The 71588-nt window shown below is 44.8% G+C and overlaps 5 protein-coding genes and 1 pseudogene across 5 annotated transcripts; 4 read left to right on the forward strand and 2 right to left on the reverse strand.

Moving 5' to 3' along the window:
- The first annotated feature begins 1921 nt into the window (after positions 1-1921).
- On the forward strand, positions 1922-3732 carry LOC123431323 (pathogenesis-related thaumatin-like protein 3.5). Its single transcript, XM_045115145.1, has 3 exons — positions 1922-2065; positions 2379-3066; positions 3356-3732. The coding sequence occupies exons 1-3, from the start codon at positions 1930-1932 to the stop codon at positions 3492-3494; spliced, it is 963 nt and encodes a 320-aa protein (XP_044971080.1). The 5' UTR covers positions 1922-1929; the 3' UTR covers positions 3495-3732.
- Positions 3733-7132: 3400 nt separating this feature from the next.
- On the forward strand, positions 7133-9855 carry LOC123428526. The gene is made up of 3 exons (XM_045112751.1): positions 7133-7746; positions 7952-8181; positions 9071-9855. Exons 1-3 carry the CDS (start codon positions 7161-7163, stop codon positions 9659-9661), a joined length of 1407 nt encoding a protein of 468 aa, XP_044968686.1. The 5' UTR covers positions 7133-7160; the 3' UTR covers positions 9662-9855.
- Positions 9856-12425: 2570 nt separating this feature from the next.
- Positions 12426-16428, reverse strand: LOC123428954 (annotated as a pseudogene).
- A 4131-nt stretch (positions 16429-20559) lies between these two features.
- LOC123428955 lies at positions 20560-21996 on the forward strand. The gene is made up of 3 exons (XM_045113037.1): positions 20560-20749; positions 20948-21180; positions 21298-21996. Exons 1-3 carry the CDS (start codon positions 20560-20562, stop codon positions 21919-21921), a joined length of 1047 nt encoding a protein of 348 aa, XP_044968972.1. The 3' UTR covers positions 21922-21996.
- A 15966-nt stretch (positions 21997-37962) lies between these two features.
- LOC123431325 (signal recognition particle 54 kDa protein 2-like) lies at positions 37963-39945 on the forward strand. Its single transcript, XM_045115146.1, has 5 exons — positions 37963-38204; positions 38339-38427; positions 39125-39278; positions 39363-39513; positions 39595-39945. Exons 1-5 carry the CDS (start codon positions 37963-37965, stop codon positions 39805-39807), a joined length of 849 nt encoding a protein of 282 aa, XP_044971081.1. The 3' UTR covers positions 39808-39945.
- Positions 39946-53051: 13106 nt separating this feature from the next.
- LOC123428956 lies at positions 53052-59587 on the reverse strand. Its single transcript, XM_045113038.1, has 3 exons — positions 59029-59587; positions 56512-56741; positions 53052-53681 (listed from the first exon to the last, which is right to left on the reverse strand). Exons 1-3 carry the CDS (start codon positions 59585-59587, stop codon positions 53052-53054), a joined length of 1419 nt encoding a protein of 472 aa, XP_044968973.1.
- Between the last annotated feature and the right edge of the window lie 12001 nt (positions 59588-71588).

Here is a 71588-nt window from a genome sequence, read left to right on the forward strand (position 1 = left end):
TATCCTAGTCTGTCCCAGATTTTTTTTAGAGAAAGAGGATGACCCCCGGCCTCTACATCTGGAAGATGCATGCGGCCATTTTATTAATTATTTTCAAGGACCTTACAAAGTGTTACAACAATATGTCTGAATTCGCCATCTTCGCAACATCTGTCGCTACTCCTATCCAGATGATGAAGGGGTGCTAGCTGGGCCACATACCCAGACCACTTACCTAAGTCTAACATCAAAAGTCGGAAGCCCCAGCCGAGCCGGTCTAGCCATCTGCCACATACCGGGTCTAGGGCACAAAACGGATCTGATGCACTCATATGTTGTCGTCGCCATCTTCCACTTGTCCGTCTTCAGGCAGATATTGAGGCTTCAACCTTGTGTAGGCACTCTGCCATCAATGTCACCATGACGCCAGACAGCTACCTCCTCCTGCACGAGTACATCTCCACGCATCGGATGCCGAGTCCCCACAGCTCCATGCCACCGATATCCGCCACGATCAATGTGTGAGATGAAGCACCGTTCCACCATTCCTCCAGCCAGCACTTGCTCCGAAACAATGCCCCCAGAAGGGAATGCGATAAAACGCCATCATCGTCCGATCCAGGAAGACCTAGATCTAGGGTTTCTCCCGGAGCATCCCGAGCCTGATGATGCAGACATCAACGCCGTTGCTCCATCAGACGAGCGCCGCCGACGTCACAGCCTCCAAGATGAAGCTTGCCAAAATGCGCCGACATCGAACCGCCGCCACCTCCACCGCCGCTTGAGCAGCCCCCGAGCAACGCCTTCAGGAAGGAACACGCCACCGCGGTGTCGTCGTCGCTTGGAACAAGGGGATCTGAGGTTTTCACCTGAGCTCCTGGGAAGGGTGGAAGGAAGGGGATCCTCTCCGAAGCCTCCAAAGGGAACAACACCCAAAGGCGCTGCCTTCCGAGTGGCCGCCGCACCGGCCAAGGGACTCCCCCGGAACCCTTTTAACCACCGGATCTGCAAGGCTAGCATCCAAGAACAGCGAGAAGCCATCAGGGGCCGGATCCGCTGCAGAACGAAGTAAATCGGGGTCGAGGACAAGCAACACCATGGCCACCAACATCTGGCGAGGACCGTCGCCACAACCGCCGCCACCCCCGCGCCGTCCGGGTCAAAAAGGGAGCCGCTGACCGCGCACAGGGGCCACCACTGCATGCACACGCCGGAGCACCGCCGCTAGCCCAGCGCCCGCCACCGCCTGCTGAGGGCCGCCACCGTGCGCCCCGCTCCCCGACACTGCTCGTCGAGGCCTGCCCCCTCGCGCCCGACCGCGATCGCCACAGGACACCGTCGTCAACCGTCTAGATCCGCCGCCCGCGGAGAAAGGGGAGCTGGGAGAGGGAGTCCTCCCGCCGCCGGCGTCTGCCACGCAGGTTTCACCCGACGGCGGCGAGGAGGGGAGGATGAGAGGGCGGCGGCGGCGCCTAGGGCTGGAGAGCCCCCGAGTCGGCCAGGGCGGGGGCGACATGAGGGCAGGGGAACTCCGAATCAGATATGTCAGAGTCAGTCTCTCCTAGATGATCCAGCGTTGTCTAATATTGTGTCGTGTATTGCCTGAAACTTGCTTATCGGATTTATCGGGAGTTGTGCTGCTAGCTTGAGATGTTTTATGCTGGTCCTGAAGGTGTGTTGTTGCTTGAAGCAGGAGGGAATCATGTGTTTGCCATGAATGGACACGATGTCACGGTCCCAAGTGCCATGTTCCCATGTCTTGCAACACAGGAAAAGGAGGTTCTGCATGGCTGGCTGGAGAATCATCAGAGAAGAAATGGCAAGCAAGGTTTGTCCATTGCTGGCATGCCTCAACTGAACCTCCCTCTCACGTATTCTCTCCCTGTGTTAACTTACTCTAAAAAATTATCTCATCTGCTGTGTTGCCATCAGTAGTATATCTACCTACCTATGTACACCCATACACAGCAACTGAGATTTTTCACTGTTGTTGCTGCAACTACTGAATCTGCAATGGGTAGGTCCCCAGGGCCAAGGAGGGGGAGTGTCCTGCTTTTGCCTCTGTTTCTCCTCTGCTTCTTCTCAGGTGCTCCTAACCCTTAACAATCAGATTTCTTCATCTCCTCTCACTTAAGATCGTGTCAGTTTCTCTCATTGCTAGAATAGAATGGTATGCTTTGGAATCTTCACCAGCCCATCTATGCCTGTCCCATTTTCATCTTTTCAGATTGCCTTGCACTCTGTTTCAGATGTAGTCTAGACCTTGTTTCAAATATTGTCATAGATTGTTTGTCCAAAGTTCAGTTCATCTATCAGACTGCTACTAGATGCTCTAGATGATTGCAGTCGTATTAACTAACTGAACTAAAAAACGTTCCTTTTTGTTGTTGCGATGACAGGGGCGACGAGGCGCGCGGAGTCGGCCCGGGAGTTCACGCTCATCAACCAGTGCAAGACGGAGGTGTGGCCGGCGGTGACGCCCGGGCAGAGCTTCGGGGGCGGCGGGTACGCGCTCGGCCCGGGCGAGTCGGTGGTCTTCACCGCCCCCGTGGGGTGGTCCGGCCGCGTCTGGGGACGCACCGGCTGCGCCTTCGACTCGGCCGGCAACGGCACGTGCGAGACGGGCGGGTGCGGGACGTCGCTGCAGTGCGCGTCGGCGTCGGGGACCGCTCCGGCGACGCTGGCGGAGTTCACGCTGGCGTCGACTGACTACTACGACGTGAGCCTGGTTGACGGCTTCAACCTGCCGGTGGTGGTGACCCCGACCCCGGCGAGCGCCAACTGGACGGGCTGCGCGCCGGCGGGGTGCGACGGCGACCTGCGCCGGGGCTGCCCGTCGGAGCTGGCCGTGAAGGGCGACGGGGGGAAGGTGGTGGCGTGCCGGAGCGCGTGCGACGTGTTTGGGACCGACCAGTACTGCTGCCGCGGGCAGTACGCCAACCCGGTGGCCTGCCAGCCGACCTTCTACTCCAAGAAGTTCAAGGCGGCGTGCCCCGCCGCCTACAGCTACGCGTACGACGACCCCTCCTCCATCTTCACCTGCGCCCAGTCGCCCGACTACACCATCACCTTCTGCTCCACCAACATGTACGTACTATTCTGACACTCCTGCCATTTCTCTGAAATGAAATTCGTGCCATGGTCAATCTCAAACGTGAACGCATCCGATTCTTTACACGATCTGCAGGCTGTCTAGAGATTGAATGACACTATAGATACCATCTCACATACACAAGCAATTCCTCAAGAGACAGCGCCATTATGATTTGATAAGTCTGTGCCAGTTGACATGGAACTTATCTCTGAATGACAGGCACTTAAATGAATCTTCTTTGCTCGTGCTAACCGTTTGGTATTGTACATTCTGTTGTTCCAGGAAGCAATCGGTGTGCTCGTACCGCAACAGCCGGCTCGTCTGCAGCGGCTACGGCAGGAGCATCTCCTCTCCACTAATGCTTGTGATGCTGCTGCTACTCTCCAGCTTCCTGGCATTGCAATTCGCATCCCCAGTGTGACTGATCAGTTGATTAAGACTTAATCATCCAAGAGCAAGCTCACCTTGACCCTCTTCCTGATATAGTTCTTTTTGGATCCCCAGTGTGACTGATCAGTTGATTAAGACTCCCCCCCCCCCCCCCCCTACTATGAGAAACATAGAGTGTAGGTGAAGGTGATTCATGGATCAAATTTCTGCACTGTCAGACACTCAGTACAATTTGAATGAGAGTTATAAAGAGATAGCAGAAGTTAAATTTTTTTGAACGGTCAACGCAGGAGAGGGGGTGTTCCCTACCTGAATCTCCTCTCTCCCCTATATATATATATATATATATATATATATATATATATATATATATATATATATATATGAAATAATGAAGCGGCCGTCGTCGGTCATTTTGCAGAAAAGCCCTCGTAGTTTCAGGTAATTAACCCGCAGTCCAATTTTAAGTCAGAACGAACCGTTTTTTATTATTTTGCAGAAAAGTCCTCACAATTTTAGATAATCAACCCGCGGTCCATCTTTTAGTCATAGCCGAACCGTTTTTTTTTTTTGCATTTTTCATAAAAATCCCTGATGTTTTAGGTAATCAACCCGCCGTCCCTATGTAAGTCAGCCGAAACGTTTTTTTGTTTTAACAAAAAAACCCTGACTTTTTAGTTAATCAATCCATATTTTATCTAAAACAAAATTATCCATATCATTTAAACCGTAACTCCGATTTTAACATGTTATATATGAAATATGATTGAAAAAATGTGTAGAATCGAAATAGGATGTTATTTTTAGCTGTTGAATACTTCTTAAATATTATTTTTGGTGCAAACTTAATCTGTAGTGCACGGTCCTTTTTTTCCTCTCTTTCCGGCGACCATACGAATTGCAATAAATATCCATTAAATTAAGACCAAATTGAGAGGAAAGAAAACATCGTTAACCACACATGCACACCTTTGGAAAATCTCGTGGGGAGAAACAACATATTTTTCATCTTATTCCAAGTGATTGTACATTCAAACACGTTTTCGTTGTGTGAGCACTGAGGCCATCGTCGACAACACAAATGTGATGCCATGTGAAAATATATTGCGTTCAAAGCGTGTGTTATTTTCTCTTCCGTTGCAACGCATGGTTTTTTTGCTAGTATATTGCTAAAGAAAACAAAGCCAAGAGACATCCGTTAAGCTTTGTCTGATCCAGTTTATAAAGGAAACCGGATCAAAAACATAAAATAGTTGACTCCATTTATGAGAAAAACCATGCCAAAAACTGTAAAGGTAACAAGGTTGTAGAAGACGAGAAAAAATTACCACCGGAGAAGTTTTTGGAGAAGGCATGACCTAGCTAGCAGGCGGAAAGACCAACACCACAAGAGACACAAGTAGATGCGGGGTTCCGTCGAGGGACCACAATACCACGACTCTGCAAACAACCTAACGCACCGCACCGGCATGCGTATCAAGCCCCACGGCACAACAGAGGATCAACCATAATCAAGAGTGCCAAACCTTAACATGAACCTTGATTGGGAGGCCCGCCATGAGTGGTCGAAACGATTAGCAGGTTGGTGAGGCATCATTGTGTCGTCATTGAGCAAAGGTGAACCGGGACAACACCAAGAGCCCGAAGCTGGACACAACACAACATCAACCATGGGAGGGTCTTGAGCATGCACAGCAATAGGACGGAGACCACACGAAGGACACTCAAAGAGTAACACACCAGCATCGGCCCCAAGCTGACCGCACCACCACCAGCAAATGCACCGCTCTCAACCATGCGTAGCAACATGAGTTGTCGTTTGGGCCTCCAAGATGACGCCTCCAAGGAGTTAGTTCTATCGAAGACACAACACCATCATGCGATCCAGCGAGCCCGACATTAGGTTTTCACCTGGTGGCCACAAAAACAAAGTACAGTAGGTGATGGAGCTCCACAGCGGCACCTCCTGCGAGGAAGACGACGTCCATAGACGTCGCCGCCGCTGACATCAACATAGTCGATGCAAAGGTTTTCATCTGGAGTTTGAGCACATCCCTACAGCAAGACCACCCGAAGCACGCCGAAGCAGATCCATGCGGAACAACTCAGAAATTGCGCCTCTGGGAAGGTATACGACGCCGGGGTGGCGCTGTCATGGTCGGCTCACACAAAGGGTGAGCAGGGATTTCTCCCAGAGCACCGCCGCACATGACCCGAGTCGGACCACAGCATGTCGGATCCAGCCCGAGAATGCCGCACGGGCCGCCCACCAACACCACTGGCTTGCCCCGAGCCAGAAGTAACCTACGCATCCACCAGCACTATCGGCAGCGCCAACCAAGCCGCAGAGCACCATCCCACGACTGACCGCCTTGAAGGTCGCCATATCGGGATGAGGACTGCGGCATACTCCGACCACTGCTAGATATGGAACCGGTGCATCAGTCGCTCTATTCCCACCTCACCTCGCAGTTCCACTAACTCGACGCGTGCCCGTGGCCGCTCTAATCTCACCTCGCTCCGTAGCTTCACTGACTCAACGCGCACCAGCACCGGGCGCCGCCACGCCACGCTTGACGCCACACTGGCGATCGCGCCACACGCCTTTGGGCCACGCCTTGATCTTCAAAAAGAAGTAGGAGAGAAGAGATTGTTAGATATCCATGCTTTGGAAGAACTTTGAAATAATGCTTATGAGAGTGTCCACTTGTTCAAGGAAAAAGTTAAGACGTGGCACGATCGAATGATCTTGAAATGAACTTTTACTACGGGGGACAGGTCGTATTTAATTCTCAATTTAAATTGTTTTCACAAAAGCTCAAAACTCGGTGGGAAGGGCCGTATAAGATTGAGGAAGTTTACAATTCCAGAGCCTTTCGATTAAAAGGAGGGAAAGATGCCCCATGGTTGGTAAATGGTGAACTCATGAAAATTATACATGGGTGATGAACATAAAGAAGAAAGATTGCTTTAATCTAACAAAGTGGAATAGAGTGTGAACATTCAATGTGTATGGAAAAAGTAGATATGAAAACATGTATTAGAATATTTTTGGAAGATATTGAAAGTGTATAAAAACGTTCCTTATGTATAAGAAAATGTACAATGTATATGAAAAAAGTAGAAATGAAAATATTTTATAAAAATATTAATCATAAAAGTGTATAAAAGTAATGTTTTATAAGTATGCACAACATGCATGAAAAAAAGGCATAAAAACATATTATTTTTTATGCAGATTTATTTTTAAAGAAATCAATAACGTATTTAAAAATTGTTAAACATGTATTAAAAATATTCTTGATGTATACGGAAAATGTAGACATCAGAAAAATAGTTTAAAATAAATTAAGCATGTATGTTTTTAAATATGAAATATGTGTCACTATTGATGTACACTAAGAATGTACATTTTGTGTAAGAAAATAGACATGTATGTATTGGGGAAAAAGGAAAATGAAAAAGAAGAAGTGGGCCGTAATGTTTGCTGCCTATGCCATGTCTGGTTCTCGGCTCTTCTTCTTGGGCCAAGTCCCTCCCTGTCCCTGAGGCAAACGGCCGGACCGGGATGGACTGAGCTTCGGACAGAATACCCAACGCGGCCACTTACTTTGTCGAAACCCTAACCTAGCGACGGCTCACTCACAACAAAGAAAAGCGGCGGCGACGGCGACGGCGACGGCGACGGCAACAAGAGATGCAGATGGACAATAAGGATTTGCTTGACGCTCTTTATCGTCACCGCGAGATCCTGAAGCTGGAGAACAATTTGCTGAGGGCAGACATCGCGGCCCGGAATCTGGCGACCATTGCTGGAAAGAAGGCCTACCTACAGCGTCATAACTCCGACGGAACATCACTAATCGGCGCGCCATCTCAGTTGGTCGAGCAGTCGTCTGGCCACAAGATCGCGAGCCTGCCTCTGGTGAGTTTGCCCTACCTCGTTGATAATCAGGGGGAGGCCCTCGATCTGCTCTTGCACGAGGCGCACAAGTTGGCCTACCGGATCCAATCTCTCAAGACAGAGTTCGGTGTCACCATCCCTTTGGACAAGCTCAGATCACTGTTTCTACTGTCGCAAGAATGTTTCAACATCTCCAAAACCATTGCGATGCATGGATGGCCAGTTTCTTCTCAATCTTGTGGGGATGCTGAAACTTCTCTCTTCGATTCTTGTCAATCTTGTGGGGATGCTGAAACTTCTCTCTTCAATGAGCGCCGTATCTGCTGGGAAAATACTTGGGGCAGTCCTTCGTCTAGGTGTGGCAGCTTCAACGACATAAGTAAGACAAGACTTCATCCAACTAACTTCATCTCCCTTTTTGTTTCTTATTAATTAATTAATTCATTTATGTGCATGTCTCAATCAAAAAAATGCAATTATATCACACTTGCTGCTTTGCTTCCTGTACAGTAAAAAATATTCTAGTCCCTTGATTTACTGGTTTCTAGATTTATACTATAACACTGCCCACATTGATGCTGCAGCCACACTGTCTCCTATGTACACTACGCACTCTCCGCCTCGTGTCATCGAATCCCCTAGCTACGTCACCAATGCCCTGCAGATCTACTCCTTCAAAATCGTTGACCTAAATGTCAACTTGAAGTGGCCACTCTATGTGTACGGCGTGGTGGCTGCTCGAGACGATGTGGACTGTAACCGCAACCTTCTCTTCTCTTGCTCCAGGGCTAACTGCCAACTAGTCACTCAAGAGGTATGTATGCAATGTTTTTTTCCCCTCCGTCTTGTATGCATGTGATCTTTTGTAATTGTACTAGCAAACATAAAGCTTAATATATATTATGTTGATATGGCTCAGCTAGTTATTAAGTAAGAAAAGCATAGCCTTATTATTATTACTCTTGGCTGAAAACAACCTGATCCAAGCAACACATTCTTTTATCTGGTTGCTACATTTCACAATTAATTCTACCTTCGGTAATATTGAACGGAGTTCCTTCCTTCGCCCTAAAAATCATATGCCACCTTCATGTGATTGTCCACGCACATCTATATGGATGCAAACAATTAGATATTTGATGCCTTCGTACCACAATGATGCAACTTGAATGTTCGGTTCGGTCACTGGCTGCTACTTTTTTCAGTTAATGAGAGACAATATTCAGTTAAAAAGATACAATATTTAGGCGTTCTTGTAGGAAAGACATCCAATATTCAGCTAGCTACTTGAGCATGCACTGGCGCTTAAAAGGAGACATCCAAGACAGAAATAAAGATAAGAGGAAAAAATAATGAAATTTCTAGCAGGAGCAGAACACCTGTGCGTGCACCCGAGCAAAAAGCGAGTAGCGCGCAGATTGACTATGCCTATGCATATAAGTAAATAGGTAATATCTAGTTTGGCTAACTTTGCTGTGTGAACATGTCTTGCGGGACATAACCTTTATACTCTATAGTTTGTTTGCTGAAAATGGGAGCTTGTGTTCCATTTATGAGGAAAAAAATGTCATTGAGTTTGTTCCTAAGAGAAGTTGTGATGGTCTATTTAAATTTACGCCTTTATAATACTTTCCATCCCATCCCATATTATATGTTCGTCCGTTTCAGTTAAGCATTAGCGATGATAACGATGATGTTTGCAGGATCCTTTTTTGCACTTGACTGGCCCTTCTCGTGCAATTGTGGCTGAGGAACCAGTTGACTTTGAAGTCGAACTAAAGATAAAATGTGGAACAGATCAGTCCCAAGACAAAGCATTGATCAGTGCTACTAATCACTACAGTTCTAGAGGTGATGTTGCTTTTTTCTGGGGTCGCTCTTGTTCGGCAGAGTTGAGCCTTGAGACACTTCCTAGAGCAGTCCAGGCAGTTATATTGTCTATTCGTGTGGTTGGAGGAGTGTCTCTCTTTGAATTTGGAGGCCGAATTGCTTGCTCCTCATCTACTGAAGAGTATGTTGATCCCACACGTCAGCAAGTTGTGTTGGTTGAGTCTGCTGAGAAAATTCCTGAGGATGGTGGTTACCTTGCACTGTCAAGGAAGGTTGTTTCAGTAGGATTACAAGGAGGATTAAAAGTTGCCATACAAGCCTATGGGGGGTCTGGTCGTCCATCCGTATCCGGTCTTCTTTTCTTCCCTTCCAAGTATTGCAGGGTAAGTCAGCTCTCATGTCTTGTTGGTGACACTGAGGTGGAGGTAACAGTTGCTTGGTCCTGGCTTGTACGGAGTAAATGACAAGATGGAAATCTTGTGATCAAGGGATCTACTTACTACCTATCTTTGCCCATCTACTATGTATTGCTACTCGTTAGTTCAAATGTTGGAATTATTTGTATGTCGGCCAGCTATGTAAGTAGGATGATGTCCCAACTGTTTGTGTAGACTCTGTATTGTGTTATCTGATCGGACTAACTTATTGTACTATGTTATACTTTGGGTCGCTTGGTACGCCATGTGCATTCAATTACCCACCTGCTGCATCTGAGTGTGTGACCATATACCAAATCAACATGAGGTAGTGACCGCAGCAGGGTGCAAGTCTGCTCCCAAGGAAGAAAAATATATCCAGTGTCGAGTCCTGCTGGATTCCTAGCATTCCAGTGCATGAAGAAAAATATCCAGTTTCAGAGTGGAGTTCCAATGTATTACTACTATTCCAGTGTATATATTTATTTCTTGAAAAAGAAAATCCAGCGTGTACATACATTAATCAATCCCTGCTCGATTGTTCTCCTCTTAATGTTGAGAGGCATATAAATCAGAGGTTCTCCTCTTGTCATTTGGATTGTTCTTTCATAAATAAACTAATTTTACAACACCCTTGCTGCATACAAATGCTACTGCAGCAAGGGGTGATCGGTTAGAACCTTCCCATGGGATCCACCAGAACGATAACACATAATTGGCCCCCGGGACCAGGATGCTTCTCCCAACAGATAGTCTGGGGCTTGGCCGTCGGCCTTTCTTCTACTTCATGGAACTCCATTCAAGCGGCTTCAGTTGCAGAATCTGTATTGCAGGTGGAAAGCTCAAGCACCATGGATTGGCCGCTCGAACTGGAGAAGCTACCTTCTTAACTGACTGTCAAGGTCTTGCCGAGGCAACGGCACGGAAAACACCCATGGCATTGAACAATCAGATCCAATCTTGCACCAGTTTCTTCGGTATTACCCAAATCTTCAAAATCAAAAGGGAGACAAACAAGCTAGTTCATACACAGGCTCAATATGTATAGTTGTTTCCGACCAAGGCAGTCTTCTTCTACTTGCCCTATAAGAAGCCGTTATCAAATCCCTGAATGTCCAAGCACATTGATGTTTACTGAATTGGCTTTGAGTTTAATAAATTTCAAGTTGCCAAAAATATGTACTATATATGTAAACAAATGTAAGACGATTTAGGTCACTATTATTTTAGTGATCTAAAACATCTTACATTTGAGGGAGTATCTATGAGCTAGCTGCTTTTACTATAGAATGACTGTCCTTGGTGATAGCTTTTGTTCGATTGTTTTGTGTTGTGTGACTTGAGAACTCCAGCCATCTAACATCCCTGGAGGACCCGACACTGGATACTCTAAATTAAGTTTCTTCCTTGGGAGCAAACTTGCACCCTGCAGTCACCATGTGTTGATTTGGTATGATCACGAGCTCGGAGGCCTGACTTATGTTATGCAATGTTCACAAACAAACCATCAATGGCAGCAGGTGGGAAAGTAAATGCACTAGACGTACCAAGCAACCGAAAGTATTACATACTAATACAATAAGTTATAGTCAGATCAGATAACAAAATATAGAGTCGATACACAAATAGTTACTTGCATAGCTGGCTGACATACAAATAACATACCACTAGCAAACATATTAATAGAAGGGCAAGACAGCACACTACGCCTGGGAAGAATATCCCTCGATTAATAGATTCATCTTGTCCCGGACAAGCCGGGGCCATTTGAGATCGTGGAACGCGTAGGTGAAGTGGCATACAAGTTGCTGCTTCCATGCACCAGCAAAGTACACCTAGTCTTTCATGTGTCGCTACTCAAAAAAGTGCTTTCTCCAGATTCCGGATGATCAGTTCCAAGTTCCAGAGCAAGTACTACAACAACGGGTAGTTAGGCGTGGCTCTAATTCTCTAGTTCAAGTGCTGACCAAGTGGAGCAATATGCCCGAAGACATGGCTACCTGGGAGGATAAGGTCTCACTCCAACAAAAATTTCCTCGGGCACCGGCTTGGTGTCAAGCCATTTCTAAGGGAGGAGGGATTGTCAGCGACTAAGTGGCGGACAGGGTCGTGGAACCAGGGAAGGGCGGGCCCAGGAGGGAGCCTTGCAAATTGGCTCGGCTTGCTGGGCCTGAATGGGCTTAAGGCTTCGACTACTCTTATATGACCGGACAGGCAGGTTGGCACGGGACGAATGGCTAGGTAGTGGCACGTGTCGCGAGAGCGGATAGCGTATTCTTACACCTCTCCTCTCTCTCTCAAACTTGTATCCCTCCTTGTAGCTCGAGATGTGTCGTTAATAGATGAATTCAAACTCAACTCCTCATATGGTGTGTTTGGTTACATTGGCAATTCAAACTCTAGTGAGCCGGTTTGAGGGGATGCAGGCAAAAAGACCCCAGATGCACATAGTTTGGTTGCCTGCATGTACCTTAGTTGCATGAGACAACCATTTTTGACCCGGCGTTTGGTTTTCCGCATTGCATTAGGCGCACATATGACATGGTGTTTGGTTGCAACCTGCATAAGTTGTTGTCACCACTTCTAACCAGTAGTGAGCTTACCGCACACAATCTGAACATGTATATAGTGCCAGCTAGTTAAACAAATGACAGTTCATCCTAACTACTATCGAATGACAAAACAAATTATTAAGAGCCATTGGCTAAATAGGGGATAGTTCATCGGTGTTGCTGCTACCAGATCTTCCTCTTCATCTTCCTCTTCTTCTGCTTCTGCTACTGTTGCTGGTGCTTCTTCTTCTTCCTTTTCTTCAAATCATGCACTGACCTCTGTTAAGCCACATTGCCTCTGCCCACTCCAACCTTTTGTTCTTCCAAGCTTCATTGTCAAATGCCTCCACACCATGGCCAGAGCTAACAACATGGTGAGGCTCGACCTCTTCCTCCTCAGGCACGTGTTCATCAAAGCCCCACTGGAGGATCCAGTTATGCAGAATGCAACAAGCAATAACAAGCTTAACCTGAGTGGGGTATGGGTGGAATGGCTTCTGATCCACGATCTTAAACCTATTCTTCAGAACTCCAAATGCCCTCTCAACAGTTACTCTAAGGCTGGAGTGTTTGAGATTAAACAACTCCTGTGCAGTCCTAGGATAATTCCTACCAGTGAACTCGTTGAGATGGTACCTGGTTTTCCTGAAGGGTGGAAGAACACCCGGCCGACATGCATAGTCAATATCTCCAAGGTAGAACTTGTCTTCGGGGATGTTGATCCCATCAGGTCGAGTCATGCTGTCACTGAGAATGTTAGCATCATGCGCTGACCCCTCCCAGCTAGACAACACATATGTGAACTTTAGATCAAAGTCAATAGCAGCAAGCACATTCTGGCTTGTGTAGTGCTTCCTCCCCCTGTATGCTGCAGACTGTGACCTAGTGTAACGACCAAGATGCGGTCCTTTCCGATCTGGGGGTCGAGGCCCCCGAATAGGAAAGACGCGCATCTAAGCGTTTCGCAAGCAAGTAACATAGCACAAATAATAATAAAAGTAGACAATTCGGGATTCAATTGTCTTCTCATTAATAACTCAGAGTACATCACAGATACAGACAAGGTAGTTCCGCTACGGACTACAAAACATGAAAATGCTATGCTACCCTGCCTGCAGGCCCACGATCACGACCACGCCTCAGTCCTCTGGATAGTTCACGTAGAGGCGGTCTGTCTCCGAGTCGTACTGCCACGCCAGCTGGGTGCCGTCGGGATCGTCTGTCTCTGGGGTACGTGTACCTGTTGGGAGTTTCGGGGGAATCCGTGAGCGACGGGGACTCAGCAATCTAAGACCTTGGTGCCAGAACTAGCCATGTTATTAGGAAGGGTAAGGGTGAAGTGTATAAGGCTGCAGCATCCTAAGCTTGTTTTAGTGGCTAACTTACGCAAAGTAATTGTGAAGGTGGTCTACACTAGCGGTCGTGATTACTTGATCACTAAGTGATCCTGAACACCTACCTACGGCATTCATAACCCCACCGTGTTCCCGATCGAAGAGAGATCTTCGAGGGGACAGTCACGGTTACGCACACAGTTGACAATTTTGTTAGCTTATGTTTAAGTTCTCTAATACCGGATGTTAACAAAATATTCCAAGTTGTCACATAACCGCGGGCACGGCTTTCCGAAAGATTAAACCCTGCAGGGGTGCTCCAACTAGTCCATCACAAACGTACACAGGCCGCAAAGGCATCCTCTATCACGAATCTCGTGATCTCGTCGGATTCCTTAAAGGAAAACCTCAACTTTGGGGGAAACCAAAGCTTCACTGGGATTCCTATATGCAAGATATACCGCTAAGGTAAGGCAAGGCTAGCAGGACCTCCCGACGTGTCGACGACCCCGATAAGAGCGGCGTATCTCAGTCTCAGGACACGCCGGATGAGCTACGCATACAGTGGCCTGATAGAAATCTCTCAAGTTGCCCTGAGTTGGCCCCGCACAGTGCTCTAGTTTGGACCAACACTCATGAGGAGCACTGGCCCGGGTTGTTGATTAAAGTCCTCGGGGTAGCTACTCCCTATGCAGATTATTATTAGGTGATTAGCAAATTAACACCAATGTTGGGTCCTGCCGGACAAGCCTTAGCACTACGCGATTTATCGAGGGGTCCCCATAACAACCCCGAACGTGTTAGGAGCGATCATTATGGAATCAAACACCGGTAACCGGTAACTAAGGCGGCAATAACGGAACAAAGCACCCGGCAAAAGGCTAGGCCTCCCGTCATTTACCAAGTATATAGGTGCATTAATTAAATAACAGAATTAAAGATGATGATATCAAGCTCATGTTATCACATGAGTCAAAGCACCTGCATCTAGCAACGCTAACATTAGTAGCTGAGCAAAGCCTACTTAGCCATACAAGTTTTGCTAGGAAGGGGTACAGTGTTTGGGCTCATGGCATATGAAGAGGCAATTTAATTTCAGTGGTAGGCAGCGAGCAATATGACATGGAAACGAAACTAGCATAACAAGTCTAGAGATGGAATCAAGGTCATATCATCTTGCCTGTGATATCCTCAGCTTGGAATGGTTCTGGTTCGTCCTACACGTACTCTCCTGACTCCACGTATTCTTTCTCTGATCCCGGTGCTACCCAACATAAGAATAACAACTAATGAACAGCAGCACCACAAGATGCAACAATCACATGATGCATGAGATGAAAAATGAGCATGCACCACTATTTCTATCACTGGAACAAGCAAAAGAAACTACTACAAGTTTCTGGACAGAACTGTACACTAAGCTATTTTGACATGCACGAGGATAGCATGAACAGATGCGGCTCCTTAAAATGATGCAAAACCATATAAAGAACATTGCAAACGGAGCTACGGATCAACGGGAATCAACGAAACAAGATATGAAGCTCTACGTGGAAGAATCAACACCACCCCCACAATTGGCACGTATCTGGTATTCCCAGGTTGCCAAGACGTATAACAATCCAACATGAATGGATTGGAGCAAGGAAGAACACCACAACATCCACTAAGCACACACAATGATCAAAATGACTAAACAACTCAATATGCCCCAATCTGCATCTTAGCTCTTTGTGAGCTACATGCAACATAGCTACAGCCCTCTAAATATGACAAATAATATATGTGGCTGTAGCCAACCAAGAACACTACAAGCACCAGCAAGAATCACAGCAAAAGGAATTAAACTCTAGAATATACAAGGCCACAAACTTTCCCAAAACCATCAGATCTCAGGGACTTGAGATGAAAATGCACCACAAAATATACTAAAACATGAACATTTTTTTAACAGGGAAGGAACAAGTTAGAAATTGGGCTTGAGATGAAAAGAGGGAGAGGGTTTGAAGCCTATGCAAACCACATAGTTCCTCCTAGCAATTGCACCACTCCATCACTCACATGCACTAACAACACATGACATATTCATCACACCACAAACACGCATGGAGCACAAGCACAACAATACAAAGGCAAGGATGAATGGGACGGAATGGATGCATGCATGCAAAACAAAACAAAACAAGGGAAGCATTACATGAAATATCACATGCACATAATCTCATGTCAATGACAAGTTGGACCCACATTGAGAAGGTTTCAAATAGGGAAGGTTTACATCTGGGGCACTACACCTAGGAACTCTGGCAGCGACATGAGTACCATCTATTGCCCCAATGCAATCCTGAAAATGGCATCACAAGCCTGTGTTAGTGCTCAACTTGAACAATACAAGCATATCAAGCCATGAAAAGTGTATATTGTCAATGCTCACCTTGAAGTATAGATACCATCTTGGGCTTCCTCGAATCTTGGGTGGAGTCCGGCCAGATGATCTCCTGGTTATCTCTCCTCTAAGCTCCCCAACAACAAAAAGCACCTGCTTGAACTACCTAGAGATGGTCTCCATTGATCTCCTGAACGTGTTGTGAATGACCCTGAACCTCTGGTTATGGCCAACAGCATGGGGGAATGTTGCCACTTGCTCTTCCACACAGGTGTTGATGTTATCTTGTAGCAGCCCCCTGACCCTGAAGGTCTCGACAAGCCACGAAAATGGTGCTCTTTTCATTCAAAGCATCCACAGAGCCTCGACATCGTTGCAGTTGTAGATGTAGTTCAAATTTTGGATCCTCTCTTGATCCCAGATAAACATTGGACCATAGCGGATCAAAGGTATCCCAACACGACGAACAACTCTCTGGTGCATGAACATGACCCATGCCTGAATCACACTTATCAGTGCTGCTGTCTGAAATATCAGACTCATCCCGTGTAATTGTTAGTCATCAAGCTGCCAGTGTGATCATGATGCGACCACACTCCTAGTTCACCTTCAGCCCAAGGTAGTACCAGAGCAGCCTGAGGTTGCTCATGCTGAAGAGACTATGCATCTCTCCATTGAAGTGTTGAAACTCATCGGGCTCTGCCCCAACGATGACCATGTCATCGACGTATATGCCGAAGATGAGCAGCGTGTCCCTGGTGCCATGCAAGTACACGCCATGCTTAGAAGCGCTACGTGAGAATCCAAGTGATGCAAGGCTTGCATCGAGCTTTGCGTTCCACGCCCTTGGGGCTTGTCGGAGACGTACATGGCCTTATGTAGCCTATACACACCCTACTCGTGGTTCCTGGCAATGAATCCTAGCGGCTGGGAGATGTACACCTCCTCGTTGAGGTTGCCATTGAGAAACGCCAATTCAACATCCATGTGTTGCACTTACCATCCACGGTTAGCAGCTACAACAAGATTTAGTCACACGGACTCGAGCATTGCCATCGGAGCGAAGACCTCCTCGAAGTTCACCCCCTCATGTTGCACGTACCCCTTTGCGATGAGGCGCGCCTTGTGCTTGACAATGGTGCACCATGCTCCTCCTTCTTCACCTTGAACACCCACTTGAGTCAGATGGCCCGATGCATTGGAGGCAGCATGGTGAATGTCCAAGTGGCATTGTCGCTGATCGATGACAACTCATCCACCATTGCCCGGAGCCAGCAATCCTCTTGCTCAGCCTCCATGAATATGGTCGGCTCCTTAGCCGCCATCAGATGCATCACGTCATCATCGTCGTTGATGTCATCGTTCTTGAGCAACTACGATGCTACCACCATGGCCTATCCAGGATAAACAATACGACTAGGGCGGATGGACATCTTCTCGACTCTACCCCCACGAGTGAACAGGAAGATCCACTATCGCAGCAAAACAGGTGGATGGACATCTTCTCGACTCCTCCACCATGGCCCACCCAGGATAAACAGTACGACCAGGGCGGGTCCAAGATTCCTCCTCGTAACATTAGGTCCCCCATAGGTTTGGTTGGAGTACGCCTAGCACACCACCTGAGCATCAAGGAAGACGTCGTTAGTGACACATCTGTGTATCAGTAGATACATGACTATCTAATTATGTATGAGACATATGTGTATTCCATGTATGGGACATATTCATGTTCTATTTCAATGCTCAATTAGTTTAGCGGGGATAACACTTTTACTACAAACAAATGCATCCAACGCCGTTCTTACATAGAACATAATGCCCCCACAACAAGACATTACAAACAAATAATAGAAAATACATATGAATTAAAAGGTACGACTAAACTTACAAAATAGAGCTGAACAACTACATGAAGGCATCATCGTCATCCTCCGTGGATGCAGAGCATTTGCCCTTCGTTGTTGCAGAGCTCTTGCCATTCGTCGTTGCAGAGCTCTTGGCCTTGGTACTCGGCATGAAGATATCGTCTTCGTCATTGTCATACTCCGTCGATGCAGAGATTTTGCCCTTCGTCGATGCAGAGCTCTTGCCCTTCGACGATGAGGTACTCTTGGCCTTGGTACTCGGCATAAAGATATCGTCTTCGTCCTCGCTCTCGGACATCTAGAAATAAGGATATTCTACGCCATTGCGTAGATGCCGACCTTTTCTTCCTCCATCTTTCATTCACCTAAGAAGTTCTTTCCGTATCTCCGGAAAGGTCCTGGGAGGCCACCCACTCCTAGCTAAAGCGTGAGCGAGCTCATTCAGTAGGATGTCACTACTAATGAGTTCGTCCCATGGAACTATTATATCGTCTACCTTGAAATTGCTAGCCAAACGCACAAGACATTCGGACATACCTAACATAAAACTACGGTTAAAAAGATAATGGGCATCTTGATGCAACTACGATACTACACTCGACAGCTTACCCATCGAAGTGTGGAGGGTTTTTTATAGGTGCAGAAGAGAAGAATAGGCGGGAACTGACACACATGAAACTATGGCGAGAACTAAGAAGCAGAAAACGATGACGGGAAGTTAGATGCGGGAACTTATGACAGGAAGTTATAACCACGGAAAATTATGGCGGGAAGTGAGCAACGCTGAATTATGATGGGAACACCAACTAGAACTAACTGGTCACTAGTAAGCAAATTAGTACTAATTAACCACGTCGAATCCGATTAGTACCAATCGGCCTAGACTAAGCCAATTAGTACTAATTTGCCTAGCCAAAGCCGATTGGAGGCAACATGGCAAGGCCGAGAGGGCTATCGGCCACGGCTAGGCTGACAGACACTAATCGGCTACGGCTAGGCCGACTGAAACCAGTCGGCTTTGGCATGGCCGAAGCTATATTATTTTTAAATTTTTTTGAAACGGCGTAATTTTTTCCAAATTAAATAAGAAAATTGTATTATTTAAAAAAATTAGCAACAAACTCCTCGTGTTTAATTCTCATTTTAAGTTGTTTACACGAAAGCTTAGATCTCAGTGGCAAGGCCCCTATGAAATTGGGGAAGTTTACAATTCCAGAGCCTTTCGATAAATAGGAGGGAAGATCGAAAAATGGTTAATGCTTGAAATTATACATGCGTGATGAACAAAAAGAAGAACAATTGCTTTAATCTAACAAAGTGGAACAGAGTGTGAATATTCAGTGTGTATGAAAAAAAGTAGATATGAAAACATGTATTAGAATTTTTTTGGAGGATATTAAAAGTGTATAAAAATGTTCGTTATGTATACGAAAAGAATATATGAAAAAAATAGAAATAAAATTTATTTCACAAAATCTTAAACATGAAAGTGTATGAAATTAATGTTTTATATGTATGCACAACATGCATGAAAAAGCAGATATAAAAAACATATTATTTTGTTTGCATATGATTAAAAAAATGCTAATAACGTATTTAAAAATGGTTAAACATGTATTTAAAATATTCTTGATGTATACGGAAAATGTAGGCATGAGAAAATCAAATTTAAAATAAATTAAGCATGTATTTAAAAAAATGTTAAAGATGCATGAAAATACACTATTGATGTGTACTAAAAACGTACATTGTGTGTAAAAAAAAATAGACACGCATTGGAAAAAAAAGGAAGAAGAAAAAGAAGAAGTGGGCCTATGCCACCATGAGGTTGTGACGGACCCCAACAAAAATACATGTTTAAATACCCTAACCTAGTTAATATTCATCACAACAAACGAAAGCGGCGGCGGCGGGGACAAGAGAGCGGCGGCGGCGGCGGGGACAAGAGATGCAGACGGATAGCGGGCAGATCTCATCCCTGGGCGGGGATTTGGAGATGGGCAGGGAATCCGGGAAGCAGCAATCTTCTGAGATATGTATGCTGATGGAGGAGATCCTGTCCCTGGAGAGGGAGCGCAAAGATGTGCTCGATTCTCTCACTCCCAGTATTTCTCGGTGGGTGGAAAAGGTGTCTCCAACAGCAACAGAGTGGATGATGGCTGGAAATAGAACCATGGTCTCGAGCATAATCAAACCAGCCTCCAGTATCCAGTCCGGCTCACTGCAGGAGCAGGTATCCCCCGCTGCTGTTAGAGACGTCGAGAAAGAGCTAGGGGACTACTTCGATTTTCTTCTCCGAGACATGGAGCACTTGGGCCACCGGATGCTATCCGCCTCACATTTTCTCTGGAGCTCCCGTGCCCCCATCTCCTCGTGTCAGGGCGACGAGCTGGTTAGGACAACATCCAAATTAATGAAAATCTCTAAGGATATATACGATGCTGGGGTGGAGAAGAGTAAGGAGGAGGACAAGAGGCAGAGGCACAAGGAGAAGAAGCAGAGGAAGAAACAGAGGAAGAAACAGAGGCAGAAGCAGGAGGAGGTGGAAGAAGATACTGCTGAGAAGATGGCCAAGAATATGGAAAGGAAGAAGGAGGAGGAGCAAAAGAAGATGGGATGGAACAAGGAGAATCAGGCCGAGCAGGAGGAGCGTAGGAACAAGGATGAGACGATGCGGTCGCACGAATTCTTTCGTCTCTCATCCAATGTCAGGGAGAAACCCAACCATTACAGGAATGAGTTGGCGGTGATGTTTACAGAGGACGATGAGAAGGAGTATGAGAGGGAGAGGGAGAGGGAGGCAGACATGGAGAGGAAGCAGAAGCAGAAGCAGCAGCAGTTTGTTGTGGATGTGGAGCAGGGCGCTGGCCAGAATAAAACAAAATCCCTCAAAGAGCGCATGGATACCGAGCTGCGACTTTTTTCCAGCCACCGTGGCTACTGGGAAGATTCAAACAGCAGCAAGACCGGACAATGCGGCCGGTTCCAAGATACAAGTAAGTAAAACGTGCATGCATGCTGCTTAATTTGCTTACTCAACTTTATTTGTCTAGCTAGTCTGTTTGCTCCATCTATACATGTCTCAAGAAATTTCAGACTTCCGCCCTCATTCTTCTTTATGCAAGAGAATTGCTTGATTTTGTTGTCACATTATATTTCTCATGACAGCTCACACTTTGGCTTTGTTGCTGCAGCCACTTTGAGTCCTATGCAGTTTACACACTACACACCCGGTATTATCCCGCCCCCTGCTGCTGTCATTGGGACAACCGTGCAGATCTACTCCTTCAAAATTACTCGACTGCACAATGACCTCAAGTGGCCACTCTATGTGTACGGCGTGGTCGCTGCCCGGGACACCGTGGACCGCAACCGCAACATTCTCTTTCGTCGGTCAAGCGTTAGGTGCCAAGAACTCACTGAAAATGTATGCACCGTTGGAGATTTACTTCTCTCTTCACTTTCCTCTGTTTTTCTTCAAGTGATATTTTCCTTCTTCAGCAAAACATTCCATTCAACTAAAATGATGATATAATGCTCGCAGGACTCTTCCCTATGCTTGACAGGCCCTTCTCGTGCAATTCTAGCCGAGGATCCTGTTGACTTTGAAGTCGAACTGAAAATTAATGAGGGAGGTGATGAGATAAATGACAGAGTATTGATCAGTGTTGGCAGGCCTTACGACGGTGCAGAGCAACCTTTATACTTCCATGGCTCCTTGTGTAGTGCAGAGCTGAGCCTTGGGCGACTTGCTGCAACGGTCCAGGCAACTATCGTGGGGGTTCGTGTTGGTAAAGGGAGGTGGCCTTTTGAATCCGGAGGCCGAGTTATTTGCTCCTTGTATTCTGCAGAGGCTGATGATCTCCCATGTGGTGAAGTTGTTTTGCTTGATTCCGCTGAAAAAATTCCCGAAGATGGTTTAGATGAGTACATTTCTCTTTCAAGGAGTGTTGTATCAGTACCATTGCAAGGACGGCTGAAAGTGGGCATACAAGCATACGGGGGATCTGATCCTCGAGTCGATGTTGACTTCCATCCCCAGGATTGCAACGTAAGTATGGGTAGTTGTTTTGTCTGTGGTATTAAGGTGGAAATCACGGTTTCTTGGTCCCGACTTGTCCGGGACAAGATGGATCTGTTAATTGAGGGATATTCTACCCAGGTGTAGTGTTCTGTCTTGCCCTTCTAATATGTTTGCTAGTGGTATGTTATTTGTATGTGAGCCAGTTATGCAAGCAATGATTTCCAAACTATTTGTGTATCAACTCTAGTTTGTTATCTGGTCTGACTATAACTTATTGTACTATGTTATATTTTCGGTTGCTTGGTACGTGTAGTGCATTTAATTTTCCACCTGCTGCCATTGATGGGTTGTTTGTGAACATTCCAAAATATAGGTCAGGACTCTGAGCTCGTGATCATACCAAATCAACATATGGTGACTGCAGGATGCAAGTTTGCTCCCAAGGAAGAAAATTAATTTAGATTATCCACCCGAGCCATCGTTTGGACCGGCCGTCGGCAGTCCGAGCCGGAACAGACTGAGTAGTGTGGCGGTCCCGTTTTCAGGAATCGGACCGGCAGCGATGAACCCCGAGCCCGACCGACAGTCCTGTTTCCATGGCGGTCGTGGCATGGCGGCAGTGACCATATTGTCGGCAAGAGATGGCCTGGAGTCCTAATCGAAGGTGGAAACAAAGGGGAAAGAGGCAGTCTCTCATGGAGTAGTCGATGGAGTGGTCGGGGATGTCGCGACGCCAATGTAATCGTCTATAAGGTCGTTGGCGCCGGAGTTGGGGAAGGAGGATGACGGCGACGGCTTCAGGGTGAAACCGACTGAGTCCTTGCGCGGAGAAGCAGATCTCAAGTGTGCGGGCCTCCTGGACAAGGCTATTTGTCGCGGGGAGGCCCGTGATTGTGTGTGCTGCGCGCCGGTGCCTGCCTGTACTTGTGCCTGCCTGCACCCTGAAGTTCTTGGACTGCACCCAACCGACGCCGGGATGGAAGAGGAAGGAGGTGGTGTTGGCCGGGTTGGGAGGCATGGAGGGGAGGAGGTTGCCATCGGCAGCGCCAAGATGGGATGAAGAGGCGGCGGCGAGATTGACCCAGCGACGAACAGAGACTTTTCTCGGTCCGACTGAGTGGTCCGGTAAAAGCCCGGACCGGACCGACATTTTCTCGGGCCTAATTTGACGGCCCGGACCGACTTTTTTTTTACCGGGCCAGGACCGCTCAGTCGTTCCATAGCAGACCGCGAGCCGGGCCGAAAGCCCACTTGCCTCGTCCAGCCTGAGATGGCTGGAGTTCTCAAGTCACAGAACACAATCGAACCAAAGCTGTCACCAAGGACAGTCATTCTATAGTTCAAGCAGCTAGCTCATAGATACTCCCTCAAATGTAAGATGTTTTAGATCACTAAAACAATAGTGATCTAAAACGTCTTACATTTGTTTACAGATATAGTACATATTTTTTGCAACTTGAAATTTATTAAACTCAGTAACATCAATGTGCTTGCACATTCAGGTATCTGATAACGGCTTCTTATCATGATTTGATAAGAACTATACATGTCTTAATACCAAAGAACTATACATGTCCTAAAATTCTTGTCTTAACTTTGTCTAAAAATGAATCTATCTTAATACTAAAACTTGACTAGATATTCATATCTAAACAAATCTAAGATAAGAATTTTGGGACAGAGGGTGTAAGATTAGAATGTCTAGTGCATTTAATTTTCCACCTGCTACCATTCTAGGAAAAAATATTTCGAACGTTGTACGATAACTTTCACTGTGTTATGGGTAGGCAAAATATTACAAACAAGGAAAAAAAGAAGCAAACACAGAAGATGGAAAGAAAAAAGAGAAAAACTCAAAGAAACAACACATGGTAATCCTAGCCAAGCTCTCGAGGACATTGTGTGAGCACACGCCTTTGTCCAGCACCTGACCACATCCTTGCTTCGAGCTGAAGCTCGCGGAAGACGATCGTCACAGAATTTGAATCTTTCGAAAGACACGGTCATCTCTCCCCTTCAGAATCGTCCATCAATCGAGCGAAACTACTGATCAACATGACTTGGCCACTTCTTTACATAGGTGTGCCGAGCTATGCTGCCACCATGTGACAAATGAATGGTCCAGTAGAGCGCAAGCAGCTAGGATTGTGGATCCAGCCACGGTGCGATAGGACGATAGGTTGTCCGGAATGAGACGTCGACCCTGCAGAGCAAGCCGTGAGAATAGTTGGCACTTGGGAGGTTCATCTGAATTGGAATCAAGCTTAGCAAAAGTGGGTTCGATGCATCCGCGAAGATCATCCGCATGGCATGATCAGAGTTAATGAAGGCCAAGATCATCCGCGAAGAACTGCCACTACCACTGTTATTTGGACGCCGTGTAGTGCAGTGCAGGCAACTAGAGCCTCGATCAAAAACTCCTTATCGGAGTCAGCCACGGCATGCAACGTGCAGATGGCGACATGGATGCGTGGTTTGAACTTGAACAAAGTAAGTTTGAAATGAAAAAAAATTCGAGACAAAATTTACTTGTGTACTTAGTCACATTCAAATGCTACCTGGAAATTTTGAGACAAAAAGGTTAAAATTTTGTGTACTTAGTCACATTGTATCAGCAGGAGTGGCACAATGCATTGGTATTTGACTTGATGTACTCCCTCAGTTCTTAAATATAAGGTATATTATTATTTTTTAAAGTTAATTTTCTCTAACTTTGATCATGTTTATAGAAAAAATATCAATATTTAAAATACCAAATCAATATCATTAGATTCATTATAAAATATTTTTTTATATTTTAAATATTTGATATTATAAATCTTCATATTTTTTAATGTAAAGTTGGTCAAACATAAACATTGTTTGATTTTCTTTAAACTAAAAGCATCTACAACCGGACCTTGCAAATTCGGCACCTCAAACGTCCACGGATCCGCAGACACTGACCGGTCACGCCTTAAATTTACTCTCCACATCCACCTATCTCGTATCCGGCGTCCTATATCCATACTACACATGCACGCCGAAGTACTCTACATGATCAAACACCGGACAATATAATCGAAAGCAAACAGACACAAAATTTGCGGTAAACGGACATCCACCATCACCTAAAAGATCATCGAGCTCACATGACATAGTTCATCATCACCTAAAAACTATATTAACAATGCAGAGGGGGGGAGGAGGCAAATTACCACTTCCTCGCCCGACATTTTCCCTTTGGATCCCCGACGTAGCTGTAGCTGTCCGCGGCTGGCGGGAGGATCTTGGTTGTCGGAGGAGGAGCTGCCGCTGTCGTCGGATTTGTCGTCGGGGAGGAAGATGAGTCCCTTCATCGACCGGACCGCCCTGTCCTGCTCCTGCTCCCACCTTCGCCCCGCGCTCCGATTGCTCAATAGCAAGCCGAAGCGCCTTCGTATTCTTCCGTTGGAGGCGTCGAGTGTCCGTGTCCACCACCACGAGGGACCGATGATACACCAATGCGAGGAGGCATTTGTCCTCGTCGGTCTCCACCGGCATACCACGGTGGCGGCGCGTGGACTGCTCCGCTTCCCCTCGCCCAAGTGCCCGCTACCTCTCACGACCAAGCTTTTATATCTAGGCCGATACGACCGATCACTAGGCCGATATATCACTTTTGGGGCTCTACCGATATAAACATAACATATCATTTTGTAAATATCATTTTCATACATATTATCCGATATGGACCAATATATAGCCCGATATGGCCGATATCTAGCCCAATATGTCCACCGATATGTATATGACAATAATTATTTATTAGGAAGCAGTGAAATAAGATTATGAATTTACAACTTCATTTTATATTATCAAAGTCATGCACAACGTTTCGTATAAATACATATGTATCGCATTTTTAATCATAGAGTAAGGATTTCATGAACCTTTCCTTAATAGTTTCTTAATAAACAAGTTAATAAACTAGGAATCAAAAATCATTATGTTAAAGTATTGACATCATACATTTTCTTTTACTAAAAATAAATGGTTTGAACACGAACAATGAAAAATACTAGATATGTTTTCTCCGATATATCAACATATCATCCGATATATCACCCGATATCCGACATCCGACATCCGATATGTCGAAGCCAAACCGATACGAACCCGATATCCGATATTTTGAAGCTTGCTCACGGCGGGCGACACGCGCCTTCCATTTGGGAGTGCGCGTGCGGGCGCAGGCACTAGGACCCAACGCTACCCGCGGGTAGAAGCGGCCGGTGGGGGGAGGACACGACGTGGGGCCAGTGCGGACTGTGCAGCCTTGTCGAAGCTGCGCGCGGGCCGGGAGGGTCCAACTCTGGCATCTGCGCTCCGCTGGCGTGGGAACTGCGGCGTAGCTATATATCCGGAGCTGCCCCGGTCTCCACCTTGGGCCGCTCCTAGGCGACGCGGAGGGCCATCTCGTCGGAGTTGTCGCAGCGGCTGCCGACACTCGACATTCTACTCGATGGGATCAGGCTCGGAGAGGAGGAGACGGAGGAAGAGAGAGTGAGCTATGGTTCGGAGCGAGGCGTCCAGAGTGGTGTTTTTGTGGGACAATGGTGGGGTCCGTGGTGGACCGGACCTGTCAGGCGGGCGTGCCCAGACGTGACCGGGTCATCCGATATCCGCCCTATATTTGGGATATGAAGGGTGTTGGTCAGCCCGGACGTATGAGGTGTGTTTGAGAGGTCCGGTTGAGTCTCGTTTTTGTGAACGGTCACTCACCAAACGGCCTATCCAGCCGTTTGAGAGGGTTATGAGAGGTACAGTTGTATACTCTCTAATACACCCTATATTTAAGAACGAAAGAAGTATTTGTGTAATCGATCAAGTAATGATTTTTGCTTTTTGAGATAAGAGATATCACGAATACCTCGTTCTCTTGAGATTAAACATGTATTAAGGCATATACGTCAGGAAAACGTTTTCTTACGACACGCCCGGCCGAATGCTTCGGTCGGTTAAGCGCGAGCCACACGATGCATTCCCATCCCATGTGTGGCGCTGTCCCCGATTCACCCCTTTTTCAGTCTTCTTTCTCCTGATCTCCTTCTCCCACCCAGCCGCTCATCTTCATCCTCTAGATCCCATTTCTCCCCCGCCGCATTGATCTCCCCTGCGCTGGCGAGCTGGAGTTGGTGCCCGCCGCCACACCACTCCTAGCACGCAGCCTCCGCGATGGTACCAAAAGACGCATCGGTGGTAGCAAATCAGAATCGCCGTGGTCACCGTGTTGGAACTCATTCTTTGGATCGATCACACCAAATCACGATGAACACATATGCAAAAATACTTTTGCCAAAGGTACGTCTCGTACTCTCTAAATTCCTCTCTTTATTGCTTTTCTCCTTTTCTCTCCAATCGATACAATCTCACGTTTTTCTCGCGCGGTACACACTCACATCCTGATATGCATATATATGCAAGAACATCAGCCGACCCAAAGACTATCTAAACCTACACGTACTTGCTCTCCAGTCCAAACCGGACTCAACTTACGCACGACGTGAACTACTACTTTTGTACTAATCAGCACGTACATAGAATCAGCTGGCACCATGATATGGAAGCCAACTCCAACACGTGTATAGATGACCAAGTACTAATCCAACCAGACAACTACTACTCACGCCATGTAAGCCACACTCCCTAATTGACCTAATGTAAATCAAACTCAAGGTTATACCTAACAATCTCCCTTTAATCTTAACCTTATCTTCGGTGCTACTCCAATCTTGGCTCGGTGATGATTTATCTCTTATCGACTCATCCATCTGGCATCACGATAAGTTAAATTGATAGGCCGATTCATTGATCGCAACAATCTCCCTTCCAATTTTAACTTGGCGAATTTTACGGATCATCTCAAATCACTAGTGGGGACGGGGCCTTTAGCTCCGGCCCGTAAGGGGCTTTAGTACCGGTTCACCAACCGGGACTAAAGGCCTAACCTTTCGTCCCGGCCCTCTTACAAGCCGGGACTAAAGGTGCTCCACGTGGGCGCCAGGCCCTTTAGTCCCGGTTCGTTACACGGACCGGGACTAAAGATTTTCAGATTTTGCTGGTTTTTGGTTTTTTTGAATGAAATTATTTTTGGGTTTTAGGGTTTTAGGGTTTAGGTGTTCGGGAGATTAACGTGATGCCTCGTTTGGTGTTCGGGAATTAGTTTTCATATAATTTAAATAGAAATAATTATGCATATATACATATATAAGATTAACTTATCTTACAAGCGATCATATATATACAATTATATGAAGATCTGAATTATCGGGACTAGAGCCCGTCTGATCGATTACATGGACGAACATCAGTAATGGCCCTTAGCTACACTAAATCGTCCTTTATTTTCTATAGCTTCCGTCATCAGAAATCCCGCAAGCTCCTCTGCAACAGCAATCGCGCGTTGCTCTGGTAGGACCTTCGTCCTCATGGCCGTGTGCTATATAAGAAGAGGAGATGAATATGAATATCAATCATGATAACAAAGAATGACGGGTAAAAATAGAGGTGTGAATGTTCATTGCTTACGTCGAATCTGTGATCCTTGAACTCAGAGGTAAACGTGCGAATGGTCTCGCAAACATAGTATCCGCATAGATGCGTTCCCCGTGGCTGCTGGTCGCACTTTACGAGAATAGAATATATATAATCAAAATAATAATCTAGCATCATAAATGTATTGAAAATTAATAGAAGTATATCATACTACTACTTACCTGAGCCGCTCTAAAGGTCAGCTTCTCAGGAAAGTTACCGGGAGTCACGCACTTGAACCGCTTCCAAACCCTGCCCAACAAGGATAATGATTTGCTAAGTTTTTCATTAATTGATATATCAAAAAATCATCGAAAGAGACCGATAGAGCGCAAGAATGATTAAAATTACCCTTGGAGCATGTCCTGCAGGCTTTGGAACTGTTCTAAGGGTCTCGATAATGGGTCGAAGGCATCAACTCTTCCCTTATCAATTTGAATGTCCAACAGAATTCAATGGAATCTGCACATGTATATATATGTGTGTGTGTGTCAGTAACTTATCAATTACACTTATAAGTGAATGGACACAACAGAGTAAAGACCCTCACCTGAAGTTGTATGAAAACAGTATGTGGTCACAGAAATTTTGATCTATTAGAAACCTTAGAAGGTTTTCCTCCGTCTCCTTGGGTTTGTCAGTTAGCGTCGCTATATGTATTTTATCTAGGTCAATAAACCCAATATTTAGGATGCTCTTACTTTTACAATCCAGAATCTTCATTCTGCATAATAGAGTACAAGTTATATATAGACAATGAATTGAAATAACTAAACAAGTTATATGTAGACAACGAATTGAAAAACTTACAGACAATAGCAACTCATAAGCGATTTGTCGAGGGCGTCGCCATTGTACATCTGGAAGAGTTCATCAAAGTCGATATGGATTTCTTCGGAGCGGCCGTAGTACTCCCGTGGGACACTCAGCACGATCATCGTTCTTCCATTTTTTTGATTCACTTAAGTACCATTTATGCAAGTAACGCATATTTGTTGGGAGATCATCTTTGCTGACCAAAGGCTCTCCCATGACAAACTGTGGCTTAGGGGCTACCACAGCCTTGGGTATCCTGTCGTCTTGGGAAGCCAGCAAATCTTTAACCGAGATACCACATTCAACCGCCAACTCCTTTGCTTTTTCAAAAGCTTGCCCCTGCACCGGAGGGGGAACATTCTCGGTTAACACCTTGAGGGGTGGGATCGACTGTTTGGCCTGTTGTCCAAGCTGAGGAACGTCTGATTTTTTCTTGCTTGTAGTTGAACTTGATTTGCTCCCACTTGCACTTGCACGTGAGCTGCTCTTTTTCACTTCCTTCTGCAATGTGCGTGTATAGTCATCAGGCTTATAGTGTAAGTCATACTGTGATGGAAGGGTTATGAAGACTTTTTTTTTTGAGTTAGTTGACCCTGAAATTAAAAAGCACTACAAATGAACTCTGAAAATGTTGAAAGTTGGCATGCTATCATCATTTCACCCCCACAATAAGAGACAACATTATTCTTCTCTCATATATGGTGGACACTAGCTCACCTGATTTTTCAACCGTCGATGATGGTCGCTACTCCTACTTCCCCTAGTGCATAACCAATATCTAGCACAAGGAGAAGAAGGAGAAGCGACCCCCACAACAAAAGTGGTTCCGCGGCACGCCACGTGGTTCCGCTGCACGCCACGTGAGACTAATGGTCTTTCATTTTTAAATGACTGTTCTAATCAAAAACAGATCTGTTACAAAAGGGATTTCATTTTTTGAACTTATTTGAACTGAAGACTTTTTGTATATATATGTGGTCGAAATGCATGATACCATGAAGTTAGAAAGGGATAAACCATTCAAAAGTAGCAAATGAAGTTAGAAAGGGCTAAACCATTCAAATTTGGAAACTATAATGGCACAAACAGAAACTAGACATATATAAATTGGTCCAAGAAGTACATGATACTAGTCCAAACAGTACATAATAATAGCTACCATAGATATATATACAAGTGTTCGACGTTCAGAACACTACTCGTCTGAATCATCTAAATCAGAATGTCCACCTTCCTCGAGGTGACGCTGGCCATAGTGGACGACTCGAATCTTGCGGTACAACTCGTATGAAACGTATGCATCTTTTTCTGCATACAATGTTGATATCATCAAGTAGGCCCTTCTCCCAAAGTTTGTGCCGAGACTTTGGGAAACTGGTCTTCATATCAACATATGAATCGTCGATCAAGGCAACTGCCATATGAGCCATCGAAGTCCTGTCATGTCGAAGCCTGAATATCGTTTGGAGATCAACGAGGCAACCAGCTGGTATCTCAATACCGAAGCTGTGCCTCATCTTCAGCTTGTCGTTCCTTATGTCAACGGAAGAAAAAGTGATGCCGCTGCGAAGGAAGTCCATGAGTTCTGGACAATGCTTGTCACTCCTGCAACAGAAACAAATTAAAATGGAACAAATGTTACATACTGCTGCAATAAGGAAACATATTTCACTACAACTAAAGAGAAAATTATCTTTAGGATTCAAATAGAACATATGCAATGGAACCTAGAGAGATCAATATAGCTATCCAATGGAACCTAGAGAGATCACTAGCTATATGCAATTTTCATGACTATGACATATCATATTGCTATCCAATGGAACCTAGAGAGATCACTAGCTATATTCAATTTTCATAACCTTGGATCAAAGAACACCGCATAAAATTGTATCAGTACAACTATGATTTCAATGGAACATATTGAACCAATCAGATTTTTCAGATTGTGGAACACTATTCCAATCAGATTGTGTTCCCTTCAACTAATCAAAATTGTTTCACTACAACTATTTGAAGCGAACCAACTATGATTCCAATGGAACATATTAAACACTAGTTGATTCTAATACGATTTTTCGGATTATGGAACACTATTCCAATCAGATTGTGTTCCCCTTCAATTAATCAAAATTGTTTCACTACAACTATTTGAAGGGAACCAACTATGATTCCAATGGAACATATTAAACACTAGTTGATTCTAATACGATTTTTCAGATTATGGAACACTATTCCAATCAGATTGTGCTCCCCTTCAACTAATCAAAATTGTTTCACTACAATTATTTGAAGGGAACCAACTATGATTCCAATGGAACATATTAAACACTAGTTGATTCTAATACGATTTTTCAGATTATGGAACACTATTCCAATTAGATTGTGCTCCCCTTCAACTAATCAAAATTGTTTCACTACACATATTTGAAGGGAACCAACTATGATTGAAACAAATAAACTTACAATGTCATTATCTTGGATCAAAGAAAGCCTCAAAACTTACCTCGCCCATTGGAAGATCAAGACATGGCGTGCGAAGCATAGTTGGATGACGACAAGACCGCGTCGATCGGCCGTGTACTCCAGATCAAGCCCCAAGAACTTCTCATGATCCACTGCGTTGTCAAACCATCGTTCCTTCAACTGTTGAAGAAAAAACGGCACCTCCTGTTGGAATTATGCCCTAGAGGCAATAATAAATGTATAGTTATTATTATAATTCCTGTATCAAGATAATAGTTTATTATCCATGCTATAATTGTATTGAATGAAGACTCATTTACATGTGTGGATACATAGACAAAACACCGTCCCTAGCATGCCTCTAGTTGGCTAGCCAGTTGATCGATGATAGTCAGTGTCTTCTAATTATGAACAAGGTGTTGTTGCTTGATAACTGGATCATGTCATTGGGAGAATCACGTGATGGACTAGACCCAAACTAATAGACGTAGCATGTTGATCGTGTCATTTTGTTGCTACTGTTTTCTGCGTGTCAAGTATTTATTCCTATGACCATGAGATCATATAACTCACTGACACCGGAGGAATGCTTTGTGTGTATCAAACGTCGCAACGTAACTGGGTGACTATAAAGATGCTCTACAGGTATCTCCGAAGGTGTTGGTTGAGTTAGTATGGATCAAGACTGGGATTTGTCACTCCGTATGACGGAGAGGTATCTCGGGGCCCACTCAGTAATACAACATCACACACAAGCCTTGCAAGCAATGTAACTTAGTGTAAGTTGCGGGATCTTGTATTACGGAACGAGTAAAGAGACTTGCCGGTAAACGAGATTGAAATAGGTATGCGGATACTGACGATCGAATCTCGGGCAAGTAACATACCGAAGGACAAAGGGAATGACATACGGGATTATACGAATCCTTGACACTGAGGTTCAAACGATAAGATCTTCGTAGAATATGTAGGATCCAATATGGGCATCCAGGTCCCGCTATTGGATATTGACCGAGGAGTCTCTCGGGTCATGTCTACATAGTTCTCGAACCCGCAGGGTCTGCACACTTAAGGTTCGACGTTGTTTTATGCGTATTTGAGTTATATGGTTGGTTACAGAATGTTGTTCGGAGTCCCGGATGAGATCACGGACGTCACGAGGGTTTCCGGAATGGTCCGGAAACGAAGATTGATATATAGGATGACCTCATTTGATTACCGGAAGGTTTTCGGAGTTACCGGGAATGTACCGGAAATGACGAATGGGTTCCCGGAGTTCACCGGGGGGGGGGGCAACCCACCCCGGGGAAGCCCATAGGCCTTGGGGAGACACACCAGCCCTTAGTGGGCTGGTGGGACAGCCCCAAGAGGGCCTATGCGCCAAGAGAAGGAAATCAAAGGAAAAGAAAAAAAAGAGAGGGAGGAAGTGGGAAGGGAGGGGGACTCCTCCCACCAAACCAAGTCCAACTCGGTTTGGGGGGGGGGGGGGAGTCCTCCCCCCTTGGCTCGGCCGACCCCTTGAGGGTCCCTTGGACCCCAAGTCAAGGTCCCCCTCCCTCCTCCTATATATATGGGGCTTTTAGGGCAGATTTGAGACGACTTTCTCACGGCTGCCCGACCACATACCTCCATAGTTTTTCCTCTAGATCGCGTTTCTGCGGAGCTCGGGCGGAGCCCTGCTGAGACGAGATCATCACCAACCTCCGGAGCGCCGTCACGCTGTCGGAGAACTCTTCTACCTCTCCGTCTCTCTTGCTGGATCAAGAAGGCCGAGATCATCGTCGAGCTGTACGTGTGCTGAACGCGGAGGTGCCGTCCGTTCGGTACTAGATCGTGGGACTGATCGCGGGATTGTTCGCGGGGCGGATCGAGGGACGTGAGGACGTTCCACTACATCAACCGCGTTCTCTAACGCTTCTGCTGTACGATCTACAAGGGTACGTAGATCACTCATCCCCTCTCGTAGATGGACATCACCATGATAGGTCTTCGTGCGCGTAGGAAAATTTTGTTTCCCATGCGACGTTCCCCAACACCTCCCTGCTCAGGTTCGTGTACACGACATGGAGCTTGGTCGTGCCATGTGCGAGCACCTCATGAAAGCTAGTTGGCATGGTGGAAGAAGAGAAGGGAAGAAGAGAGGAGAAGAACAGAGAGGGAGAGCGAGAGAGAAGAAGAAACAGAGAAATGGCGACTGTACGCTTCGGTTCGTGCTTTTCATCGCCCGAAACGACGCGGGATGCAAACCGTTTGGGTCTTTAGTCCCGGGTTGAGCCACCAACCGGGACTAAAGAGGTATACCAACGGTCGCCACCACTACGGCAGGCCACGTGTTAGTCCTTTAGTTCCGGGTTGAGCCACCAACCGGGACTAAAGGGGGATACGAACGGTTGCCACCACCACTGCCCACCGCGTAGCCCTTTAGTCCCGGGTTGGGACACGAACCGGGACTAAAGGCTCGTTACGGGCCGGGACTAAAGCCTCGAGGGAGGCATTGAGAATTGGGGCGACGTGGCCGGGCCTTTAGTCCCGGCTCAGAGGCAGGCCGTGACTAAATGGTCCCGGCCAAAGGCCCGTTTTCCACTAGTGAATATGCCTTGGACTACCCAGCCTTGCCAGTATCCTGTGGAATATACCACCCGGTGGACTACACCATCCATCCTAGCGAGATACATGCCGATTTCTTGTGGATCACACCACCCCGTGCACTACACCATGCATTCTAGCCTCATGTAGAGACATGGCCTCATCGAAGAGACCCACCTTCACTGGTTTACCGTCCCCGCATAGTTAAACTTGATCATCTCGTCGAGACATATAGACGACCTGGACGCTTCATCTTCAACGCTTCCTCACAGAGATGAGCACTTGGACATGTCGACTCCGACAGGACGACGGTGACGACGATGACCGAGATGTGCTAACCCGCACGACACCTTGACTCCCAGGACGATGATCTTGACGAGTTTTTCGGCACCGCACCTTGGCACCATCGCTCCTATCAACGATCTTCTTCCACCACCTTCCTGACGACATCCCGTCGTCTTCCTCCATGCCGCTCCGCCGAACGACAATCTCCTGAACCTCCCCATCCGTCGTTCCACGAACGACTATTGCCCGCTGCTCCTCGCCGCTGCACCACCCAGCGACCATATCGCCCACCCCGAGGCGCTAGTCGGGTCGCCTCCTCGGGGCAAACACATCTTCACCTTAACCTGGCTCTAGATACCAATTGTTGGAACTCGTCCCTTGGATCGATCACATCAAATCACGATGAACACATGTACAAAAATACTTTTGCCAAGGATACGTCTCGTACCCTCTAAATTTCCCTCTTTATTGCTTTTCTCCTTTTCTCTCCGATCAATACAATCTCACGTTTTTCTCGCGGTACAAACTCTCACATCCTGATATGCATATATATATATGTAAGAACACCAGCCGACCCAAAGACTACCTAAACCTACACGTACTTGCTCTCGAGTCCAAACCGGACTTAACTTGACGCACGACATGGACTACTACTTTTATACTAATTAACACGTACATAGAATCAGCTTGCACCATGATATGGAAGCCAACTCCAACACGTGTATACATGACCAAGTACTAATCCAACCAGACAACTATTACTCACGCCATGTAAGCCACACTCCCTAATCTTTACCTACTAATAAAGCAATTAATGCTTCTGTCGTTCGTCATTAATATTGTTCTTAAAATCGATAAAAATTATCCACCAATGCCATCCGTAAGTTAAAAAACGATTCGTTATTTGCTTCTAATAAATCGGCCGTTCCTCTACTTCAACAGGAACAGATCCACCAAGATATCACAACAGCACGGCCATCCCAAATGGTTGGAGCTGCGCGCTTAAAACCTGGAGACGCAGGTCCATCACACTTTTTTCCCCTATTTTCTCTGTCGCCGACTGCGAGACTGGCCGATCCACTATGGCCTTGAGCACTTATTTTTATTTTTGTTTTATTTGAATATATTCTGAATATTTTATTTATAAAAAATCACCTATATATGCAAACTTCGATAAAATGTTAATCATGCACTGAAGAAATGCCAAAATTGAATAAAAAAATCATTATATAGAAAAAAGGTACAATGCGTAATAAAAATAACTATATAATTTTTAATTCTTTTTGAATTTTTCGGTCATGCATATAAAAATGTTTCCAATGTATAAAAACACATACACAAAAATACAATGTATATGTAAAAAATTAGACATAACAAATTAATATGAAAAAAATGGTAATCATGTACTTGGAAAATATCAAACACATATAAAAAATATTCCTGATGTATACGAAAAATATAGAATGTGTATAAAAAACTAAATATGGTTTGATAATTTTTGACCATGAAATTAGAAAATATTAAACATGTAAATATAAAAATATATAATGGCTTAACTTCTGATTTTCATATTGTCTAAGCATATTTTTTTTCAACTGTCTAAGTATATATTTTTTTTGTACATCCGATGCAACGCACAGGCCTTTTTGCTAGTTGACCTAATGTAAATCAAACTCAAGATTATACCTAACACACCCGTGTCGCAGCTCGTCGCATCATCGCACGCCGGATGAACCACGGCGCACTGAGTTGCAACAAATTCGGTCGCTGATGATAGCTTTTCCCACTGCTGATTGCAACAAATTTGCAACAAGTCGTCACCAGCGAAAGTTCGTTGTCTTCATGGTTGTAGCAAAAATGGACACTGCTTGTAGCTTTCCTCATTGCTGTTTGCAGCAAACATCATAGATAAAAAGTTTGAACCGTGAAAAAAATCTTTGAGCGACGGGGAAATGCTTCAAGCGGTGTGTGAAAAAGCTTCAAGCGGTGTGTGGGAAAGCTTCAATCGTTTGAAAAAAAGCTTCAATGGCCATGGAAAAGAGCTCCAACCGTCGTCGCAAGTCGCCACATCGACCTGAATGGTTGTAGCAATTTCCGTCACCGGTTGTAGCAAAAATGAACGACTGTTGAAGCAAAAATTATCATCTTTCGTCGCTATCAACATGAATGTTGCAGCAATCCCCATGGCCGGTTGTAGCAAAGGTCGACAGTGCTTGCAACATCATCCTTGTTGGTTGTAGCTTTGGCATGCGGATGACGAAGGAGAAAGGGATGGTCAGGCGCGGCCATGGCGACCGGGCTGCGGTGAGGGGTGGTGGCGGAGCTACAACCGGAGCTACACCCGTCGTTGCCGGAAGCTGCAACCGTAGGGGGAGCTGTTGCATGATTGGAGGCCGCGACAAGCACAGTCGACGGGGGTTGGGACTGGCAACGAGGAAGGCCGGCGGGGGTTGGGACCGGCGATGAGGATGGACGATGAGGGTGGGGTCCGACGACGAGGAAAACCACCAGAAGGAAGAGGAGGCGCGGCGCCTAGCACTTGAGCGGGGAAATGCAGTCCTAGTCAGAGGAAGAAGAAGCTGCGAGACAAACATTTTTTCTTCAATGGATGCAATGGATCACGCGGCTCACATCCAACGGCTCGGACGGCGCGTCGATGCCTAGCATCGCCCTATACGTCGTGGATGGTGATCGAGGTTCCTCCGCACTCTCTCTCCTCGCTGGGTTCCAGGATTGGCATTCGTTTTTCCAGCAAAATAAAATTCGTCACCAATAACAGTAGGTTGATAAAGTCTGGACGAAGGCACGATGTGACTGCTCTTCTGAAGGTACCAACTAGTTTCTTTTTTCTCTACTATTAAAGGAGGATCTGTCGTCTGTCGTGATGGTTCGACCTCCAGCGATCCCCCTCCTACCGCTAGCCTTTCCACCGTTCCACCATTTTTTTTCAATCCCTCCATAAACCAGGCGATAAACCAGCGATTAGTTCAATAAAAAACCCTCTCGGCTCCTCTTATCTCGGCTCGAAAAGTCGGCCGGAAAAAGGACCAACGACCCACGCACCCACGTCCCAGCCCCCACCCACGTTGCTCCCGATCCCATCTTGTGTGAGGTCCCAGGGGACGAATCTGCTGGGTGCCGGCGCTCATGGAGGGGATGTGGAGGAAGGCCAAGAGGGCGATGGGCATTGGCATCTGCGTGCACCTCCCCGCCATCACCGGCGACCGGGACGACTGCGCCAGCGAGCGCCGCGCGTCCGACGCCTTCTCGCATGACTCGACGGCGCTGGCGGCAGCGGCCGCGCACGCGTTCGCGCCCAATACGCCGGCGCAGGCGCAGGCAGCCGGCGCACCGCACCACCACCCTTCGCATCTTCCCCAAGTTCAGTTTGCCTCGAGCCCTAGCGCTAACCGCTCGCCGCGCCGCAGAGAGAGAGAGAGAGAGAGCCCTGCCGCTGCCCCCCGTGAGTCCGGCGAGATGGTGCTCGCGCAGCTCGGCGGGAGCCTCTCCCGCGCGCTCGCACGGATGATGAACGCCACGGTCGTCGACGAGAGGGTCCTCGGCGACTGCCTCAACGAGATCACCCGCGCGCTCCTGCAGGCCGACGTCCAGTTCGACATTTTCCGCGACATGCAGGCGAGCGTCAAGCGCACCGTCTACCTCGGGGCGCTCGCCGCCGGCACCGACAAGCGCCGCGCCATCAGGAGGATAATGTCCACAACAACCAGGCCCTCGCCCCGCCCGCCTGCACGAACACACCCTAACCTGACGCAAATTCTCTCGTGTGATTTCGGGGAGAGGTTTTAATTGAATTGCCTTCCGTGTATGTCATCGTTGCTGTAGGCCGTCTTTGAGAGCTATGCAACATGTTGGATGCCGGGAAGCCCGCCTTCGCTCCTAAGAAAGGGAAGCCATGCGTGGTCATGTTTGTTGGTTTGCAAGGTCAGTCTGCCCTGCATGCTACCACGTTATTACTGTATGTCCGAATTCTATCTTGATATATGATGTTTTAGCAATTGCATCCGCCCAAATGAACATATGCAGTATCTGTTATTCCTTAATTTGGAGGACATTGTTTCACGGTTAAATTCCATGAGAACAACATTATCTTTCATAGTGACTTGATTACTTCTAATTAAGCTGTTTACCGGCTTGTTTATATATTCATTTGATGGGGGCAAACCATGGAAACAAATTATTATAGGCCAAGCCTTAGTCACCTTCAATGTTTTTTTTTCACTTTGTCGAGCTACTGGCATGTGATTCTCTCCGGCTGACTTTTTTGGTGATACAAGAAGGCTTCTAATTGGAGACTTGGAGTTGTAATGATTAACCATTCTTATGTTCCTTTGGGGTGGATACCTGATATGTTGCAAATTTTGTTCTATTCTAAAAGAAAGATACACTTTATATTGCAAGTTTTCTCATCTTGGATGGGTAGTTTGTAATTAGCGAGTCATTTGAAGGGCCAGTTGTAAGTGATAGATCACATTCTTATCGTACTATTTGGCTTCGGTGTGGGGCTGCTGTTGTTTAGCTGACTGGCTCACTAATGATCGGTTATATGTCTTCTGCACTTTAGTTGCATTGCTTATAATATACTGTTCACAAATCACAAGGCATCGTCTTGTTCATGCAGGTTCTGGGAAAACTACCACTTGTATGAAATATGCCCATTATCATCAAAAGATAGGATTTAAATCGGCACTGGTTTGTGCTGACACATTCAGGGCTGGTGCTTTTGATCAGCTAAAACAGAATGCGACAAAGATCATGGTTCCTTTCTATGGAATGTACACTAGCACCTCTTTACCACTTCGACTGCTAATATTATGATTTGCTATCTCTTGTTTTTCCTAATTGTTGTGTCATTGCAGCTACATGGAATCAGACCCAGTAAAAATTGCTATTGAGGGCATGGAGAGGTTTAGAAAAGAAAATTGTGATCTCATAATTGTATATACAAGTGGAAGGCACAAACAGGAAGCGACTCTGTTTGAAGAAATGCGCCAAGTTTCAGAAGCAACGGTAATACACTGAGAACCCTTACTTTCAGTTGTAACCTGAACCAAATGAAAAGCTCACCTTCATTGTCATGATATCATGCAGAAACCAGACCTGGTAATATTTGTGATGGATGGTAACATTGGTCAGGCTGCATTTGCTCAGGCCCAAGCATTCAGGCAAAGTGTTCCGGTTGGTGTTGTAATTGTTACAAAAATGGACGGCCATGCGAAAGGAGGTGGCGCACTTACCGCGTTAGTATTCACTTCCCTTATCTTACACTACCCTCTTGGTGCCATTTTAACTGGAGCTCGTTGATGCTCACAGTGGCTTTGAGAGGAAAGCAATCAAGAGCAGGAAGAAAGTTGCACGAAGAAGAGGGGATTCAAGAGGTTCTACAGATAGGCAGACTAATGAACCTAAGGAAAATTCAAATGCTTCTTTGCTGAAATTACATGAAAAGAGGGGGAATTTATGAATTCAACTTCGTATGTACACATGCAATTTGGTTTCTTTTGTATTTCGTTGTAAGAAAAAAGAGAAACGATGGTTGCGCAGGAGTAAATAGGGGAGCAAAGAATTGGTATCTATTATTTTACTCCCTTCATTTTTATATAAGGTGTATAAATTTCAGCATAGTGACCAAGACATATAATTATAGATAAGTTAGGCAAAAATTACCGCTGTCTAATTCGTGGATTAGCGACAAGTAAATTATTTAGGCTAAAAAAAAAGAGATACATACAATCAGAAGAGAGATAGTTTCATTTTTTCTCGACAAGAGATACATGCAATCAGGGGAGATATACTTTCTTTTTCTCTAGAGGGTCAAGATGCGAATTATGAGAAACTAGAACAAATGCACCTTATATTATAGATTTTTATAAAAAAATAAATACACCTTATATAAAGGAACGAAGGGAGTATTGATGAATACATATATACACTTTCAAATAAGAACAATTATTTGATTTATTTGTTTTTTTGTCCGTAGTAACGCACGGGCAATCTACAGAGTTGGTCCCTGATTCAAATATATATACAAGTCTCTCGGTCCTAAAAATCGGATGGGGCGTTCCAACCACCGCCACGCATGCTTGTGAAAACTTGGTCCCACCCGAAAATCTTGCCAGTATCCGCACAAAGCGGTGGCCGCACATTTATTTCAGTCAGCTCCGCTGCAAAGTACGCGACTTCACGACATTCATGCCAGTCAGACCGACGTGACCAGATGAGCGGGCAACGACACTTCACTGCCGATGCGGTGACCGATTCGGCTACTCTGGCTTCGATGGCTTCCTGGCCTGCTCATGCCTATTTAAGTTGTGCTTTGGCCACACCCACATCCACGTGTGGACACTCAAAATTCTAGTCATCGTCTTACCCGAGGACAAGGCAACAAGGTAGGAGCGGTGTAACCCGACTGCATCTACAAGCTTCAAGACGCCAACCCCCACGACATCGAAGGAGCCCTCCGGCGCTGCCATGTCGATCGGTGGAGCCGTGCAAGCAGCGTTGTGTGTTCCTCACTTAAAGACACATGAAGTCATTTGTGGCACTAATGAGTAGGGTTACAAGATGAAGTGGTTATTGCAGCCTATTAATTTTATTGGTCAATGATAATTAATAATTGATTCAATTATTACAAAGGGTGTGAAGCTTTTTAAAAGTTTTACATATTCAATTAGCTCATGCTTGGAGTTAGAGTTAGAGTTGGTTAGACTGAACTCATCTAACCCTCAAAAATCCAAATAAGGTGGGTTAGAGTTGGTTAGATGCATCTAACCCATCCAAAAAATCTAACCCATCAAAGAGGTGCTTTTTGAGTTAGAGTTAGGTAGGGCTCAGAAAAAGTTACTTTTCTCTCTCCCTCCACCACACAAAATCCTAGATAAATGAGCCAAATGATTGGAAAAAGTGCATTTATTGGCAATCTAACCCTTTCATCCAAACACCTCTTTGGTTAGAGTTAGTTCAGGGTTAGTCTAGAGTTAGAATCTAACTCTAACCTCTAACCGAGTTAGAGTATCCAAACATGGCCTATGTTACATATTGTCATCAAGCTCGTCGTTCAAGACTGGGGATTAGATTTCATTATTAAATTTTAATATGTTTTCTAAAAAAAAGAATCGTTTCATGTTAGTAGCTAGAGATTATTTCAAGTTGTCCAAAGTAGTACCTTATGAATATTACCCACGTATAGCTAATTTTTTTAAATCACCAGCGGGGGAGTTCGCCCACGTGGATTTATTAATCAAAGAGTCACAACATGTCGCGGAACAGAATTACAGAGGCATGCTGCAACATGCAAAGAGGAAAACCCGCCAAGACGAGACAACCTCCTTCTTTTTTTTGCAAGGAAACTTTCGATCTATTCATCAATTGTCAAGATAGTATAAAGAGCACCAGAAGTAAAAATAAAATACATCTAGGTCCATAGACCACCTAACGAGCACTGAAGCGAGCCGAAGGCGCGCCGCCATCATCACCCTCCATCATCAGAGACAGGCAAATCTTGTTGTAGTAGGCAGTCGGGAAGTCATCGTGCTAGGGCCCCATAGGACCAGCGCACCAGAACATCAACCACCGCCGATGAAGAGAAGAGTAGATCGAAAGTATCCAACATGTAGACACACGAACACAGACGAACGAAGACCGGATCGACATGGATCCACCAAATAGAAACGCCGATCGAATCGCATGAGATCTGCCGGAGACAAACCTCCACACACCCTCCAATGATGCTATGAACACCATCAGAACAGGGGCTAGGTGGGGAGGACCTTATTCCATCTGCAGAGAGCCGCCTTCGCCTTGCATCTCTGAGTAGGACACAAATCCTAACAAAACTCAAAAAAAAAAAGAATCAGGAAAAGGAGCCCTCCCTTCGACAAAGACCGGGATCCACCACGCCTCCATGACCCTAAAGTTGTACCTGTGCGTTCCTCTCTTGGTAAGGATCGGGCTCCCGAATCGCGAGACGGGGACCCTTCTTGCTTGACGAACCACCATGATAGTTTCTCCTGAACATCTTCCATTTCTGAAATTTTTAGTGACTCAAAGAAAAAGTGAACAAGTCTTAACAAAATTCATAGCAACTACTCCGACAAGTACCTAGAGGCCATATCACACATCAAAACTACTTGGGACCAGCTAAAATTAGCATGCAAAGCTCAAGAACAAGGTCACCAAGGCAGCAAAAATACGCAACGTATAAGGCTCTAGAGCAAAAAGTAATTGGACCAATGGAGGAGTCACATACCAAGGAGCAATTTCCCCAAAACAGTTTGGTGAATGGGGCTTTGCACAAGGAGATCAAAAATCGCAGCAAGAAGAGCAAGAACACGGGTTTGAGCTGCGAAACGATTTTGTCTGGAGGTAGGAGAAGGAGATGGGAGCTAAAATAAATGGAGGGGGGACACGTGGGCTCCACAAGCCTGGTAGGCGCGGCCAGGGAGGGTGCCCGCGCCTCCAGGGCTTGTGGCCCACTGGTGCATCCCCCTGACTAGCTCTCCATCTTAGAATTTTTCAAAAATTCCAGAAAAAATCATACTTGATTTTCACGGCATTCAGAGAACTTTTATTTTTGGGACACTTTTCTACGGGACGCAAAAAGCAGAAAACAGGAAAACTAAAGCTAAATCTATCATTTTTCTTCTAAGCAACCGAAGGTGAAAGCTTGGAATAGAGGTTTGTGACTCCTCGATTCATTCATCCCATGGTCATCGAAAGAAATCCGTCGATGAGGTTGATCAAGTCTCCTTGAGAAACTTTTTCGAATCACATAAAAAGGAACGGAGAATTTTCGAATAGTCACTAGGTTACCTCAATGGGGATGTGCATATCCCCAACAAGCAAATCATACTTCATCTTAACAGTAGGTATAGGGCATTCAAAGCTCCCAATAAGAATCGATGAAGTTTTTTCAATAGCATTGATGCAATGTACTCGATATTGTTTCTTCGGAAAGTGCACCGTATGCTCATTACCGTTGACATGAAAAGTGACATTGCCTTTGCTGCAATCAATAACAGCCCCTGCAGTGTTTAGAAAGGGTCTTCCAAGGATGACCGCCATGGCATCATCCTCGGGAATATCCAGAATAACAAAGTCTTTTAAGATAGTGATGTTAGAAACCACAACAGGCACATCCTCGCAAATGCCGATAGGGAAAGCAGTTGATTTGTCGGCCATTTGCACAGAGATTTCAGTGGGTGTCAACTTATCCAGTTCAAGCCTACGATGGCATAACACTAACACCGGCTCCAAGGTCACATTAAGCAGTTCTAACGTAGTTGCCTTTAATGGAGCAAGGTATAGTGGGCACTCCAGGATCACCTAGTTTCTTAGGAGTTCCACCCTTGAAGGTATAATTAACGAGCATGGTGGAAATCTCAACCTCAGGTATCCTCCTCTTATTAGTCACAATATCTTTCATGTACTTAGCATACAGAGACATTTTGAGCATATATGTCAAACGCATTTGCAGAAAGACAGGTCTAATCATTTCAACAAATCGCTCAAAATCCTCATCATCCTTTTTCTTGGATGGTTTGGGAGGAAAGGGCATGGATTTCTGAACCCATGGTTCCCTTTCTTTACCATGCTTCCTAGCAGCGAAGTCGTTCTTATAGTATCTCCTATTCTTAGGTTGTGGGTTATCAAGATCAACAGGTTCAATCTCCACATCCTTATCGTTGCTAGGTTGACCATTATCATGAACACCACTATCGATATTATCATTAGGCTCATGTTCCTCACCAGATTGCGTTTCGGCATCAGAAACAGAGACATCGTTTGGACTCTCAAGTGTAACAGCAGCAAGGTTGCTAGCATGCAAGTTCCTATCCTCTTTCTTCTTCTTCCTAAGATGACTAGGTGCATCAGTGCTAACTCCTTGAGAATCTTGTTCAATTCTCTTAGGATGACCCTCAAGATACAAAGGTTCCTGGGTCATTCTACCGCCTCTAGTGACGACTCTGACAGAATTGTCATTCAACTCATTGTGCAAGTCATTTTGAGCCTTAAGTACTTGTTCTACTTGAGTAGTAACCATACAGGCATGATTACTCAAAAGTTGAAGATCATTGACGTTTCTGTCCACACAAGCACTTAAATGACTAAGCATACGAGCATTCGGTTCCAATTGTGTGCTAACATAATCATTGAAACTTTGTTGTTTGGTAACAAAGTTATCAAATTCATCCAGGCATAAGCTAGCAGGTTTATCAAAAGGAATATCACTCTCATTGAATCTACAAAGAGAATTTACTTCTACTACCTGTATTGGGTTATCAAGACCATGGATCTCTTAGATAGGTGGTAGATTTTTGACATCTTCAGATTTAATGCCTTTCTCTTTCATAGATTTCGTAGCTTCTTGCATATCTTCAGGACTGAGGAATAGAATACCTCTTTTCTTAGGAGTTGTCTTTGGAGGTGGTTCGGGAATTGTCCAAGCGTTCTCATTGCACAAGATATTATTCAATAGGATCTCAGCTTGTTCTACAGTTTGTTTCCTAAAAACACAACCGGCACAACTATCTAGGTGGTCCTTAGAAGCATCGGTTAGTCCATTATAGAAGATATCAAGTATTTGATTCTTTTCAAGAGGGTGATCAGGCAAAGCATTCAGTAGCTGGACGAGCCCCCCCCCCCCCAGCTTGTGGGAGACTCTCTTCTTCAACTTGCGCAAAGTTGTATATTTCCTGCAAGGCAGCTTGCTTCTTATGGGCAGGAAAATATTTTTCAGAGAAGTTGTAGATCATATCCTGGGGGCTACGCACACAACTAGGATCAAGAGAAGTGAACCAAGTCTTAGCATCATCCTTTAGCGAGAAAGGAAACATCTTAAGGATATAGTAGTGGCGGATCTTTTCCTCACTCGTGAATAGGGTGGCTATATCGTGCAGTTTGGTAAGATGTGCTACAACCGTATCATACTCATAACCGTGAAAAGGATCCGATTCGACCAGAGTGATTAACTCAGGGTTGACAGAGAATTCATAATCCTTATCGGTCACAAAGATAGGCGAAGTAGCAAACTTTGGGCCGTATTTCATCCTAGCGTTCAAAGATTTTTCTTTCCACTTGCGCAATAAGTTCTCAACATCATAGCTATCCTTACAAGGAAGAAAGTCCTCAACTATCTCTCCCTCCATAACATAACCCTCAGGCATATCAGGTAATTCATAGCTAGGAGAGCTAGTTCTAACAGGTGAAATAGCAGGTTCTACTTCAATAATCTCAGCAGTTTCAGAAGTATCATCACATCTAGCAGCAACTCTAGCAATTTGTGCATATAGGAATGCACCTAGTGGCAAAGAAGTATCAAGCAAAGCATCATCACAAGCATCATGGACAACATAAGTAGCATCATCAAGCACATGCGACATATCAGAATTTCTAGCAGGAGGTGGTGTCGCAAACTTACTCATAACTGAAGGTGAATCAAGTGCAGAGCTAGATGTCAGTTCCTTACCTGTCCTCGTAATTGAGGGCAAGACTTTAGTTTTTGGATCTTTTGGATTCCTCATAGTGATCAGCAGACGTAAATCCCAAGTGACTCAGAGAATAGTGCAATGCCTCTCCGGCAACGGCACCAGAAAGTAGTCTTGATAACCCACAAGTATAGGGGATTGCAATAGTTTTCGAGGGTAGAGTATTCAACCCAAATTTGTTGATTCGACACAAGGGGAAGCCAAAGAATATTCTCAAGTATTAGCAGTTGAGTTGTCAATTGAACCACACCTGAAAGACTTAGTATCTGCAGCGAAGTATCAGTAGCAGAGTAGTGTGATAGCAACAGTAGCAATGGTAACCAGTAGCAATAGTGACAGCAGTAGTGACAGGGTAACAGTAGCAGCAGTGACGGCAGTAGCGACAAAGTAATAGTAGCAGCAGTGACAGCAGTAGCGACAAAGTAACAGTAGCAGCAGTGACAACATTAGCGACAAAGTAACGTAGCAAGGACCACTAGGAAAAGACTCGTAGGCATTGGATCGGTGATGGATAATTATGCCGGATGATATTCATCATGCAACAGTTATAACAGGGAGAGATATGTAACTAGCTCCAGTTCGTCAATGTAATGTAGGCATTTATTCCGTATGTAGTCATACGTGCTTAGGGAAAAGAACTTGCATGACATCTATTGTCCATCCCTCCCATGGCAGCGGGGTCCTAATGGAAACTACATGATATTAAGGTTCTCCTTTTCATAGAGAACCGGAACAACGCATTAGCACTTAGTGAATACATGAACTCCTCATACTATGGTCATCTCCGGGAGTGGTTCCGGCTATTGTCACTCCGGGGTTGCCGGGTCATAACACATAGTAGGTGACTACAACTCGCAAGATAGGATCAAGAACACACATATATTGGCGAGAACATAATAGGTTCAGATCTGAAATCATGGCACTCAGACCCTAGTGACAAGCATTAAGCATGGCAAAGCATTAGCAACATCAATCTCAGAACATAGTGGATACTAGGGATCAATCTCCATCAAAACTAACTCGATTACATGATAGATCTCATCCAACCCATCACCGTCCAGCAAGCCTACGATGAGATTACTCACGAACGGTGAAGAGCATCATGGAATTGGCGATGAAGGAAGGTTGGTGCTGACGATGGCGACGATCTCCCCTCTCCGGAGTCCAGAACGGACTCCAGATCTGCCCTCCCGAGGAAGAACAGGAGGTGGCGGCGCCTCCGTATCGTAAAACGCGATGAACTCTTCTCCTTGATTTTTTTTCCGGACGAAAGGGACTAAATAGAGATGGAATTGGAGGCGGTGGAGCTCTGAGGGCCCCACAAGCCTGCTAGGCGCGGCCAGGGGGCCCACGCCTGGTGGGCTTGTGGGCTCCTCGCTTCACCCCTCCGGTTGATTCTTGCGCTAGGATTTTTATATATTCCACAAAAAATCCTTGTAAATTTCCAGGTCATTTCGAGAACTTTTATTTCTGCGCAAAAACAACACCATGACAATTCTGCTGAAAACAGCGTTAGTCCAGTTAGTTCTATTCAAATCATGCAAATTAGAGTCCAAAACAAGGGCAAACGAGTTTGGAAAAGTAGATACGACGGAGACGTATCAAAGCCCGGGTAGACCTACGGGAGGCAGGAAATACCCTACCCTTGTGTTAGGGTACGACTCTTTGTTACTTTTTTTTGCCTCCTTCTTAAGCTAATTTGACCAAATGTCCAAGTCTGAGACATTATAACTGTGATTCTATTTTTCTCCCAAGTACAATGCACATCCATGATTCTCTTTTTTAATCAAGTACAATTCTCATCCATGTATCCATTAATTACTGAATCCAGTAAAAATGTGATACACGTTTGACACAAAAATAAGGATAAAGAGTAGCATGCTTATAATTTGGTGACAAGGTAATATAAACACTTTATGAAAACTATACTTTTTAATTTTCATATACCGAATCGTTACATAGAAACCACTATGAGGATATTAATCGGACTCCACGTTGTAGAGAACTCTACAAAGTTATTTAAAGATGCACACACAACAAATATATAACACACTACAATCATGAGAGTATTACAAATTAATTTGTGATAGCATGCCTTTTTTGTTTTCTTATATTATTACATATAAGTGATTTCTTATTTTATTGAATATCTCCCTCAAACACTTTGTGCCCAAAAAAAGTAATTTAATTTATATTACAAACCAGGATCAAACTAAGTAGTTAGCACACACATTTATGGCCGATAAACATTACAATTGCATTAACATTATCATCTCGGTAATTATTACTATTAAAGTAATAAAAGAGGTAATCTATAATTAACATTTGGTAAAAATGAGTTATAAATAAATATAAAACTTTAGTATAAACGTTGGTTCTTCAAATTCAAATCACTAGGAAAAAGTATTTTACAACTTCTTAAAAAAGATATATAAATTTGACATTTAAATAATTTATTTTAAATATGAACTTGGGCAATTGTGTAATAATCCTAAACCGTAGGCGCAATTGATTGATGAATTTGCTCAATGTTTAAATCTCTATAAGAATCCTTATAAGAATATACATGATGTAGGCTCCTTATACTTTCACACACTTTTCGTATTATTTTGAGAATACCTGCGTTTAGCCCCCTTAAGCGAAAATATGTTGATCACCTAGGGGAAGGTTGTCTTTATGATCTTATAAAAAATTGGAAGAAGATTTTGTTTACTATCTTCTTGCTTAAGTTGATGCTTGTGGAAGAATCAATAATTGCTGGTATCAACCGAACAAGGCCCAGCTCAGTGATACTCGGAGGGCCAGTCCTCAGTTTCAGCATCTTATTGATGAAGAAAAGAAGCACATAAAAAACGAGGATAGACTGGCTTCTTTGTATAAAGATACAAAGGAGATTTTTTTAATGTTTTGAGCAATTAAGTTATCGTGACTGACGGTGCTGTGGGCGATGCAACCTTGCAGCGAATGGTCACTCGCTTCCTTCACCTTGTGAAGTTCAATGCCAACCTTGTGCTACTCATGAGACAAGATAACTTTCAGGGTGCGTTCTGTTTGAACCTGTAGGTGCATGTAGCAAACCTTGTGACCAGAACATAATTTGTACCTATAGTAAATTCATCCAGGAGAAATCTCTTCTCGAGATGTTAATTCTTTTATCATTTAGATATTGTTGTGCATGTGCATTCGGTTGTCTGTAGCTTGATACGTCTTAAACGTATCACCTTTTCCCAACACTTTCGCTTTGGTTTCACCTCTAATTTGCATGATTTGAATAAAACTAACCCAGACTAACGTTGTTTTCAGTAGAATTGCCTTGGTGTTATTTTTGTACAGAAATAAAAGTCTTCGGAATTGGACGAAACTTTTTGTGAACTTTTTCTGGAATATATAATGAATGATGGAGCGAAGACCTGTCGGATGGGGAGTGACAGGTGGCCACAAGCCAATAGGGCGCTCCCTAATGGCTTGTGGGGCCCTCGAGGCTCCTCCGACCCTAGTTACAGTCCTATAAATTCACATCCGCGAAGAAAAAAACCAGAGAAAAGTTTTCATCGCATTTCACGAGACGGAGCTGCCACCACCTCCTGTCCTTCCTCTAGAGGGCTCATGTGGAGCTTGTTTTGGACTCCGGAGAGGGGGATTCGTCACCATCGTCATCACCAACCCTTCTCCATTAACACCGCCATGATGCTCACCATCGAGAGTGAGTAATTCATTTGTAGGCTTGCTGGTCAGTGATGGTTGTGGATGGACTTGATCCTGTAATCAAGTTAAGTTTGTTAGGGCTTGATCCCTAGTTTCCACTATGTTGCGAGGTTGATGTTGCTATGACTTTTCTATGCTTAATGCTTGTCAGTAGGGCCCGTGTGCCTGATTTCAGATCTGAACCTATTATGCTTTCATGAATATAAGATTTATTCGGATACTATCTTGCAAGTTTGTATCCACCTATTACGTGTCTTGATCCGCATACCCCAAGGTGCAAGTAATTGAGATTCTTTCCGGTGATTGCCATAGTTTGAGGAGTTCTTTTATTCACCATGTGTTAATGCTTTGTTCCGGTTCTCTATTAATAGAAGTCCTTAATATACCTTAGTTTGTAATAGATTGCTTGTTTCAAGGTCAGTCCATTATGATATTTTCACCACTGCTGCAGGATTAACTACTTCATCTCTATAATTTTACCACTCAGATTTTTATTAGATTCCGTAATGTTGGAAGTATAATTATGTTTAAGTTAGAGATTAGGATCTAAAGATAGGATTGGTTTAAACAATGTACGACTTTCCCTCACTCCAAGTCTCTCTCATATTGTAGTCCTATATACACCCCTACAAGGGTTAGAACAATACAACAACACAATATTAGCCATCCTACAATTTCCACATGGTATTAAAGCAGTTAGTCTCGCAACGCCGGTCCTAGGTTCCTTCACCATTTCCGCAGCGCCGCCCCCGGGGAGATTAATCTTTCTCCTCGGGGGCGTGGCACCCGATCAACCGAGAATTTGATGGTTCTTGTAGCTTAGAGCAATTCTTTAGATTAGATCAAAATTCATAGATTTCGGAATTCCTTAGCCGATCCATTAGATCAATTCTTTTAGTCAGCTCAACCCTCAAATTTTGGCGAGTATAAGTGCAAGATCCATCCGACGCGTATTGCAATGAGGGCGCCACGGCGAGGTCAACCATGTATGCAGCTGATGCGAGTCATGAGCCCGAGGCAACGCATACCATGCGCGCGCAGGCCTGGCACCATATGCAAGATCCGATCCACACCAACAACAGCAAACGTCAGACTGCATGGTACGCTTAGGAGAAAAGATCCAATCTGCCTCTTCCCGGCGCACTCCTCGCAGTAGCCGAACGCGACAGCATCCACGGTGATGCCGAGGAACATGTGCAAATCGATCGCATGTACTCCCATATCCAATCAGCCTTTGGGTGATGGTGCCGGCAGCTTGCCAGATGCGCGCCCCCGAGGATCGGTGTGTTGATGGTGCCTTGTTAGAGACATGTTGTAACAGTTTTCGTCCGGATTTCCGTTGATTAAACGGACAACACTCTTCTATCTTTTTTAATGAATCCAATCCTAGGGACGGCGTTTCAAAAAAAAAGAAAAACAGTTTCATTGTACATGTATGCATACATGGAGGTCAGGATGGGCATGTGCATGCACACAGCCAGCCGGAGGCTGCTTCTACGTCCGCGACTTCATCGATATGGCCGACGACCGCAAACTTAGCTTCATCGAGCCGTCTCGCAGCACTGGACACCAGGAGGGCCCGTAGGTCTTCGACTTTGACGCCCGTGCATGAGTGCTATCTTCATCGACCCCGTGCCGTGACACCAAGCCATCATCACGACATCACCTACACCGAGCAATCTTCACCGACCCTGCGCCGCCGCGACACCAAGCTATACGACTACATTATCTAAAATAATCTTTGTCGAGTACATCTACAAGAAGAGACATCAACATGCATGATCCACATGCCAGGCCAGTGTGGAAAGAGAAGCAATTCTCCATCGACTTCTCTGGCGCGACACATCATCGACACTTGGTCGCCACAAGAAACGCCTTCAAGTGACACATTATCGTGGACACATTGCTGCACGCTATCGCCGACACTTCATCGCCAAGGTCTTCATCACCATCATCGTCAACACATCTCCACCACCTCGTCCACAAAATGGACACCTAGCGTCCTCTGACAGATTTGTCTGCAAGACGCGATCTCGATGACGGCAATGATCGCGTCACGACGACGACATCGACCGAGTCATCTACGACAACACGACTGCATCGACACAACGTCACTTCAGTGACGACCCTACATGGCCACACTGTACCGATGTGTGCTTGATGGGCTTCCTCCGGTCTTGGCAAAACCGACGGACTCATCGTCGACGGAACCCTCTGACATCAGTAAGGTGCATCGTCCACGTCTGCAGCTCCGTCATAGCGGGTTTTTTTCGCGGATCCGGATTTGTGCGGCTTCATCATCTACAACGATCACACACTGACCACAACTACCTCGACCAAGGCTACATCACCATGATCGGCTACCTTGACATCGACATTAATGGCTACGTCTACAACAACTCATCGGCAACAACTCCAGTCAACAACGTCTGCATCGTCACTAGCGTCCACGCCACTCCTGCTGTGACTGCTGGAGGGAACAAAGGAGAAGGCAGGAAGGCATCAGAAGGGGACGCAGTCACCGCCCTATATGCCGACCCATCAGAGACGCAGTTGACGATGGCACAAAAAATAGCTAGGACGACGGAAGCATAGGACTTCAAATTCAGTCGCAATCGTCGGTTTCACTCCCACTACGACTGAGGGAGAATGTTAGAAGTATAGTTATGTTTAAGTTAGAGATGGGATTGGTTTAAACAATGTACGACTTGCTCTCTACTCCAAGTCTCTCTCATATTATACTCATATATATACATCTACAAGGGTTAGATTAATACAACAACACAATATTGGCCATCCTAGAATTTCCACACATAAATCGTATGCTGATGTTGTTCCATGAAGCAAAAGTTGTGCTCATACTGCAACAACCATGGGAAACATCCCAACTGTGATTAATCAAGGGTATGGTTAATTTTGTACATTGCAAAACATGGACTATAGATTTGGAAAACTAAGTTGCCAACATGCCACAGGCACATTTTGCTCCACTTTGCCCATTCGGGACGAGCCACACTTGTTAGCTTGGCAAAGCTCATGTCTTTTTGACCAAATGAAACTACATTCATCAATTCCACTCAAACTCAAACATAGGTCTACTGCAAGTTGAAACATTGGAAATAATAAAGGGACCTTCCCAGCAGTTGTAGGAATGGAACACAAGGAACATATATAGGTCTACCTGTTCAAGTCTGATCACACAAAACCAAAGAAACATACGTCTATTTCTTCAGGTTTGAATAAACAAGACAACATTAACATTTACAGGTCTACTTCTTCAAGTTAGATCAAACGATACAACAAAATACATCGAGTAGTTCCAAGTTTGATCACCTAAGAGCATGAGCCAAAAAGGAATCACATAGGGAAGATGTACCCCTCCACCAAGTTGTCGAGCTTGTCTCTCACAAGTAGGGACCAAGCAATGACAACCTGCAGCTTAGAATCGCCAATAGTACATTCTTGAGTGCTTATTTGGCAATGTTGGGCAGGGAAATCAAGCTGGACCTCATGAGCATCCTGACCAGACTCTGTATAGCATTTTATGTTAATCCTGAGCGATCCTTTTGATTTCACTGTAACAACATTCCTTGACAGAGGAAGGTAACCATCCAGTCCATCTTCGGGAATTTTTTCAACAGAATTAAGCAACACAACTTGCCGACATGCATCAGCAATAACACCTTCAGTAGACGATGAACAAGCTACTTGGACACCAAATTGAAAAGGAGACCGCCCTCCAACAACACGAATAGACAAGATAGTGGCCTGGACTGCACTCCTAATAGTCTCAAGGCCCACCACTGCGCTACATAGGCAGCCAAGGAAAAGAGCAGTATCACCACAGAAATGGTGGTGGTTAGTAGAACTCATCAATTCTTTATCTTGGGACTCTGCTCCATCTTTTATCCTTAGTTCAACTTCAAAGTCAACTGGGTACTCAGCCAGAATAGCACGCGAAGGACCAGTCAAGTGCAAAAAAGGATCCTGCAAACATCATCGTCATCATTATCATTACTAACGCTACAATGTACTCCCTCCGTCTCAAAATTCTTGTCTTATATTTGTCTAGATATGAATGTATCTAGTCACATTTTAATATTTAGCTACATCCATTTCCAAACAAATCTAAGATAAGAATTTTGGGACGGAGGAAGTAACATATGAGATAACTTGGAAAGTATTACAAAGGAATAAATTTAAATAGATCATCAATTCTTTGCCTAGGAACAGACTCAATGACGTTAATGTTCGTGATAAAAGAAACATAGAGCTCTGATTTTCATAAACATACAAGAGATCATAAAGGTTCTATCATGCAATACATGTTCATACAGGATAGTTAACCAAACTAGAGAGAGTACTTAGTTACTTAAATGTATAGGCATAGTCAATCTGCATCCTACTTGTGTTTTTCTCGGGTGCAAGCACTAGGTGTTTTGTTCCTATATAAAACTATTTGAGTTGTTCCTCGTATCCTTCTATCTTTGATGCCTCAAGTAAATTAAAAAAATTAAGCTCCAGTGCATGCTCAAATAGCTAAATAAGTTGTCTTTCCTACATGGATACCTAAATACTCTATCTTGTTAACTGAATAGTGTATCTCATTAACTGAAAAATGTAGCAGCCAGTCACCGAATCAAATATCCAAGTTACACCATTGTGTACTGACAAAGGCAATAAATATTTACTTATTTACATCACTATAAGTGAGCATGGACAATTGCATGAAGGTAGCCATGTAATTTTTAGGAGGAAGATAATCTGTTCAATATTACCTAAGTTACAATTGCGAAATGTAGCAACCAGATAAAAAATGAGAAGTGGGAGAGCTGATAACAAAAATGAAATATCTGCCTCCTTTTTCTTTGAATACATGTATATTCTTGCTTGCAAGGTCATGTGAATCATCAGTTCTTTCTTCTTATGGTCATTTTTGTTGCTTGTCCCGGAGTACAAAGAATATCCAAGTTACTTTGCATAGAGAGGGTTTGATTTGTTGGCTGTGGTGCTTAGTTTACAAATGTTCTATCTGTCTGTTTGTTTGAAATGCCTATGAATGAGAATGGCATTCCCTTCCTGTGAGTTTAATGTATTGATGGACAGAGGACCAATAATTAATGGTCATACTGATTGTTTGAATGTTCCTCATGCTGCTGACCACAGTACAATTGATTATATCTCTGACAGGGCCGGTCCTAAGATTTCAGGGGCCCGGGGCGAAAACAAAAGCAGGGGCCCTTTATGCATCATGCATGTTTTCATATTTTTAGACACGGGTTGCTCTTAACTTTTACCGATGGAGTGGAAAACCAACATATCACGTTAGTTTTATGATTTAATTGGTCATGAGTATATTAATTATATCTTACTTTAAATTTAGCCAAGGAAGTTGCATATACAGTTTGCCACACACACAAAAATTGAACGGCTAAAATTAATTTGGCCACCTAAATAAATTAAATCCACCATGCATCCTCTAATTAATACTTTTCAGAATTTTAGCTATTAGTATATAATTAATCCATGAATCCTAGTAGTCATTCTATCCCATTGTCTTTCATCAAAAACCAACACAGCCAGATTCATTAGTCAGAAAGCCGGACTACTACAACCTACTCTTTTTCGCTAATTCACTAGCTACTCCTAATTGTGCCCCTAAGGGCATCTACAGTGGCAGTTGCTTGTGCATGCCCTAATGAAGATAAAACAAAGATTGAAAAAGTAAAAAGTCATCTAAGCACTTTGACTTGCAACGGCAGATGCTAATTGTATGGGCTAAGTAAACATCCCGGACGCTTACTGCAGGAAGGAAAAGCATGTGGCGCACTTTTGCGTCTGACGCCTCACCAGGAGTCAACAAAGCAACCGCTAATTTTGCGGGGATTTTGATCCTAACGCAATTCTTTAAGCGCTGCATTAGACATGCCCTAACTAGCAACGTATCTAACAGAACCTAGATAGTTCTTGGATGATGAATCAAGGAGATGCTTACCTGTTCAGTTGCTCAAAACTGGGGTATTGTTACTCCTGTTCGACGAACATGAAATCACCTGAGTCACGTGGTGTTGCGCCGATAGGTCTCCGCGGGAGGACGTTGTGGCGGTGGGAGTCATTCGTGATATGTGTTTGAGGGATTGATTTGCGGCTAGGTCGATCGCTGATATTGTTGTATGTGGGTTTACATGTGGGAAACGGAAAGTCCACTAATTCAGGAAATCGCTGATTTACTTTCCCACTACTGCACCTTCACGGTTACACCTAGATTAGCGCAGGATCATTTTTATGGGCCTAATACACAAAGCACACATACGTGGGGGCCCCTACGTTTCGGGGGCCCGGGGCGGCCGCCCCCCCTGCCCCCCCTCAGGGCCGGGCCTGATCTCTGAATGAGAACCGACTCATTATCCATGGTCATTAGAAGGTCGAAATGGGAGACTGACAGACACCGAGCCCCTCTACTTCCTAAAATGTTTCAGCGTATAACTACCAGAATAGATCTTGACTTCAGCCAGAAGTAGAAACTACGTTTTTCATATACATAACCTTTTCTTTAATAATTACCACTAGATGTTACTCACAGAGTGAATTTGTTATCTTCTGTGTTACTTGACTAATGCTGCTGAGCTTAATTCCAATTTGCTTCATGCGTAGTTACACGCTGGTAGGGATAAACTTTGCTTCAATCAAATTGATTTCATCCAAGAGTAATGATAATCAAGCTATGCTTACCACCATATTTATTTTCTATGTTTGCTAGTGTAAATGTTTAATACACAAAATCACATGCAAGAGAAAAAGAATGTCATATACATACCTTTTCAGTGAGTACTTGACAGTTAGCCCTGGAACGAGAGAAGAGAAGGTTGCGGTTACCATCCAAAGTATCTCGAGCAGCAACTATGCCGTACACATAGAGTGGCCACTTCAAGCTGTCATCTAGCTCAAAGATTTCGAACGAGTAGATCTGCAAGGCCTTGGTGGCAAAGGCGGAGGATGGGATGATACCAGGGGCGCAGGGGGTAAAGTACATAGGAGACAGTGTGGCTGCAACATCAATGTGTAGTGTTATATAAATGTACAAATTACTAAACCAAAAGAGGTGCAAACTTTTCTATATAAGAAGGAAAGCAGCAAGTGATATGATTGCATTGAATGAGAAATGCGTATTAAGAAACAAAAAAGAACCAAAACCAGAAAATACATGAGGTGTGCTTCGGTACAATCCCCCACAAAACATACAAAGGAGAACGTATACCCACCTCGTATTATACACTACAGGCCGCCGTACGTATGCAATACAAGATGGGTATACATATGTCTGTCTATAGTATACAATAGTGTACAATACGAGGTGGGTATATGTTTTCCTTTCTATGTTTTGTTTGAAGGGTGGACCGAAGCAAAAGTAAAAATACATAGGAGCACAGGTGCTACTCTCACCGACATCAAATTGGAACATCCACTTGCGAAAATGTGCACTAGTGTGTATTTATGTAGGTATATAGCCGTATCACCAATTCACCACAACTTCACAGTCCTGACTTTACTACCTTCTAATAGCTACTCCTACTTGACAACTTATTTTCTCCACGTTTGAATGGTACGGTTCGCTAAGTCTCTGAGAGACATATATATGTATATGATCAATCAAAAATACCCTTGGTAATTACTCACTTGTCTTTACAGTAAATAAATGGGTCAGAATTGATCTGTTCCTAAATCTGACATGCATGTTGCATTAGTTCACCGAAATTAAATTATGGGAATTTGGTGTGGATTTCTCTAATTTCTGACACAAGCACTAATTATGCTGGAACTACGTATTAGAATGAGTCTCCCCAGAGTTACAAAATTTCCATCATACTAAAGCTTTTACTATACAAGAAGGAAAGGCAGCAAGTGATACGATTAACATAAAGACGGCCGGGAAGTAAAATTCTCCTCATTTTTAAAGAAGTCATTTGAAACCCCTCGCGTACCCCTCGCATCGCCTCCCCTCGGGCGACGGCAGGGGCCCCGAAACCCTAGCCGCCAGAGAGTTTCTCCCCATCCCCGGCCGCCGCTGCCGCCGGCGAGGGCCGTGGTGGCGGCGGGTCCTGTGCCTTAGTGCCAGGGCGGGTGGTAGCCGCGCAGTCCCAGTGAGGCGGAGGGGCCGTTGCGCGCGTGGACGACGGGGGGCGGCAGTTAGGGCGGCGTCCCTGCTGCGCGGCGGCGTTCGTGGCCCTCATGGCCGGCCGTGGTCGGAGGATGGATGGTGGCGGTGCAGCGCTCCATCCAGCAAGGGGCGGCGGCTGCATGCAAGGGCTTCATCGAGGGCTGCGGATCTGGCGTGTCATGTCCAGATCCGTCACGGCTTGATCTTGATCGGCCGGTGGCGCGAGGAGAATCGGGGAGGGGCGGCTGGAGGCCCCCTGCCGGCATGCCGACGGTGGCCTCGTCTACACGACGAGCCTTCCTCGGTTCCATCCAGCCACGAGATCGGGGGGACGCGACTTCCGGTGAAAACCGCGCCGACTGTGGTTATGGCGGACGATGGCGGTGTCTAGGACGTCCTTACCATCTTGAGGCAGCGTTGTTGCAGGTCGTGGAACCACGCTCGTGATGCTCCGGAGGAAACTCTTGATCTGGATCTACCGGTCGGACGATGATGGCATCTACGATGTCGTTTCCCTCCTGAGGGCATCGTTTTGGAGTACGTGCTGGGTGGACGGAACAAGAGGGGGAGCGGTGTTTGATCTACCGCGAGCACTGCAGTGGATCCCGCCGGCATATGGCGCTGCGGTGGTTCGGCGACAGGCACGTGTAGACGGATACGTGTAGGATGGTGGCGCTGTCTGGCGCCGTGGTGGCGTCGACGGCAGACCTAGCAAGGAAGATGCGTCTGATCTAGCTCTGGAGATGGAATGGTGAAAGATGGTGGAGGCAGCCTCTGAGAGTGCGCCGGACCAGTATGGCATCCAGTTCCAGTGATGGCTGGGCTGGGGCATCCGGCTATAGATGTTAGGATTTAGTGTGATATTTGTTTGGTATTTAGTCCGGATATTCAGCACATCTTCATCAAGGGATAGGAGTAGCAATATGTGTTGTCTAGACGGTGGCTTCAGACTGTCTGATGTATTACTTTGCATGATCTCTGTGAATAATTAATAAAAGGCTGTATGCATCGTCCAGATGCAGAGGCTGGGGTATATCCTCCTTTTTGTAAAAAAAAAACGGATTAACATAAAGACTTAAGTTAGGGGATTTTTTTCAAAGAAAAAAGAGACTATATATCTATATATGTTAGGTGAGATAATGAAGCAGCATGGATGGATGGATGGACGAAGCTTACTTATATCATTGAAGCCGCCACACCTTAACACGGGGCTGCCCCAAATGGATTCCCAGCTTGCACGACGCTCTTTGTAAGCGGAAATTGCGGGAGTGTCCTGAGAGTTAGATTTGCCTGAATTTGGCGACCCATGCCTCGCTATGTTTCTGGAGATCTCCGTGCATCTTTTTGACACGAGATAGAGTAATCTGACCGTCTCCAAGGAGATTGGGACACCGAGTTCCTGTAGGGATTGGACCCGGTAGCCCAGCTTGTGCGCCTCGTGCAAGAGCAGATCGAGGGCCTCCTCATGATTATCGACGAGGTAGGGCAAACTCACCAGAGGCAGGCTCGCGATCTTGTGGCCGGACAGCTGCTCGTCTAGCTGAGGTGAGTCGAGAGCTAGTGATCTTCCGTCGGAGTTATGACGCTGTAGATAAGCCTTCTTTCCGGTGATCGTCTCCAGGCCCCGGGATGTGACCTCAATCCTTAGCACATTGGTCTCCCACCTCAGGATCTCACGGTAGCGACGAAGAGCGTCCACCATGTCTGTTTTCGAAGTCGACGCCCTCATGTCCATATTCGTCTCTTGTCCCCAACACCGATGATCTCTGTTTCAGCCGCCCCCTAGGTTTCCTTTTTTCCTTTGTTATATAATAGGAATATCTCTTTCCCGCGGCGCCTACCTCCGTTACCAGCGTCGATGACTCAGAGTCGGACTGAATCTCTGATCGTGCTGTCCTTTTTGCGAGCAGATGACGCGCAGACCGAGCAGGATTCAGCTTGGGACACCCGGCCACTAAAGCCCTAAGTTATTGTTCGAAAAAAAAGGGGAATCCGGCGGCGGCGGCGGAAACACAGAGCGGCGTTTGCTTCCCGGACGGCTGTCCGCCGTGTACGTTCGTACGTGTTGCTGCAGCTTCACGTAGGATCGATCAGGTGTAGATCGGTTAGCCGGAGGTGGGTCGAGCAGGACTCAGGAGTTAGCTTCGTCCGTCCGTTGCCGTTCATCATCGCCGGAAGTTACTTGGTGTCGGGATAGTGCAAACAAGACAATCGGACGGTGGTGGCGGCGGCCGGTGGGTAAGGACATGGAGAGGGAGAGGGAATCCGGGAAAGAACAGTCTGATGAGTTATCGACGCTGATAGAGGATATCATGTCCCTGGAGAGGGAGCGCAAAGATTTGCTTGGGTCTCTTACTCCAAAGATTTCTCGCTGGAAGGATATCATCTCTGGAACAACAACGTCCAGAGTCGCTGGAGAGGGAATAATGGCCGACAAAACATCGCTGGTCCCTGTCCAGAAGAACACGGACACGCCGCAGGTTAGAGACGACGAGAAAGAACTCGCCGAGTTCATCCTCCAAGACACGGAGGACTTGGGCCACCGGCTGCTATCCATGTCACAATATCTTTGGATTTCCGATGCCCGCATCTCCTTGTACACGGCCGATGAGCTGGATGCCACAACATCCAGATTAAAGAAAATCTTCAAGGATTTCTACAAGGCTACCGAGGAGGCGGAAATGAAGAAGATGGTCGAAGATGAGAGGAGCAAGGACGATGCGGTGAGGGAGATGATGCTGACCCACGAATTCTTGTGTCTCTCCTCCCGTGTCCTGGCTAGACCCAACCTTTACAAGAATGAGTTGGCGATGATGTTTACGGTGGAGGATGAGGAGGAGTACGAGAGGGTGATGGAGGCGGAGAGGGAGATTGAGAGGCAGAGGGAGATGAGCAAGCAACGGAGGAAAAAGCAGAGGCCGCAGATTGTTGGGCAGCAGATTGTCAAGGAGAAGCACACCGAGGAGAAGAAAACAAAATCCCCAACGGAGCAACTCAAAGAGTGGATGGATGACGAGCTGGGTTTTTTCGCAGACTGCCGTAGAGTCTGGGGATACTCAAGTGGCAGCAAGGCCGGACAGTGCGGTGGTTTCGAAGATAAAAGTAAGTTAAACATGCATATATGCTGCAGCGTAATTAGCTTACTCAACTTTATTTGCTTAGTCTGTTTGCTCTATGGATATATCGAGAAATTTCGGCAAATCACTAATTTCCCCGTTCTTGTTTATGCAAAGGAATGGAGGTGAATTGATTGTCTTTGCCTACTTTATTTATCATACTAGATTTCTGACACTTCACACCTTACCTTTGGTGCTGCAGCCACATTGAGTCCTATGCAGTTTACCCACTGCATACCCGGTATCATCCCGCCCCGTGCCGCTGTTACTGGGAGCACGTTGCAGATCTACTCCTTCAAAATTTTGGAACTAAGTGATGACCTGAAGTGGCCACTCTACGTGTATGGTGTGGTCGCTGCTCGAGACACCGTGGACCGCAACCGCAACCTTCTCTTCGCTCGGTCAAGGATTATGTGCCAAGTACTCACTAAAAATGTATGCACTGTTATATATTCAGTTTTCACTTCGTTGTATTTTTAAGCAGCATTTCTTCTTTTTCTTCTTCTTCAACAAAACACTCAATTTAAGTATAATGATGATCTAATGCATTGCAGGACTGTTCTTTGTGCTTGACTGGCCCGTCTCGTGCAATTCTAGCCGTGGACCCTGTCAACTTTGAAGTCGAACTAAAAATACACGATGGAGGTGATGAGCGTAAAGATAGAGAATTGATCTGTGCTAACAACCATTATGACATAGCATACAACGGGGAGCAGCCAACTTTAAGCTTCCATAGCCCATTGTGTAGAGCAGAGTTGAGGCTTGAGCGACTTCCTACAACGGTCCAAGCCACTATCTTGTCTGTTCATGTTGTTGGAGGGGGGTCTCTTTTCAAATCTGGAGGCCAAGTTTTTTGTTCATCGTCTAGTGCAGATAGTAGTGCTGCCAGACGTGAGAAGATTGTGTTGCTTGGTTATGTTGAAAAAAATTCAGAAGAAGAAGATGAACTTGATCTACATGGTTACCTTCCCCTGTCAAGGCGCGTTATTTCGGTAGAATTTGGAGGAGGATTGGATGTTGTGGTAAAAGTCTATGAGGGATCTGGTTGTACATCCGGTCATGTTTACTTCCCTTCCCAGTATTGCAACATAAGCCAGGGTACATGTTCCGTCTCTGGCTCTGAGGTGGAGATCGTTGTTGCTTGGTCCCGTCTTGTGGGGGACAAGATGGATATGTTGATCGAAGGATATACTACCCAGGCATAGTGTGCTATATCTTGACCAGGAGTGGTACCCTGTTTTCCCTATTATATCGACTTTGCTTTGCTAAAACGTTGCAAATATTTGTATGCTGACAAGTAGGGGATGTCACACTGTTTGTGTATGGAATCTACATCATGTTATTCGACTCTATGTGTAGTGAACATAACTTGTAATGTACTCCTTCGTCCGGAATTACTTGTCGCACAAATTGATAAAAATGGATGTATCTAGAACTGAAATACATCTAGATACATCCATTTCTATGATAAGTATTTTTGGACGGAGGGAGTACTATGTTTTCATTTATGAGCAGTTGTGTTTTGTGAAATTCTCTAAATATTCGGCAAATACGGTTTCGTTCATGAAAAACTTGGTGTGTGGTTGTTTGCATTTTAATCCTGCAGAGGCTGGGTGTCGGTTTATTATGCTTGTATCCACCTAATGCGACATTATGAGTCAATAGAAAGCACCTTTACTGAAAAAATGATTACCTTCGTGCATCTAGTCCATTATCTAAGCTGAACACTGTTCTTTCATCATTAGTTGGTTCCTGCTTGTCCTAAGTAATAACCAAGCCAAGCCAATTATAGAGTGCAATCTTTGTCTCACACTCTAATTAATACTCCTTCCGTCTTAAAATAACTATCTTAACTTTGTACTAGAGCTAGTATAAAGTTGTACTATGCTTAAGACACTTATTTTAGAACGGAGGGAGTAACATGAAAAACCTTATGCACCTAGATGGAATCTGACGTTGCCGTTTGTGAAAATTAAGCTGGGACACCACTGAACTTGCTCATGTTATAGTTAGTACTCCCTTCGTACCTAAATATAAATTTTTTAAGATATTTCACTAGGTGTCTACATACGGAGCAAAATGAATGAATCTATACTTTAAAGTATGTCTATATATATCCGTATGTAGTCCATTAGTGAATTACCCAAATTTAGAACGGAGGGAGTACACGATAGTACTATATAAATCCGTATGTAGACTTATATTTAGAACGGAGGGAGTACACGATAGTACTATGTTGAATTGCTGATTTTTATAGAAACATGCACAAGCCGAGCCCATATTTGAATTACCCAAATTATAAAAAGTGCAGTTGTACTCATTGACTAGCAAAAGGGTCTGTGCGTTGTAATGGAAGAAAAAAATGCCACACGCTTTTAATCTTTTTATAATCATTTTGTTTTATTAAAATAATAAGCTAAATAACTAATGTAGTCAGTCCTATCCTATTTTGTTGAGAAATCAACCCGTTCATTGTTAATTCCACCATGATGAGAAATTGAGCGGGACAAGCAAAGCAAAACAAAGAGGCTACGTGAATTGATCAATGGACTGTTATCTTATTTCACTCATGGGATAGAGAATGTGGGATCAGATGACAAACTGAAGTTGGTGTTTCATTCTCCGTCTCTACAACAATACAATCTTACATTCAATACATTCATTCATCAGCAAACAAATCCCCACAAAACAAAATTTCTTGCAGGTGCTTGGCACACGGTTGGAGGCATGGGGAGGGGATCTCACCAGATGATGAGTTCCTGCCGGAGGAGGGGATACGATGAGGGGAGCAAGGGTTAGGCGCCTCTATCTAGCCATAAGGAGTCGCCGTTGTCGCGTCATAACCTCGGAGTTCCCCGTGTGAGCCATGGAGGCCCGCCTCCACCTGCAAGTACTTCGCTCCATCGCGCCTTATCCGCGCGCCGCCGTCGTTCTGCATATAGCAGACGCATCATCCCCAGTCACTGTAGCTGTCGCGTTGATTTGATCCAGAAGTTGTGCTCGAGCACCGAAACGGGGGCATCAAGCGGGTAGAGGTACGGCCGTGGAGGTAGGTGGATTGAGATCGACAACAGTGGTGGTTGAGGTCGGCCGCGGCGGCGAGTGGTGTGGCAGCGGTCTGGGCACAGGCCAGGGTGGACCAGGGTCGACGCGATGCGCTCGAGCGCCGCAACGGGGGCAGTGAGCGGGGAGAGGTACGGTCGCGGAGGCGGGTGGGTTGAGATCGGCAGCGGTGGCGATTGAGGTCGGCCGCGGCGGCGAGTGGTGTGGCGGCGGCCTGGGCACATGCCAGGGTGGCCCAGGGTCGACGGGAGGAGACGATGCGTACGGGTATAATTTTTGCAGCGAATCGTTTTTTCCTTTTACGTTGCAGATAAATGATAGAGCGTGGGTTGAATAACAAAAATTATAGGTTTTTTTATTATAAAAATGTTACGATGGATTTTCCGACGGAAGCAATAGCCTCTTTATTATTAAGTATAGATTATCCCGAACGCATGTATCGTCCACCTCTACCAACAAAACAACATGTGTGTCATCCACCTCCCGCACCTTATCCATTCATCCCAGTTTCTACTTGTCGTCCCACCAACAGCCGCCCCTCTCCTCTTCCGGGCAACATGTCCCTCCATCATGCTCCTCCTCCCAGTTATGCAGCTGCCATCCCGAACGTGCTCCCTGCGCCGCGCCAAGCACAAGCCTGGCCGCTTCCTCCTCTTACCTACTCTCGGTGATGAGTGTCGCACCCAGCACGTGCCCGGCCGTCCGCTCCTCCTGGTGACACACGCCGTGCCAAGCAGGACCTGCTCCACCTATCCCTGCCGCCGCCGGTCACCGGCCCGTTATGCCCTTCTACAACGTCGGCTTCCCCCCTATCCGGTCATGTTTACTTCCCATTATAATATTGCAACATAAGTTAGGGTACATGTTTTGTTTGTGGTTCTGAGGAGGTGATCACTGTTCCTTGGTTCCGGCTTGTCAGAGACAAGATGGATATGTGGCCAAGAGATATCTACCCAGGTGTAGTGTGCTATCTTCACAAGGAGTGGTACCCGGTTTGCCTATTATGGCCCTGTTTGAACCACCCAGATTATATAATCCAGTTTTTATAATCTGTTATGTCTTCAAACAGGACAGCTTATGGTGTAGATTATGAAAACTAGATGGATAGATTATTAAAAACTCATAATCTACTCTATACCACCTAAAATCAGATTATGGATTGCTAATGACCCATTACCCTTGTAAAGTTGGAGATAATTACATTCCTATCACCGCCATCCTTCTTTTAAAAAAAAAATAGAGGGCAGACAGGTCGTTATGCAATGTAAAACCTGGATTACAGTTTATATAATCTGGCCTCCAAACATGTCCACCTAGATTATTTTTATAAACCAGATTATATAATCTATCTTCATAATCTAGATTATCATAATCTATTATGGTTCCAAACAGGACCACATCTACTAGCACATATGTCCGTGCGTTGCAACGGGAAAAATGAATGTGTCCAATAAGACGTCCATACGTGTGCCATGACAACATCCTCGGAGGCTCGAAGGCGCATGCTGACGTGTAGAAGAAATGCATATCGTTCTTTAATTTTCATTAATTGCGACAGATGCATGTCCTACCACTGATTAGTACATGGTAGTTTACTTTTATTCTTTGTAAGAATTTAATTCATCTTATAATCTACACAGATGAGTGAAAGTAATAAAAGTAGAACATACAAACAAAAACAATAATGAGATAGGCTCAACAAACCGAAATGGGAAGAGTATGTCTTTGAGAATGTATTATATCTCAATCGCCGGTGATAAGCACTTACATTCTTGACGCACACGTTTACGAAAATTGATGAAATGCATATACCAGGATACTCAGGTCAAGTACTTTAATGTGTTTTGCGCCATACAGGAGCGTTGCATTGGATCTGGATTGATCCTTCGCTCCCGACCGCGCCACTTATTCACCTTATCCGTTCCCCTCTTAAGAGCTTGTCCACTCTTTCCCTCGTACATCGTGTTCTTCTTTCTCGCGTCACTATGGAGCGCCACGCCTTGATCCCACCATCTCCCACGCCCTCTACCTCTGACAACACCTATGGCGTGTCATGCCACACTCATCCTTTCCCTGCTAATTTCTTCCCAGTAGCTACGAGGGAGCGGGTGCTCTCCCTACCTGGTGCTGCAAGGAGGGGATGACGACGGCAACGGGAGTTTTACTGGGCCAATAGCTCATGTCCAACATCTTTGAGGTGAATTGGATGAAGTGCACAAGCCAATGGCTCTAGTGTGACATATTTGATAACGTAAATAGCCCACACACGACATGGTTGTTAAACTGAACTAATGTCCTCGTCAGCTGTTAAGGATTGGACCCACCACTTATCCTCGTAAGCGTGGGACCCACCTGTTCGCAGCTAGAAGAGACGAGCGCCCATGCCCGTCCGCCCGACGCCACCCATTCCTTCCCCTTTACCCAATCTCTATCTTCTTCGGCGACCTAAATGGAAGGAAGGGATGGAAAGGTTAGATCTCAGTTCTTAGCCCGTTCTTCCGCTGCCATTTGCTCTGATTTCTCCATATTTCGCTTTTTTCTCATCAAATTTGTGTTTTAGGGTTCATGTTCTTGTTTTCAGATCCTGAAGAAATGTACCCATTTCAAGTGGATGAATAAGTATATTAAGAGGATTCAGTTTGAGGGCTATAATGATTCGAGCGGTGTCCGCAACCTAGGATCTCAATTTGGGCGGGTTGCAGCCGATTATTGTGGAGAATTTGGGAAGCTTGGAGAGAGGGGCGGGCAGAGTCCTGCCGATGGCGAGGTATGTTGAACTGCACGCGGAGTCCGAACTGAATGATAAACTGAAGAAGATCAAGAAACATCTAATGCAGATGACCGATTTGCACAAGCAAGCAAATATCATGGCAGGGAGGTCTATTGTTGTATCATTGCGTTGTTTTTATTTTACTTGTTATTCATCCTTCATTAGAGTGGGCATTTAGGCCTATCATGTAACTGAATCGAAGAAGCAATTGGAAAATTATTCCGAAGATGAATCGAAGCTTTGGTGTTCTCATGCCCCTATTTTTGTTCTCCAGTTAACAAAGTGCACATCCAAATTCAGTTTTTAGTAGAAAAAAAAAAAGAAATATGGGTTGACGAATGGATGTTGGGCCGTGAGAAAGCCCAAATAACCAAGCCCAAAGAGAAACCAGCCCACCCGCATAGAGGCAGCACCCATACAGGCACCCATGTTGGACCGTGAGATTGTCTCAAAAAAATGTTGGGCCGTGAGAAAAGCCCAAATTTATTTGTTTGGCCTTGAGATAATCCCAAATTTTTGTTCATCGAATAGTGTAAATAAAAGTGCGGCAAAATGCAAAGAGTTGGCACACGTTTTGCTTGTATTAACTCAAACATAAACTTTCCTTCTTTTAACGTTTGAAAAATAATACTTATGTTAAGTGTTGAATGGTTCATGGAAAAATTCGTTACTCCTACAAAAGTGGGACTTGCATGACTCATGGGCTAGGAACATCAATACCCAAACATGGGTCGGTGGGTATTGATGTTCATGAATGGTTCAAATTTGAATTATGGCTGGGGTATTTAAATAAGTGTTGAATGGTTCATGGAAATAATACTTCTGTTAAGTGTTGTTTCATGTGGTGTTACTTGCATGACTCATAAATACATAAAAAAATTAGAACATAACATGAAACATATCAAAAAAATGCGAGGACAAAAAGCACACTATTACATGAGAGAGAATTCCTTACTTGGCTCTTTCTTAAAATTTGGTTCCCTTTTTTACCCTATTTTTTTTTCCTCTTTTGACACTCAAACTTCATTTTCTTCCCTTTGTGAAATTTCCGCCAGTTTTAGCAACTAACACCGTTAAATGCAAGATGAAAGGTCCATTTTACCCCTAGTGTATTTTGTGTATAAATTCTGAATTAAAAAATCGGACAGAGCCTGCCTTGTATTTTGATGCCATATCCCGTGTAGAGTTAACATGTGCACAAAGTATCACATATTTGCAGCAGGTTCAGATTATGCAAAAAAAGCACACATACTTTTCCAAGTTCACATATACGCAAACGTCCACATAGTTGGTCCTCTATAGCATGTCACATATAGCACATACAGGAGCCGTGTTCCACACATGTATCACGCAAAGAGCTTGAAAGTTTCCTAAATGAAACATGATATGTAAAGTAATCACATGAGAATCATAAACTAAGGCTTCTTTTGCTTCATGTGCTCATTGCAGGGCTAGTAGGGTTGATTTTTTCGGTGCGTGTGCTCGTTGCATGGCTGTCAAGTGGCACCATTGGAAGGTACGGAGTAATTTTCTTTTGGCACGTACCTTCACAGCAGGATGTGTTTTCTTGTTGGAGACATCATGTTCGCCACAAATGGGTTGTGTTCTTGATCTAGACATACACATACATCAAATACAATAGCCCAGGTTAACAATAGAACAATGCCTAACATGACAATAGCCCAGGTTAATAGTAGAACAATGCCTAACAGGACATACACATACCTTTTTGCTCCCCGGATCCAGATTTACCACCTTTCCCTTTTTCCTTAGTTGTTTTCTCCAAGATTTGGCTATTGTGAGAAGAATGGAATTAGAAAACAAAATGAAGATGAGTGTAAAATTGCTCATTGATTTCATTTAATTATGAGCATGAGTGTAAAATTGCTAACCTTGGCGGAAAACACATGGCTCATGGAGCATTATCCTCGCAAGGCACCATTGACGATTGAGCTGATTTGGTGGTCTTTGTCCTCTTCTTTGGTGGTCCTCTACACGAGCAACAAAAAAATAGTTAACATGTATGGTTTTTACAAAAAATAATGCAAGTGAAGCAAGTTATACAATTAAAATTATTACCTTAGAGCTAAAATAGCAGCAATGTCATCTCGGTTACCCTTCTTCCTTCAGTCATTGGAGGATATATTTATCATATTCTAAATGTGGTGCATGATCTGCCTCGTTCACTTCCTCATCTTCCTGTAGTTCAACCTCTGAATCGCTCTCATCCTCGCTTTCATGATTAGGAACATAGTCTTTGTCCTTTTCTTTATTGAAACCTGGAAGCACGATAAGAGGTACGGCTATTGGGTTGCGCAGATACTCATCATCGTCTAAATAAATATTTTCCTCATCAACACCAACATGCTCATTCTCACGTATTGGGTTGCAAAGATAATCATCATCGTCTTGTTCTGTGTTTTTAGGTTGGCTATGCACATCACTATGCCACTCCGTGATAGGCTCATATGGTTCAGGTGGATCACAATATGCAACAAACAAGTGCACAACCTTTTTCTTGAGTGTTTCTCAAATATAGAGACCAATTGTTGGTCACATGTTACTTCTGGGTATATTTTAAGAAAAGGATCATAGTACTGAACATGAGCAACTTCCAAATAACGAGGCGGGTACCGCTCTAGGATTGATTCAACCAAGTCCTTATAAATTGTTAAGTCGGAATCAATATATAACCTTATGACAAAAAAGCATTTGATATCCTTCCTAGCTTTTTTTGGGTTGCCAAGCAATTTGATTTTTAGCAAATAAGTTGAATTTGGATCCATCCTCTAAAAGTAAAAGATCAATTGTGTATGAACACAGTGTTGCATTTTGAGAAATCAAGAGAAGAAAGGATAAGAGAGGCACTTACCCTTCTAGCCAAGCCGATGTAGTTGCATCCGAGGCTGTTGCACCATCCGAGGCCGCCGCACCATCGTCGTTGCCCTCCAACGTCGCACCTTGACCGTCCTCCGCTGCCCCACCATGGCCGCTCTCCTACCCAGCGCCTTCACCATCCTCCTTTGTCCCGCCATGGCCGCCGTTTGCCTCCCCGCCATGGCCGCCCGAGGTGGAGACCGGTGCAGTGCCGCCCATAGCCTCCTCCACCCCGTCGTCCATCCCACCAGCCGTAGCAGGGTCTGCCATGCCCTCCTCCATCCGCTGTGTGATTTGGGTGGTCGGAACCTAGGGTTAGGGAAGATGAGAAGGGGATCGGGAGATAAGGGAATCAGGATCTGGATCGAGTGTATCATGCACAGTTCGATCAACGGGATATTTCTTTCTTTAGGGTCCTAAACGAGGGGTAGAAAGGACTTTTCAAGTCGCAGTTAACGGTGGAACCAGGAAAAACTGACGGAAGTGTCAAGGGAGGAAGAAAAGGAAGTTATGGTGTCAAAAAAGAAAAAGAAAAAGGTCAAAAAGGAAACCAGATTTTAAGAAAGGGTCAAATAAGAAATTCTCTCATTACTTGAGCGAAACATACATATATTGGCACGAACATTAACATAGATATATAGTGCCCCCCCTTACAACAAAAATTGCTTTTGGAGGCCGAGCTCCATGGAGGCCTCCAAATGCAAAGTTTAACATTTATAAAAATTCATATTTTTACATTTTAAAAAATTCTGAATTTTTTTATAGAGATAGATGAAGGCATAATACACAAGTATGTTAATTCTCAGCGTGAAATACGTTAAAATAAAGGTAAAGCAGAAACCCTTGATCTAAAACATTTTAACACATGAATTTGAGATGAAGGATTTTAACACATGAATTATGGTAAAGCAGAAACCTAAAAAAAGAGAGTAATGTAGTGAATAACTAATGCTTTTCCCTCGGCAATGTGTGTTCCACACATGTTGACTATTATTTAGAGTACAACGTTTTGGTGCTCGGACAACGACTATTGTATAATCGCATTTCAAAGTTCAATAAAAATGATGTAGAAAGACTCCACATGGGCATATTGATGCATACTATTCGTGTATAAATTTTCACAAAAAATACAATGATTCATGAGCTACATAAAAAATGAAAACCGTTGGTTTTATTCAGATATTGGACGGTATGGATAGATACATATTAATAGAAAATGTTAAGTTTAATTTCTATTTTTGTATTAAATTTTTGTAAGTAGAAAAATATAATATATCATCAAGAAAGAAAATCTAGAATATATTTAGATGTGTGAGTATATTTATCTTAATTCTATATTTATTCTTAAAAACTTATCCTTATTTAACTCTTATTTAGTCATGTTAAAGTATTCTAATTCAACAAGAATTTCGCGGGATATATTTACACTTTCTGTTCTTATTTGTTAATTTATAAACTTACCAAATAAAAAAAATGTTTGATTTGTTCCGCATTGAAATATTTTTATTGAATTTTGATAAAAGGAAAATAAAGTTCCATGTAGCTCGACATTTCTACATTTCTTTTATACCTTGGCGTGCGTCACCCTGCTACTGCCGGGTGGCATTCTCGGATCCTATTGCTATCGTGCCGCGCTGGTGGACGTTTTAGTCGACACATTACTTTGTTCCTCTGTTGTAACATATGGACATATGTGTTAGTTGTTGCCTACGAATGAAAATTACTAAAAACTGTAATCCTCAAGTATGGTCCGTCTGCGAAATGCAGCTTACCTGGCAAGAAACATAGAGGCTAGTGCTACGTGGTTCGGATCCCCGTTCAATCTATTTGTTTAAAGCAAAAAAATCGCACGTTATTAGAAATACTGTCTTTGCCGAGCAGCAGCAACCCAAACATACGAGCTGAAGGTC

Source organism: Hordeum vulgare, chromosome 2H, assembly GCF_904849725.1.
Source record: "Hordeum vulgare subsp. vulgare chromosome 2H, MorexV3_pseudomolecules_assembly, whole genome shotgun sequence".
Classification (NCBI taxonomy): Eukaryota; Viridiplantae; Streptophyta; class Magnoliopsida; order Poales; family Poaceae; genus Hordeum; species Hordeum vulgare.

Coding starts and splice junctions, on each gene's coding strand:
- LOC123428526 (XM_045112751.1), top strand. CDS start 7,161: ATGCAGATGGACAATAAGGATTTGCTTGACGCTCTTTATCGTCACCGC. Junction 7,747..7,951: donor TGGCAGCTTCAACGACATAA/GTAAGACAAGAC, acceptor TTGATGCTGCAG/CCACACTGTCTCCTATGTAC. Junction 8,182..9,070: donor GCCAACTAGTCACTCAAGAG/GTATGTATGCAA, acceptor TGATGTTTGCAG/GATCCTTTTTTGCACTTGAC.
- LOC123428956 (XM_045113038.1), bottom strand. CDS start 59,587: ATGGACATGAGGGCGTCGACTTCGAAAACAGACATGGTGGACGCTCTT. Junction 56,742..59,028: donor TGGCGGCTTCAATGATATAA/GTAAGCTTCGTC, acceptor TTGATGTTGCAG/CCACACTGTCTCCTATGTAC. Junction 53,682..56,511: donor GTCAAGTACTCACTGAAAAG/GTATGTATATGA, acceptor TGATGTTTGCAG/GATCCTTTTTTGCACTTGAC.
- LOC123431323 (XM_045115145.1), top strand. CDS start 1,930: ATGTACACCCATACACAGCAACTGAGATTTTTCACTGTTGTTGCTGCA. Junction 2,066..2,378: donor TCTCCTCTGCTTCTTCTCAG/GTGCTCCTAACC, acceptor TTGCGATGACAG/GGGCGACGAGGCGCGCGGAG. Junction 3,067..3,355: donor ACCTTCTGCTCCACCAACAT/GTACGTACTATT, acceptor CTGTTGTTCCAG/GAAGCAATCGGTGTGCTCGT.
- LOC123428955 (XM_045113037.1), top strand. CDS start 20,560: ATGGAGAGGAAGCAGAAGCAGAAGCAGCAGCAGTTTGTTGTGGATGTG. Junction 20,750..20,947: donor CGGCCGGTTCCAAGATACAA/GTAAGTAAAACG, acceptor TTGTTGCTGCAG/CCACTTTGAGTCCTATGCAG. Junction 21,181..21,297: donor GCCAAGAACTCACTGAAAAT/GTATGCACCGTT, acceptor TAATGCTCGCAG/GACTCTTCCCTATGCTTGAC.
- LOC123431325 (XM_045115146.1), top strand. CDS start 37,963: ATGGTGCTCGCGCAGCTCGGCGGGAGCCTCTCCCGCGCGCTCGCACGG. Junction 38,205..38,338: donor ATCAGGAGGATAATGTCCAC/AACAACCAGGCC, acceptor AGGCCGTCTTTG/AGAGCTATGCAACATGTTGG. Junction 39,279..39,362: donor ATGGTTCCTTTCTATGGAAT/GTACACTAGCAC, acceptor GTGTCATTGCAG/CTACATGGAATCAGACCCAG.